At 44.2% G+C, this 72,089-nt stretch overlaps 1 protein-coding gene and 1 long non-coding RNA gene across 2 annotated transcripts; one reads left to right on the plus strand and one right to left on the minus strand.

The window, feature by feature from the left end:
* The first annotated feature begins 13,174 nt into the window (after positions 1-13,174).
* On the plus strand, positions 13,175-34,967 carry LOC130708794 (uncharacterized). Its single transcript, XR_009009159.1, has 3 exons — positions 13,175-13,343; positions 33,773-33,951; positions 34,320-34,967. It is a non-coding gene; the product is annotated as an uncharacterized LOC130708794 (long non-coding RNA).
* LOC103006951 (spindle and kinetochore-associated protein 2-like) lies at positions 31,660-32,096 on the minus strand. The gene is given in 1 exon segment (XM_028164552.2): positions 31,660-32,096. A coding segment is annotated over 1 exon segment (366 nt). The 3' UTR covers positions 31,660-31,730.
* Positions 34,968-72,089: the final 37,122 nt, after the last annotated feature.

Raw genomic sequence — 72,089 nt, forward strand, 5'->3', positions numbered from 1 at the left:
TGGATATCAGCATCTGGCAGTACATATCTGTGTGAAAAGACATTTCAAAAAGGAAGTGGGTAAAAATCTCACTGTAGATCTGCATTAACAGATGAACATCGCAATCGAGTTTTAATGATAGGGAACACTAACTGAGCCACAATTAAGAAAATATTATCCTCCACGCCTCACCCTTATCCCCAAAATAGAATTCTATTGTTATTAGTAGGCATATACCTTTAAAAATTACATTCAATTATTATTACTATATTTTGAATTACATCAATTTTTTAAATTGTAGATATTTGTTTCCTCTCTTGTTAGGTAAGTACCTACGTAATATCCGAGATTTTGCCTCTTGGCCCACAAAGCCGAAAGTATTTACTGTCTAGACTTTATAGAAGTTTGCTTATCCCTACGCAAGAACAACATTTCTGGAACTAAACATGGGTACCCCCTTAGGAACGTGCAACTCAGTCCAGGGGGACACGCGACCGCAGCTCCTAGCCCAGTAATGATACTTTGCCCACCGGGCAGCTGCCAGCGACTCCCTCACTCCAGGTGCTGCTGGACTGGCGTTAAAGCCCAGCGGGGCAGACAGCGCACGCGCAGCCGAGTCTCCCGCAGGCACGTCAGCGCAGGCGCAGGTGGTGAGAAGCGACTGATTTGGCGCCTGACTGCTGAGCTGACAAGAGCACGTTCCAGGCACTTTAGTTTCCAGGCAGTTTAGTTTCCAGGCTGTTTGTGCCGGAGGGTCTGGCGACCAGCGAAGGACAGGCTACCCTTGATGGGGCTTCATGCTGCGGGTGGTGGATGGACCTGGGGGCAGGTCCTGACTTCTTAGACACCTCAGATTATTCTGAATGAGGGTTTCTTTTTCTTTTCTCTCCCTCCCAACCTCCCTCCCTCCCTCCCTTCCTTCTTTCCAACATTTTAATTGTGAAATATAGCACACATCTAGAAAAAGGCACAAAACAGAGATATACAGCTTATTAGTTTGTCAAAATCATTCCTTAAAAACCACCTCCAACGTCAAGAAATAGAGCTTGGCCAGCTTCCCAGAAACCCCCCTGCTCCCTCCCCCAAAGTAAAACCTTTAAAAAAGTATGGTAATCATTGTATAGTATTGCTTGTACAGTAGTCTCCCCTTATCCATGGTTTCACTTTCCGTGTTTCAATTACTGGGGTCAAATGCAGTCTAAAAATATTACATAGAAAATTCCAGAAGTAAATAATTCATAAGTTTTAAATTGTGCTGTGTTCAGAGTGGGGTGTTGAAATCTCACGCCACCTGCTCTATCCAGCTGGTGACAAGAATCAACCCTTGTCCAGTGTATCCCACCCATTAGTCACTTACTGTCTTGGTTAGCGGATCAACTGTCGAGGTATCGCAGTACTTGTGTTCAAGTGACCCTTATTTTACTTAATAATGGCCCCAAAGCACCAGAGTAGTGATGCGAGCAATTCGGATATGACAAAGAGAAGCCATAAAGTGTTTCCTTTAAATGAAAGGTGAAAGTTCTCAATTTAATAAGGAAAGAAAGAAATCGTATACTAAGATTACTAAGATCTATGGTAAGAATGAATCTTCTATCTGTGAAGTTGTGAAGAAGGAAAAAAAAAACTCGCGCTAGTTTTGCTGTCACACCTCAAAGTGCAAATGTTACAGCCACAGTGCCCAATAACTGCTTAGTTAGGTTGGAAAAAGCATTAAATTTGTACAATAAGATATTTTGAGAGACCACATTCACATAGCTTTTATTACAGTATATTGTTATAATTGTTCTATTTTATTATTGTCAGTCTCTTACGGTGCCTAATTTATAAATTAAACTTTATCCTTGGTATGTATGTATGTATAGGAAAAAACTTGGTATATATAGAGTTTGGTACTATCTGAGGTTTTAGGCATCCACTGGGGATCTTGGAAGGTATCCCCCATGGATAAGGGGGACTACTGTATAGTTTTACCACCCAAAACATGCATCTCTCAACATTATAGTTTTGTTTGTGTTTAAAAAAAAAATAAAGTGTTACACAGTTTGCTCTTGTGTCTGGCATCTTTTGCTCAGTATTATGTGAGATTCATCCATGCTGTTGTTCGTGGCTCTAGTTCCTTAATTCTTATTGCTGCTGTATAAAAGTACAATTTATGAGTATTTTGCAATTTTAATTCATTCTACTGATGATGGATATTTGGGATACGGGGTTTTTTTCCCCCCAAATTTCTGCTATTATGAATAGTGCTGCTATAAATCTTTTAACACTCTGAACAGCTCTTGGAAAAAAAAATAGCATTATCCCTTTTTAGGGTTGAGGAAAACCATCTCAGGAAGGTTAAGTCATTTCCTCAAGACTATGACACTAGTGAGTGGGGGAATCAGATTCTAACTGCAGACTCTGCCTCCTGAGAAGTTTCCAGAATCTTTCTGTGTAGAAGTTACTAGAGGAGTGTGGAAGTTAGCAGCACCTCTCAGGGAGGACCTCTGATCAGCTACCAATGCCAGGGGCTGGCCCTCCTTGTTCTTTTGTTTTAACCAACTTTATTGAGGTATAATTATATATGACTATATTTTATTTTTTAATTTTATTATTTATTGAGGTATAGTTGATTTACAATGTTGTGTTAGTTTCTGGTGTACAGCAAAGTGATTCAGTTATACATATACATTCTTTTTTGTACTCTTTTCCATTATTGTTTACTACAGGATACTGAATATAGTTCCCTGTGCTATACAGTAGGACCTTGTTTATATGACTATATTTTAAATTTCCAGTTCAGTGAGTTTGGGCAAATGTATGCACCTGTGATCAAAATAAGCACACTTCCAGCCCCTCAGAAATGTCCCCCCTGCCGCTTTGTACTGCAAAATGTGCTTTGTGTCTCACTCCTTCCATTCAGCTTTATATTTTTGGGAATCACCCATATTGTGGGTCTCAGTATTTGGTTCCCTTTTTATTGCTGAATAGTATTAAGTTGTGTAAATATACCACAATGTGTCTATTCATTCATCATTTTGGTTGTTTCCAGTGTGGGGCTATTATGAAGAAAGCTGCTATGAACATTCATAGAGAACTCTTTGTGGATTTATGTTTACGTTTCTCTTGTGTAAATATGTAGGACTCGAATTGCCGAGGCGTATAGCTAGCGTATGTGTAACTTTATAAGATACAGTTTTCTAAAGTTGTGCCATTTCACACTTCCACAAGCAGTTGATGCATATTCCACTTGCTCCCCATTTTCCCTACTTCCTAGAAGACCCCACAGTTTTCTGACCCTGCTCTGAAATTCCAGTCACTCCAGCTGCCCCTAGGTCTGACACCTGCCTCCTCAGCTCAGCGGGGCTCCAGCTGGCTGCACCCCAAGGAGACAGAGGCTGAGTGGTCCTGGGGCTCAACTCCAGGTGTGCCTCTTCTCTCCAGCACTACAGTCTGCCTTCTCCTGTGGTCTAACACCTAAAAAGAGTTGCTCGTATTTTTGACTCCAGCTTTACTGCTGTTTACCATAGGAGGGCTTATTCTGTACTAGTTCCTCCGTCATAGCTGGACGCCGAAGTCCTCCATGCTGTGTTTTTTTTGGGGGGGGCCTATATATTGAAGTCTCAAAGAATCACTCTTTTTTGTTGTTGCTCTCTGATCCTGATGGCTGAGAAACTCATTTATATGGAATAAGAAATGTGCAGACCAAAGCTTATTGAAAGAGTGCCTCTCAGTCAACGTGCAGTGAAGAATAAATATCACCAAACAAAATCCTTGTGTAAGTGTTATCTGTGCAGTCTCCCTCCTCGCAGGGCACTGAGTGAAATCACAATCAGCAGCTCTTTTATTGAGGATTTAGTATGAGGAATCGCGGTCTTGGGTAGCCAGTTTTAGTCTGGAGGTAATCGAGTGCGTTCTCTCTCTAAGGTACAGCAGAAGCCACGTTGTAACCTGAAGGTTGTCCTACTAATAATAATCAGCACGGGAAATTAGACAAATGGTTAATGGCAGCCAGCTATGGCAGTCTGAGGCATTCAGCTTATAACAGGGAGAGCCTTGCTGGCGGGATCCGAAATACAGAAGGTACGCCATACTCCCTGACAACATACCTCAATTAAATAGAGTTGGGAGACCAGCAGGGGGAGCTCGCACACCCTGCAGCAACAGCAGAGCCCAACAGAAAGAAAGACTCCTCTTTCCTGGCAAGGACTCAGCCAATGAAAAGCCACGGACCCTTTGTTTACACAGCCCTCCCAACTTCCTTTTCTTCCCTATAAAAATGATCTCTTTTCCCTTGCCGTGTGGGGACTTGCACAGAGCTTACCATCGTGGCCGACCCTAAATTGCAATTCTCTGCTATCCCGAATAAACCCATCCTAGCTGGAGAAATATCTGGCCGTCTATTTGTTTTAGGTCAACAGAGAGAACCTTTTCTTTGGAACAGGAAATGCTTAAAGTTGGTGACTAAAACTCATCCTTCCTTGGATAGGAAGCGTACAGCCCTTGAATAGGAACCATTTGCCACTTATGTTCCTTTTACTTTGCTTGGGGGACTTTGCTTGTCTCCGCTCTGATCCCTTATAAGTGGTCTTAGAGTTGAGCTCACAGATGGCAGCCCCATTGTTCTCATTTAAGGTTTGTAAGGCCCTCCTCTCTGTAGCTTCAAGTATGGAAAGTAGTCGAGCACACTAATCCTTTGCTGTGTTCTAAGGTGACACCTCTATTCTATTACAGATTATTCTATTACAGAATATCTCATCTGGGCTGTCCGGCCTCGTTTGTGCCCTAGGGCAGGGGCCCCCCCCTGCCCCCAACCCCCGGGCCATGGACTGGTATTGGTCCTTGGCCTGTTAGGAACCAGGCTGCACAGCAGGAGGTGAGCAGCAGGCCTGTGAGCAAAGCTTCATCTGTATTTACAGCCGCTCCCCATCGCTTGCATTACCATCTGAGTGCCGCCTCCTGTCAGCATGATGGTGAGTTGTATAATTATTTCATTATATATTACAACGTAATAATAATAGAAATAAAGTACACAATAAATGTAATGTGCTTGAATTATCCTGAAACAATTCCCCCCCCCCACCCCAGCCCCCTGTCTGTGGAAAAATTGTCTTCCACGAAACCGGTCCCTGGTGCCAAAAAGGTTGCGGACCGCTCCCCTAGGGGTATAGCACTCTTCTCTGCCCCTGGCTGAAGGAGATACTGTATAAGGAATTCCTATTCAGAATGAGTGGTTGAACTGTGTTGCTTCCAATGAATGATTCTGAAATTCTAAATACACGCGCCCTTTTCACGTTTTGAAATTTCACGGTCATTGGCTACTTTGGAGAAAAGGCAACTTTGTTTGGTTCTGCAAAAATCAAAGTCTATTTGACAACTGGAAGGTGTTTGACAGAGAAAGCTTGCAAAATCTGTTATGAATTTGCTAGTGCTGCCATAGCAAAGTACCACAGACTGAGTGGCTTAAATGACAGGAATTTATTGTCTCTTTATTATTCTGGAGGCCAGAAGTTCAAGATGGTGTCCACAAGGTTGGTTCCTTCCGAGGGCTTTGAGGGAGAATCTGTTCCCTGCTGCTCTCCTAGTGCCAGGTGGTTTGCCGGGCATCCTGGCACACCCCATCTCTGCCTTCATGTTCCATGACCTTCTCCCTCTGTGCTAGCCTTATTAGGTCACGTGGCTGTGTCTGAGGCATCCTCCTGCTGCCAATGTCCCAGCGGGAGGCTGACTGACATGGGCTGGTATCTTTCTTTTCCTGCCACAGGTAATGAATAGTAGTTCCCCTGCTCTGAGGACGTCGACAGAAATAGGTGGAGTCCGTGCGGCCTAATGAAGCTGCTGTGTGATGTAGGGGGATGGGCCCTGGACTTGGGACAAAAAGCCCTGGGCCCCACTGTGTGACTGCAAGTGTCAACATCCCCATCTGCAAAGTAAAGGAAGTGAAACAGGCAGCTTTTTAAGGTCCCTCCAGTATTAATGATTCTTGCAGCTGCTGGGGAATCAAGTGGTAGTCTCTGAATCTAGAGACGAGCCCCATGCTGTGTGTCCTCTAGGAGGCCGGGACTGTCTGCATTGGATCCACTGCCCTTTGAGCAGGATGCCTCATTTACTAGAAGTCAGTTAATGAAAAAAAAAAAAAACAGAGGGGATGGGGTAGGAATCTCTTCTTAGTTTCCCCGTCAACATCAAACCACTCTAGAATAACAACTTATAAGTCATGGCCATTTAAGGCAATAAGAAAAACTGAGTGTTTCTCAGTTTTTTGTTTCACTGAGTGTTTTGCTGCTTTCTGCAATCAGTCTGAATTTCCCCAGACTTGACCCTTTACCCACGAGGAGCCCTCTGTTTTTCTTAACATGTTGAACTTGGAGATCACAAACTTGTTAAGTCACAGAATTTCAGACCCAGAAGGGGCTCTTTGCAGTCGAGGAAACTGACCAGAGTGATTAAGTGGCTAAAGGTCATATCGCAATTTAGTGGTAGGGCCAGGAATAGAAACCGCCAAAATCAATTTTCTCAGCTATATGAGAGGTGATCTCTGAAGTCTAAAGCTTTAGGCTTAAGAGACTGATGTTTTGGTCTTGATTATCTGGCCAGTGATCTTTGCTCCCCCATGATGGTTCTAACTAATCATTAATTTTGCTTGGTAGGTTGACTTTTTTTTAAAATAAGACTTTATTTTTAAGTGCATTTTTAGGTTCACAGCAGAATTGGGTGGAAGATACAGAGATTTCCCATATACCTCCTGCCCCACACATGCATAGCCTTCCCAGTTATTAACATCCCCTGCCAGACGGCTCATTTGTTACACCTGATGAACCTACATTGACACATCATTATCATCCAAAGTCTGTACCTTACATTAGGGCTCATTCTTGTTGTTGTACATTCTATGGATTTAGATAAAATTATAATGATATGTATCTGCCATTATAGAATCAAACAGAGTACTAAGAATCCTCTGTCTTTCCCTGTTCATTCCTCCCTGCCCGCACCTGGTATTTTTTACCATCTTCAAAGTTTTGCCTTTACCAGAATGTCATATAGTTGGAATCCCAGAATACGTAGCCTTTTCAGATTGGCTTCTTACACTTAGTAATATGCATTTAAGTTTCCCCCATGTCTTTTCATGCCCTGATAGCTCATTTCTTTTTACTGCTGAAAAATATTCCATTGTCTGATGGACCACAGTTTATTTATCTATTCACCTACTGAAGGACACCTTGGTTGCTTTCAAGTTGGTTGACTTTTTGAGTGTCCAGAGATAGATTATTCAAAACTTTCTTCATCAGAATGAAATTCAATTAAGTCTCATTAAGTCCATTATCTCAAATTAAATCTCTGATTAAATCTATTAAAGTGATGGTTCTCTGGACTTTTGGATTTCACAAAGGTGTAAAATTAACAAAAATGTTTGCGCATCTACATTGTGTTAATTTTACTGAGTAAATATGCATGTTTTTATCTAAAACCTACAATTTATTATTATCCTACTACTATAAAAGACATTTTAACTCAAAAAATAAAAGAGGGCTTCCCTGGTGGCGCAGTGGTTGAGAATCTGCCTGCCAATGCAGGGGACACGGGTTCGAGCCCTGGTCTGGGAAGATCCCACATGCTGCGGAGCAACTAGGCCCGTGAGCCACAACTACTGAGCCTGTGCGTCTGGAGCCTGTGCTCCGCAACAAGAGAGGCCGTGATAGTGAGAGGCCCGCGCACCGCGATGAAGAGTGGCCCCCACTTGCCGCAACTGGAGAAAGCCCTCACCTCACACAGAAACGAAGACCCAACACAACCAAAAATAAATAAATAAATAAAATTTTAAAAAATAAAAAATAAAAAAAAATAAAAGAGTACACAATTTCAGAATACATCACAGCCAGATAAATAAGTTCCTCTTTGAAAAACTCTTGCATTGTTCTTACTTTTCTCATTTTGCACAAATCAGTAGAATCCTTGTCACCCACCAAACCCAGCCTACAGATCAGCCTTGGAAACCACTGCTTTAAGGAACTAGCCAATGTGACCCAAATTCCTCTACAAAAGAGCTCTTCTGCCTCTGAATGGCTCCCTTCAAGAGATGTTGGAGGCTGAAGACATTTCCAAGCTGCAAGAGAAAACAGTGAGGTTGGGAAAGTAGGTCTTCTAAAGCTGAACTTGCAAGGAACTTCTTGGGAGAAGATTTGTAACTTCGATTTCTATATGATAAAACATTCTTGAGACTTAAACTGCGCTAGAAGTTGAATGGGGGTGGGGGGGTGGGTAAAAGAGAAAACGTTTCCTTCTGTGAATGTAAACTTGCTGGACCAGTTAAAGGTAGGTTAAATCCTAGTCCGATGGTATAGACAGCTGCTGTGTGGGCCCCTCACACTCAGAGTCAGCAAATGCAGAGAAGGTGCTTAAGGGACAGGTAATCATCCCGAAGAGAAATCGAGAAACCAGAATTCCTGCTTTTGTTTACTCAGTGGCTCTTTGGCAAACGGTCTAACCCCAGTCCACAGTTTTAAAGGACAGGGACTTCCCTGGTGGTCCAGTTGTTGGGACTCTGCACTTCCACTGCAGGGGGCGTGAACTGAGATCCCTCTTGCAGCACAGCAAGGCCAAAAAAAAAAAAGGACATCATACAATTATTAGCAATATTCGCTCAGATAATGCTGGCTCTTCTTCTTCTTCTTCTTTTTTTTTTAATATTTATTTATTTATTTATTTTGGCTGCACCGGGTCTTAGTTGCGGCACACGGGATCTTTTAGTTGCGGCATGCATGCGGGATCTAGTTCCCTGATCAGGGATCGAGCCCAAGCCCCCTGTATTGGGAGCGTGGAGTCTTAGCCACTGGACCACCAGGGAAGTCCTGGCTTTTCTTTTTAAACAATGTTCCATGGTTAACAAACCATGTTCTTCACAGCAATTGGTGCCCTTCACTTTATCTGTCTCTTAAATTATATTGTCTGAGAAAAGATATACTTTAAAAAGAAAACAACAACAAAAAAAACAACCTTCATCTTTTTGTGGGATTTCCTGGGTATATACAAGTCAGGGTATAATTCCCAACATTCCTTTATGTCGTAAAACTGTACCTATGTTCTGCTTTATCAATAGCGCCCCATTTTGCTCTCTCTCATATACTCTGCCTCTCTTTTTCAAAGAGCCAGGTAAAAATCAATCTAAGATTCTTCCCAGATAGTAGGGGCATTCAGGACGCTCCCTAGGCACTGTGTGCTCCTGGAAAAAGTAGGAGCCCAGGGGATTTCTCCCCACAGGAAAATAGGAAACCATAACCACTGGAATGGAGAGGGGTTCTTGCCATGACATCTCTCCAGAACTTGAAGTTGTACCTGAAGATCTCATTTCCTCGGAAAAACTGAGCAAGGGGGAGAAGGTGAAATAAGAAGACAGATTGTTGAGGATTATAAAGTCTCTGCTACACTGTGAAGCTCTGATGGGTCAGTACATTTTTCCCCAAAGATAAGGACAGATTACTAGTAAAGACTTTTTCACCAGGTAGGCGCTGAGGCTCTTAGGAATGTTCTAGAATCCTTCAGGAGAATAGTATGGATAGTTCTACTGTCCCCGCAACCTGGCCTTTTGTCACCTTGAGAGCTGTGATGTTTTGTTTGCTTGTTTTTTTTTTAACTGGATATGAACTGGGGACCAAGAGCTGTGAGGTTTCACCACTAGATTATGTTTGACCACTAGATTTTTTAATAATTAAGATAAATTTTAAGATAAACTATAAAGTAAATGAAAATATTTAAAAATAATATATCCTCATTATAAGAACTTTGAGGCAAACAGAAATAGAAAGTGATCACTGTAATCTCCCCGTCTGATCACACCATGGCTGTATTTCTTCCTATGACTCCTTCTGGGTATTTTTTAGGCGCAGCTGTAATGGCATCCTAACTACCTCATATTCTTTTGTTACTTGGTTGTGTGTGTGTGTGTGTGTGTGTGTGTGTGTGTGTGTGTGTGTGTGTGTTTTACCATGTCACCACTTCATGAGTCTCACTTTTACTGGCTATGAAATTCCTTCTTGTGGGTGGCACATTTTAGTTAAATATCTCCTTGCTGAGCTTGAGGGCAGTATGGCTTTTGTTTTTGTTGTTACTCACCAGAAATCTATGAAAGTGTACATTCTGCCAGGCCCTTGCCTATGTTAACCATTGTTTTGTTCAAAATCTTTATTAATTGAATGAAAATAGCAGCTCATGTTTAATACATATTTCTTTGATTACCGGTGAAGTTGAACACTTTCCCATATTCTTTTGTTTGCACCTTGTGTTTTTTTTTTTATTTAATTAATTAATTTATTTATTTTTGGCTGCATTGGGTCTTCATTGCTGTGCGCAGGCTTTCTCTGGTTACGGTGAGCGGGGGCTACTCTTCGTTGCGGTGCGCGGGCTTCTCATTGTGGTGGCTTTTCTTGTTGCGGAGCACGGGCTCTAGGCGCGTGGGCTTCAGTAGTTGTGGCACGCCGGCTCAGTAGTTGTGGCTCATGGGCTTAGTTGCTCCGTAGCATGTGGGATCTTCCTGGAGCAGGGCTCGAACCCGTGTCCCCTGCATTGGCTGGCGGATTCTTAACCACTGCGCCACCAGGGAAGCCCACACCTTGTGTTTTGGTGACATCCTGGTTAAGTCCTTCAGGCAGAACCAATTAGAAGGATGTTTCCCATTGATAATCTTTTAGAGATTAGCAGTAAACGTTCAAACGGGGAGCATTCCATAGACAGTGGGAGTGAGAGGGCTAAAATACATGATAGTAATTATCAAATATTCTACTTTAAATACAATTATAAATAGATGAAATGTTATTTTAAAGTGAAAGACTAGTAAGTCAGAGAAAGACAAATATCATATGATATCACTTATATGTGGAATATAAAAAAATGATACAAATGAACTTATTTACAAAACAGAAACAGACTCACAGACTTAGAAAACAAACTTATGGTTACCAAAGGGGAAAGGTGGGAGTAGGGATAAATTAGTTTGGGATTAACATATACACACTACTATATATAAAATAGATAACCAACAAGGATCTACTGTATAGCATAGGGAACTCTACTCAATATTCTGTAATAACCTAAATGGGAAAAGAATCTGAAAAAGAATGGATATATGTATATATATAACTGAATCACTTTGCAGTACACCTGAAACTAACACAACATTGTAAATCAACTATACTCTAATATAAAATAAAAATTAGGGACTTCCCTGGTGGCACAGTGGTTAAAACTCTGTGCTCCCAATGCAGGGGGCCTGGGTTCGATCCCTGGTCAGGGAACTAGATCCCATATGCATGCCGCAACTAAGAGTTTGCATGCCACAACTAAGGAGCCCACATGCCGCAACAAAGGAGCCTGCCTGCTGCAACTAAGACCCGGTACAACTAAATAAATAAATAAATATTTTAAAAATAAATAAATAAAATAAAATAAAAATTAAATTAAAAAATAAAATAAAATGAAAGGCTGAAACACCTACCCCTCTTTGTTCTCAGAGTAGTTTTAATTTGGTTCAGCACATATACTTGACATTCAACACATCTCCATGTGAATTGAACTAGTTAGTTTTTTGTCTACTTCCTCCCATGGTCAGTGAAGACCAGAAAGCAGTTACATACAATGCTATTAACTGAGGGCCCCTCTGAATAAAAGATTCACATATTCAAAGATTCCGAAAGGGGACTTCCCTGGTGGCACAGTGGTTAAGAATCCACCTGCCAATGCAGGGGACACGGGTTCGATCCCTGGTCCGGGAAGATCCCACATATGCACCACACGTGCACCACAACTACTGAGCCCGCGCACCTAGAGCCTGTGCTCCGCAACAAGAGAAGCCACTGCAATGAGAAGCCCGCGCACCGCAACGAAGAGTAGCGCCTGCATGCAGCAATTAGAGAAAGCCCGCGTGCAGCAACGAAGACCCAAAACAGCCAAAAATTAATTAATTAATTAATTAATTTTTAAAAAAAGATTCCAAAGGTATAATCCTAGGTCCTTTTCTGCTGCTGTTGAATGTCCTTCGTCTGGTTTGAAGACTGTCTGACAAGTCTTACCCTCAGATTTCTGACATCACTCTTCTGCCACATTGTCACCTTTGTTTGCACCTTTTCAGTTTATCAGCACCATAAATTCTTTCTCAGATAATGGATATTTGTTTTATATTACTAACTGACATCTACTGGTACTGCCTGTGTCAGGCATGGGGCTGAGTACTTTTCAGGCATTACTCATTTAATCTTTACAACACCCTATATGGTAGTTACTAGTATTATTCCCAGTTTACAAATGTGGGCAGTCTCAAAGAGATGAGCCAACTTGCTCTGGACCCAGAGGAGGTGCCTGGGGAGTGGTCGGGATTTGAATTCAGGTCCTGATTCTAGAGCTACTAAAACATGTCACCTCAAACCTGCAGTTTAACCCCAAAGGTCCTGAAAAAGTTGTACTCTGAAATCTCATGCCATATGGCCGAACACTTGTACATAGTAGATGCTCATTAAAATCCTTGCTGAGAAAAAAAAAAAATCCTTGCTGAGGGGCTTCTCTGGTGGTGCAGTGGTTAAGAATCCACCTGCCAATGCAGGGGACACGGGTTCGAGCCCTGGTCCGGGAAGATCCCATATGGCATGGAGCAACTAAGCCCGTGCACCACAACTACTGAGCCTGCGCTCTAGAGCCCACGAGCCACAACTGCTGAAGCCCACATGCCTAGAGCTTGTGCTCTGCAACAAGAGAAGCCACCACAATGAGAAGCCTGCGCACCGCAACGAAGAGTAGTCCCTGCTCTCAGCAACTAGAGAAAACCCGTGTGCAGCAGCAAAGACCCAATACAGCCAAAAATTAAATAAATGAATAAATAAATAAATTTATTAAAAAAAATCCTTGCTGAGTTAGAAGAGGATCTACCTGTTTAAAAGATTTTATATCTCCAAACGAGGTAGTTTCTCTGCCTCTCTACAAACTATAAACTCATCCTTGAGAATTCATAGGAACATTCCTTGGGGCTGCAGTAGACTAGAGCATCTGAGTCTTTGGAATGACCTGAATGAGAATAGAACAGAATTTTTGACCTGAGATACTCTTTACTACAGAAAAACCAATAAGTCGTGGGTAAACTGTGTAGTGGGAATATAGCAAAGGGTAGGATACTTAACATCCCTCAACGTTCAAAGACAAAATTTTGTCCTGTTTTCTAGGTGAAATGATGTTCATGTTGCAGACTCCGAATTGCTTCCCTGTTTGGACCTGACGCATCTGGGTCTGTCTGTGGGTAATGTGGCCTCTGAGAACATTTTTATACACTTGGCAAAGGGACCACCTTTTCAAGCTTGGACCTTGAAATCCCAGTGAGATCTTCCTCACAAATGGGCTCCAAGGTAAGGACATACCCCTTTTCCCTAACAAAGTCCAGATTGCAGTGCTGGTAACTTCCTCCCAAACTCAAACAGGACCTCAGCATCCTGGGATCCCCTGGAACCACTTCATTTATCTCTTTGGGCAAACTAAACATGCTCAGTTTAATTTATTTATTTTTATTTATTTTTGGCTGTGTTGGGTCTTCGTTTCTGTGCGAGGGCTTTCTCCAGTTGTGGCGAGTGGGGGCCGCTCTTCATCGCGGTGCACGGGCTTCTCACTGTCGCGGCTTCTCTTGTTGAGGAGCACAGGCTCCAGACGCGCAGGCTCAGTAGTTGTGGCTCACGGGCCTAGTTGCTCCGCGGCATGTGGGATCTTCCCAGACCAGGGCTCGAACCCGTGTGCCCTGCATTAGCAGGCAGATTCTCAACCACTGCGCCACCAGGGAAGCCCCTAAACATGCTCAGTTTAAAATGCAGTGAAGCTCACCACTGTCCTTTGTTTTGGAGAGTCTTATTTTTGCATAAGTAGTCCATCCTATACAGGTTGCTAACTACTGTGTATTCCCTTTGCCCCTATGACTGCTGGTGTAAATAAACTGCATCTCCCCATTGGTAAACAATGATAATAAACAAAATTTTAAAAAATGAAAAACAAAACTAAACTAAACATGCTCAGTTTAAAGTCTTTGTCAGATTATTTTATTAGACTAATTTCATCTGAAATAAACTCATATTCTAATTACTGATTTTGCTGACTGCCTTAGTATTACATCTTTTCGGTGTTTTATAATATTGGTTTATGGACCATGTTCAGAGTTTGTATGTTTCTCCTTGTCTCTCTCCTTCTGTGCTCACCCCTCCCAGTTTTATGCTTTTGCATTTGCCTCCCTCTCATCCTCAAGGCTCTAGTCCAGAACTGGCTCTTATTGTGACGGTTGAGCTGCCCCACTGAGTGATTAAGGATGACACAGATCCAGGCACTGAGCCAGCAGGCAGCCTGGCTCACTCCCTGGACTGCAGGATGAATCCTGGTCGACCCACGTCTCTGGACTTGCAGCTTGTTATACACCTTAGCCCAGGCAGGTTTCAGCAACAATTTAGTTCAGCCCCTAGCCTAGCCTGGCTCAGCCCACAACTTTAAGCAGGGATCCAGCTCCAGCCCCCATCTAATTTGAGACTTTTAGTTCCCATGACCCCCGCAGGAATGAAACTTGGGGCTCCCACTGAATGTCTGGGCCTGGAGCTCTTCAGCCCACTTACCACAGTGCGTTTTCATCCTGCTTCTCATCCGTGGTTCTGAGCCCCCCGTACACAGAATAATGGCCCGTAGAGGTGTCCACATTCTAATTCCAGGAACCTGTGAGTATGTTACCTTACATGGCAAAGGGGGGTTTGCAGATGGGATTGAGTTCAGGATCTTGACATGGGGAGATTGTCTTGAATTCTGCCAGTGGGTTGATGTGATCACAGGGGTTCCTTATAATGAAAAGGGGGAGACAGGAGAGTCAGAGAAGATGTGATGATGGAAACAGCAGAGGTCAGAGAAAGAGATTTGAAGATGCTACACTGCTGGCTTTGAAGATGAAGGAAGGGGCCATGAGCCAAGGGATGCAGACAACCTCTAGAAGCTGCAAGGAAACAGATTTTCCCCTCGAGTCTTCAGAATGAATGCAGGCCTGACGACACCTTGATTTTGAGCTCAGTGAGACCTAATTTGCATTTCTGACCTCCAGAACTGTAAGATAAATTTGTGTTGTTTTACGTCACAAAGTTTTCAGTAATTTGTTACAGCAGTAATAGGAAACTATCTTTGTTTTTCTCATGTTGCTGCTCTGTTTTCTTTTTGATTATTTTATACCTCCCCCTCCTTTTCTGTGTGTGGAGCTGAGAAAGACTATCAACCAAGAATTTGCCCACAAATGGACCCTTTCTCTAGAAATAAATGGTGACCATTTATTAAAGTGGGAAAACAGATTGGTAGTGACAGGAGTGTGTAGAATGCTAGCTAGTGTACTTTCAGCATTTTTTTAAAAGTACTGAAACTTTAAAAAAAAGTTTTTTCTAAATCACACATATACCATGTATGGACCTATAAACCTAACATTGTAAGGCCATAAATGAATTGCCAGACTGTTTTTGAAATAGCTATAACCTGATAGTGCAAGTACTGGACAACAAATAATTGAAATCTGAGATACCTTTTTATCCCTACCATCTAGTCCCTGTGAATTAAAGAAATAACTCACCTTCTCTAAGACTTCCCTTTTCACTATCTGCCTCTTTCAGAGTTTGTGGGGGTAATAACAATATTTAAAGGCTTTTAAGCAATTAGAATTGTTTTCTTGTTATCAGATTGGTGATGCTTCTATAAGAAAACCATTGTATAAGTTATCTATCGCTGCAAAACAAACTACCCCAAAGCTTAGTGACTTAAAACAAAACAAATGTTTATTATCTCACATCATTTCTGTGGGTCAGGATTTCAAGAGCAGCTTGTCTGGGTAGATCTGGCCCCAAGTCTCTCATGAGGCTGTGGTCATGATGTCGGACATGGTGCAGTTGATCTGAAGTTTGATTAAGGCCGAGGATCTACTCCCAAAGTGACTCGCTCACATGGGTGACAAGTTAGTGCTAACTATTGGCAGGAAGTCATGGCTCATCTCAAGGATCTCCCCATAGGGCTGCTGAGTGTGTTTACCACCTGGCAGCTGGCTTCCCACAGGGCAAGCAGTTCAAGAGAGAGCAAGGCAGAAACCACAGTGCCTTTTATGACCTAGCTCAGAAGTCACATGGTATCGTGTCCACACATCCAACTGGCTACACAGGTCAGCCCTGCTCAGCATGGAGTGGACTATAGAAGGGCATGAATAACAGGGGGCAAGGATCACTGGGGTCCATCTTAGAGGCTGCCTACCATGACCAAGGAGAAGGTTCTATTTAGTCTTCAGCCTTAAAGCCTTCTTTATCTCATAAATCCCTAGAGATGCAGAGTAGGAAGGAAATTCCAAGGTTAGTCCAAACATCTAGCTCACAGGAATCACATCTTTAAAATCATATCACCTAAAACTCTCTACTGATAATTTAAAACTGAGTTGCATAAGCCTTGTCTCATTTGCATTAGAACCTCCGTATCTCCCAGGAGCAGAAACCCTGCCTTGTGCTTCTGAAACTCTTAGGACATCTTGCCTGCTCCTTGGCACAGAGTTAGGAATACATACATTTCTGTAAACTTGACAAATTGTCAACTGGCATTTGAAGAGTAACACATTGGTTAATATCCAGCCCCTCTCCCCCCCAACCCCGCCCTCTTAATTTGATGTTTCTGTGTGTTTTGAAAGCCTGGGCTTATGGGAGTGGCTGACTCCAGAATTTTAGGAGAAGTCAGTTGTAGGGTGAATCTCTCCACGCTGAGGTTGAATTTGGAGTCCAAATAGGAGCCAAATGGGGGTATATACAGAACCAAAAATATTGCCAACGTCCTTGTCCAGGGATGCTAGTGAATGAAGCACACTGGACAGAAGCAATATGTGTAAACAGAGAGACAGGATGTCAAAGGTGGTGGAGACACAGCTGCACCTGCTGTATGATTTTTAGGCAAGTCCCCAAATCACCTAAACTTTCTGGGTGTGGCTTCCTTATTATTTACTTGGGATAATAATGCCCACGTGTTTTCAAAGATGTGAAGCAACTGGACCTCTCCTACTGGAAGGACCGTAAATAGTTATAATCACTTTACAGAGCACTGGCAATATCCAGTGTAGCTAACGATGTAATACCCACCCCATGATAGACACCCCAGCAATTCTATTCTTGGTCTGACCTTGGAGCAGAAGTTCTCAGCCCTGATTGCATGTTAGAACCACCTGGGGGAGTTGGGTTTTTTTAAAGTGCTAATGTCTCAGCTCTACCCTCAGGGATTAAGATTTCATCAATTCTGGGATGAGGCCAAGAAACTGTTTTTTTACAAAGCTCCCAAGGCTATTCTAATGTGCACTCTGCCAGAGAGAAACTCACACAGACAAAGAGAGATCCACCTGGTACCAAATATAAACGTAAAACCAAGGGAGACTAAGCATCTAAATGTAAAAAGTCAATCTTTAAAATTCTTTTAAAAAGGTTAAAACTACCATATGACCTTGGGATATGGAAGGATCTCATGAGATTAGAAATGCATACACCATAAAAGATAAGATGGATACATTTGCCTTTGATGTGTAAAAATCTTGTGTTTGAAAAGATGCCATAAACAAAGAGAACAGATAAGCCACAGTCTGAAAGAAGTAATTTGAGAATCAGATAACCAAACAAAGGATTAGTATTCAGAGTATAAAAGAATTCAAGCGTGTTAGTAAGAAAAAGGTGAATTATCTATAAATGCTCCAACCAAAAGACACAGACTCAATGAATGGATACAAAAACAAGAGCCGTATGTGTGCTGTCTACAAGAGACCCACTTCAGACCTAGGGACACATTCAGACTGAAAGTGAGGGGATGGCAAAAGATATTCCATGCAAATGGAAATCAAAAGAAAGCTGGAGTAGCAAGACTCATATCAGATAAAATAGACTTTAAAATAAAGAATGTTACAAGAGACAAGGAAGGACACTACATAATGATCAAGGGATCAATCCAAGAAGAAGATATAACAATTATAAATATATATGCACCCAACATAGGAGCACCTCAATACATAAGGCAACTGCTAACAGCTATAAAAGAGGAAATTGACAGTAACACAATAATAGTGGGGGACTTTAACACCTCACTTACACCAATGGACAGATCATCCAAACAGAAAATTAATAAGGAAACACAAGCTTTAAATGACACAAGAGACCAGATAGATTTAAGTGATATTTATAGGACATTCCATCCAAAAACAGCAGATTACACTTTCTTCTCAAGTGTACACGGAACATTCTCCAGGACAGATCACATCTTGGGTCACAAATCAAGCCTCAGTAAATTTAAGAAAATTGAAATCATATCAAGCATCTTTTCTGACCACAACACTATGAGATTAGAAATGAATTACAGGGAAAAAAACATAAAAAACACAAACAAATGGAGGCTAAACAATATGTTACTAAATAGCCAAGAGATCACTGAAGAAATCAAAGAGGAAATAAAAAAATACCTAGAGACAAATTACAATGAAAACACGACGATCCAAAACCTAGGGATGCAGCAAAAGCAGTTCTAAGAGAGAAGTTTATAGCAATACAAGCCTACCTCAAGAAACAAGAAAAATCTCAAATAAACAATCTAACCTTACACCTAAAGGAACTAGAGAAAGAAGAACAAACAAAACCCAAAGTTAATAGAAGGAAAGAAATCATAAAGATCAGAGCAGAAATAAATGAAATAGAAACAAAGAAAACAATAGCAAAGATCAATAAAACTAAAAGCTGGTTCTTTGAGAAGATGAACAAAACTGATAAACCATTAGCCAGACTCATCAAGAAAAAGAGGGAGAGGACTCAAATCAATAAAATTAGAAATGAAAAAGGAGAAGCTACAACAGACACTGCAGAAATACAAAGCATCCTGAGAGACTACTACAAGCAACTCTATGCCAATAAAATGGACAACCTGGAAGAAATGGACAAATTCTTAGAAAGGTATAACCTTCCAAGACTGAACCAGGAAGAAACAGAAAATATGAACAGACCAATCACAAGTAATGAAATTGAAACTGTGATTAAAAATCTTCCAACAAACAAAAGTCCAGGACCAGATGGCTTCACAGGTGAATTCTATCAAACATTTAGAGAAGAGCTAACACCCATCCTTCTCAAACTCTTCCAAAAAATTGCAGAGGAAGGAACACTCCCAAACTCATTCTATGAGGCCACCATCACCCTGATACCAAAACCAGACAAAGATACTACAAGAAAAGAAAATTACAGACCAATATCACTGATGAATATAGATGCAAAAATCCTCAACAAAATACTAGCAAACAGAATCCAACAACACATTAAAAGGATCATACACCATGATCAAGTGGGATTTATCCCAGGGATGCAAGGATTCTTCAGTATACGCAAATCAATCAATGTGATACACCATATTAACAAATTGAAGGAGAAAAACCATATGATCATCTCAATAGATGCAGGAAAAGCTTTTGACAAAATTCAGCACCCATTTATGATAAAAACTCTCCAGAAAGTGGGCATAGAGGGAACCTGCCTCAACATAATAAAGGCCATATACGACAAACCCACAGCAAACATCATTCTCAATGGTGAAAAACTGAAAGCATTTCCTCTAAGATCAGGAACAAGAAAGGATGTCCACTCTCACCACTATTATTCAACATAGTTTTGGAAGTCCTAGCCATGGCAATCAAAGAAGAAAAAGAAATAAAAGGAATACAAATTGGAAAATAAGAAGTAAAACTGTCACTGTTTGCAGATGACATGATACTATACATAGAGAATCCTAAAGATGCCACCAGAAAACTACTAGAGCTAATCAATGAATTTGGTAAAGTTGCAGGATACAAAATTAATGCACAGAAATCTTTTGCATTCCTATACTAATGATGAAAAATCTGAAAGAGAAATTAAGGAAACACTCCCATTTACCATTGCAACAAAAAGAATAAAATACCTAGGAATAAACCTACCTAGGGAGACAAAAGACCTGTATGCAGAAAACTATAAGACACTGATGAAAGAAATTAAAGATGATACCAACAGATGGAGAGATATGCCATGTTCTTGGATTGGAAGAATCAATATTGTGAAAATGCCTATACTACCCAAAGCAATCTACAGATTCAGTGCAATCCCTATCAAATTACCAATGGCATATTTTACAGAACTAGAACAAAAAATCTTAAAATTTGTATGGAGACACAAAAGACCCCAAATAGCCAGAGAAGTCTTGAGGGGAAAAAATGGAGCTGGAGGAATCAGACTCCCTGACTTCAGACTATACTACAAAGCTACAGTAATCAAGACAATATGGTACTGGCACAAAAACAGAAATATAGATCAGTGGAACAGGATAGAAAGCCCAGAGATAAACCCATGCACCTGTGGTCAACTAATCTATGACAAAGGAGGCAAGGATATACAATGGAGAAAAGACAGTCTCTTCAATAAGTGGTGCTGGGAAAACTGGACAGCTACATGTAAAAGAATGAAATTAGAATGCTCCCAAACACCATACACAAAAATAAACTCAAAATGGATTAGAGACCTAAATGTAAGACTGGACACTATAAAACTCTTTGAGGAAAACATAGGAAGAACACTCTTTGACATAAATCACAGCAAGATCTTTTTTGATCCACCTCCTAGAGTAATGGAAATAAAAACAAAAATAAACAAATGCGACCTAATGAAACTTCAAAGCTTTTGCACAGCAAAGGAAACTACAAAGAAGACAAAAAGACAACCCTCAGAATGGGAGAAAATACTTGCAAATGAATCAACGGACAAAGGATTAATCTCCAAATTATATAAACAGCTCATGCAGCTCAATATTAAAAAAACAAACAACCCAATCAAAAAATGGGGGCTTCCCTGGTGGCGCAGTGGTTGAGAATCTGCCTGCTAATGCAGGGGACACGGGTTCGAGCCCTGGCCTGGGAAGATCCCACATGCCGCAGAGCGGCTGGGCCCGTGAGCCACAACTGCTGAGCCTGCGCGTCTGGAGCCTGTGCTCCGCAACGAGAGGGGCCCGCGCATCGCGATGAAGAGTGGCCCCCGCTTGCCACAACTGGAGAAAGCCCTCGCACAGAAACGAAGACCCAACACAGCCAAAATCAATCAATCAATCAATCAATCAAACATACGCATCTGATTCAAGATCCTCATTAAAAAAAAAAAAAAAAAAAAAAAATGGGCAGAAGACCTACATAGACATTTCTCCAAAGAAGACATACAGATGGCCAAGAAGCACATGAAAAGCTGCTCAACATCACTAATTATTAGAGAAATGCAAATCAAAACTACAATGAGGTATCACCTCACACCAGTTAGAATGGGCACCATCAGAAAATCTACAAACAACAAATGCTGGAGAGGGTGTGGAGAAAAGGGAAGCCTCTTGCACTGTTGGTGGGAATGTAAATTGATACAGCCACTATGGAGAACAGTATGGAGGTTCCTTAAAAAACTAAAAATAGAATTACCATATGACCCAGCAATCCCACTACTGGGCATATATCCTGAGAAAACCACAATTCAAAAAGACACATGCACCCCAATGTTCATTGCAACACTATTTACAATAGCTAGGTCATGGAAGCAACCTAAATGCCTATCGACAGACGAATGGATAAAGAAGATGTGGTACATATATACAATGGAATATTAGTCAGCCATAAAAAGAAACGAAATTGGGTCATTTGTAGAGACGTGGATGGATCTAGAGACTGTCATACAGATTGAAGTAAGTCAGAAAGAGAAAAACAAATATCATATATTAACACATATATGTGGAACCTAGAAAAATGGTACAGATGAGCTGGTTTGCAGGGCAGAAATTGAGACACAGATGTAGAGAACAAACGTATGGACACCAAGGGGGGAAAGTGGTGGTGGGGTGATGAACTGGGAGATTGGGATTGACATGTATACACTGATGTGTATGGATAATTAATAAGAACCTGCTGTATAAAAAAATAAATAAAATAAAATTCAAAAATTCAAAAAAAAAGAAAAAGAAAAAGATGAATTATCTAATTACCATTACTTTTTGTAAGGAGAATAGATAAATAAAATGGGCAGAGTTATATAGGGAACTTTTCAGCAGTAAAAAAAATGAATCAACTATGTATTAACATATATACACATTTACATATGTTCATACATACATATGTATTAAGATAAATAACTCTTACAAAAATGTTGATCAATAAAAACAAGACCTTCAGAATGATACCGTATGACGCCAATTTCCTGAAAAAAATTGAAACACACAAGTCAACATTATATGTGTTCATTAATAAAGACTGTACAAGTATTAATAAAGACTGTACAAGTATAAATACACACATGGGTCTGAAAAACACTATCCTGAGTTTTATTTTTACCTCTAAGAAGAAAGGGAAATAGGATTGGGATTTCAAATAAATCTATAATATTTTAGGTGTTCAACTGAATCATAAATACATGAATGTCTGTTGTATCATTATCTATACTTTTTTGTATGCTTAAAAATATTATAGGGACTTCCCTGGTGGCACAGTGGTTACGAATCTGCCTGCTAATGCAGGGGACACGGGTTTGTTCCCTGGTCCAGGAAGATCCCACATGCCGCGGAGCAACTAAGCCCGTGTGCCACAACTACTGAGCCCACGTGCTGCAACTACTGAAGCCCACACGCCTAGAGCCCATGCTCCACAACAAGAGAAGCCACCGCAATGAGAAGCCCGCACACCACAACAAAGAGTAGCCCCCCACTCGCCACAACTAGAGAAAGCCCACATGCAGCAACAAAGACCCAACGCAGTCAAAAATAAATAAATTAATTAAAATATTATAAAATTATTGAAAAATCTAAAAATTAGTTATAGCGTCTTTGGGGGGCTAATCCTCTAGAACCACAACAGACTTTTTGGTGTGAAATCTTGATCCGATTATCCTGGTTTTGTAAACTGTCACTTTAAAGAGAAAGCTCATGACCCTGTAGAGAAACGAAGGCCGAAAGTCTTTAGTTCATAGAGTAAATATTGGGGTTTTAGCTTCCTATATGAGGCGCCGTTTGGGGGCGCCAGAGGACAGCAGAAGCCAGCCGATCCCAGGTTCTCCCAGGGGAACAGAACGGCCGGGTTCACCTGTTCCACACTGGTTAATAATCAAACATCTGGTGGGTTCTTACCTCCTGAAGTGTCTTGTGATGACGGTAGCACGTGCTGTCTTTAACGCCCTGGACTTGATATAGTAAGGGTTTGCGGAGCCCCTGAAATGCAGCTTATTTTTGACCTGAGTACTTAGAACTTTGCAAGCTGAGTCAGGTGGCAATGGTTCTTCCATTGCATAGGGTTATGAAAAATTAATTTGGCTGAAACTCTGTACTTTGACACCCCCAGGATCCTCTTGAGCAGGAAATGAGGCTGCTTGATAAACGTGCTTTTGTCATCTCTTGAGGAATTGCCATATATTAAAAATAATTTAAAAGAAAAAAAGGATGATCGAGGTTGTTACCCAATATTACAAAGAAAATTACATGTAGATAGGTTGATGCCTGGTGAAAATGGAGTGTGAACGGCTTTCCTTACCTAATCAGAGGGTCTTCTGAGAGGTCCTGTTAAAATCATCCAGCCAAGTTTGGAGGAATTCTTCCCATTTTATAGCAAAGGAAGAGAAAAGATCACCAAGAAGTCCCCTTCATTGGGTCCCCTAGACCAGTGCTGTCCATTAGAACGTTCGTGATGATGGAAATGTTCACATTTGTGATGTACAATGACATAGCCACTAGCCATGTGTGGCTGCAGTATGCTGAACTATGGCTAGGATGAAGAATAAAATTTTACATTTTATTTAATTTTAGTTCTTTTCAATTTAAGTGACCACATGTGGCTGGTGGCTACTGAATTGGACAGTGCAAGTCCAGATATTTTTAAATATTTATTTTTGTGTTGTACCACTAACATATGCACTAAAGAAAATGAGATGCATGTTAAATTCAAATTTGGGTGTATATACTTCTAAATATTTCCCTACTGATGTCAAATGTACTTATAAATACACACATTTTTCTTTTCAAAAATGGGATCATACTTAACATATTGCTTTTAATGTTTTAAAAAAGTAATATACAGGGAACATCTCCCCATACCAGAACTTTATATAATTTTTAATACTTGGAGTATCCTCTGTTGAATGGATAATAATGGACAGTTATTATTCTAAGCACATTGCCCGCATTATCTCGTGTGATCCTCACAACCCCATGAGGTAGATATCATTCCATTTTACAGATGAATTCTCTGAAATACATAAAGATTAACGTGTACTTTGCAAAACTCAAGCAGAGGCAGTGGGAGAGTCAGGGTTTCAAGGCTCCCAACCAGGTGGGCTGACTTCAGAGCCTGCTGTTGAATCTCTCTGCTTTAAATAAAGTTTTTTAAAATTGAAGTATAGTTAATTTACAATGTTATGTTAGTTTCAAGTGTACAGCAAAGTGATTCAGATATATATAGATATAGATATTCTTTTTCAGAGTCTTTTCCATTATAGTTCATTACAAGATATTGGGTAGAGTTCCCTGTGCTATACAGTAGGTCCTTGTTGTTTACCTAGTTTATATATAGTAGTGTATATATGTTAATCCCAAACTCATAATTTATCTCCCCCACCTAAATAAATTCAGTTTAAAATAAGCATTCAATTCATCTAAAAGACACCCCAACAGCTTTGTCCTTAGTTTTGGTCTTAGGGCTTGAACACATCCTTTGTGCTACATTCAGTAATTGACGGGATGCCTTTAAGTTGCTTTACTTGTCCAATGGGGACAAAGAGCTGAGTTTACTGAGCACGTGATCTTTTATCTGTGCAACACAAGGATGCCTTTAGGTGGTGTCGAGCCACTGCTGCATGGGGGCTTGTCTTCCTACTGGGCATGTAAAACCTCCTACCCCAATAACCGATCGCACCAGCCAAGGGTTACCTGCCTTGCTGCAGAGTACAGCACTTGAAAGCAGATAATAAAGTGGTGTGAGTGAGTTAACCTGCTGTGTTCACAGCCAAGCTCCCCACCTGTAAAATATGGTTCATAAACTTGTTGAGTGCCTGCAGGGAGGGATGCATCTGGGTGCTCCTTAAGGAGATATGGAGGTACATAAGGCGTGATCCTTGCTCCCAAGGAAGTACAGCAGTGTAAGGAATTGAGAGCACATCCTTCCAAACCCACATGGCAGCTTGTGCAATAACACAGGCAAAACAGCAGGTTCAACAGAGCAGAGACAGCGAGGTGTCGTCTCCAGGGAAAATTCCATGAAGAGGGAGACATTTGACCCAGGAGCTGAGCCTTCATACAATGGTTAAGCTTTCAGCTGGAAGAAATCCCAAGTGGAGAAACAGAATGATGTGAAAGAACATTGGTCTTGCAAAGCTGACAGCCGCTGACACAGCATCTTTGTTTAAGCTTTCAATTCTAATTACAAACGAATAAATGCCAACTGTCAAATAAAAATGAGAAAATCTAGGCAAATATAAAGAAGAAAACTTAAATTATACCTAGTCCTACCAGTTAGAAATATTTCCTTCTAATCTTTTTCCTAGTTGCCCTGACCTAGTTGCATACTTTAGTGTCATTTTCCCCCAAATCTCCCTTGGAAATGTAAAACTCCTTATTATAGATTTAAACACAATATGCGTTTTACCAACATCATCCTCTTTGGGGTGTTTTCCTGAGAGCCTGGTGACTGGCCCTTAAGGGGACAGGTCGCTCTCTGCACTGCAGCCCAGCTGTCATCCTGGGATCTCCCTGCACCATCATCACCCTGAGGATTCCCTTCTCCTCGCTCTTGTGTTGAGACCTAGATTCCCAGATCAAATGGCTTTTTTTTTTTCTTGGTTTACCCCTTCATTTTGGTGGAACACATCCTCTAAAAGCTTTCTGGAAATGGGTGCATGGTAGCTAAAATGTTTGAAACCCTTGCATGTCTGTTAATGGCTGTCATTCAGCCCCATCCTTGATTCATGATCTGTGTAGGAATTGAACTCTTGGTCACAAGTCATCCTCCTATAGATCTTTTTAAGGTGTTGTTCCATTGTTTTCTAGCCTCCAGTGTCCTGCTGAGAGGTCTGCTGCCAGTTTGATTTGTTATCCTTTCCCTGGAAGCTTTTAGAAGGGAGCTCCTCTTTGTCCCTATTGCTCTGAGGTATCATGGTGATGTCTGTGGTCTGGGTCTGCTTTTATCCATTGACAAAAAGGCCCTTTTATTCCACCAACTCACGTCATCAGTTTTGGAAATTTTTTCTTGAGTTATTTTCCAATGATTTCTACTCTCCATTCTCTTGGTTCTCAGATTCTGGGCTTGCTGGCTTGTGCCCTAGTTTTCATATCATTTCTGAAAATTTTTCTAGCTCTTTGTCTTTTTCTCTACTTTCTGGGAGATTCCCTCAATTTCATCTTCCAACACCTCCTTTGAGTTTCTAATTCTACCATTATATCTTATTATAACATGTTAACATTACATAATGTAATATATTTAGTATAATATATTTTGGGGAGCTTTGTTTTGCTCTCTGTCCCTTTTTCATAGCATCCCTTTATTCCATAGATGCAGTATCACATCTCTCCTTTCTGTACTTCCTGTCTTATTGTTTCCTTCAAGTTGATTTTTTTCTGATTCTTGTTCGTCTTGCTTCTGTCTTTCATCTAAGAGATCATCATCCTCAAATGTCTGACAATCCCTGCCTCTCAGTTCCTATATAATAGTAAAACATCAAAGAGCTGATTGGATGCTCAGGGCTCACAGATAGGGCTGGTCCAGCCTGGGCAGGGTGTAGGGTGATATGAGCCTCCTCTACTCTCCTTCTAGAGGGCATATGCCCAGCTCCAGCAATCTGGAGGCCCCAGTGGTCAGGACTAAATCCTTTACTTAGTCCACTGGTTTTAGAGTACAGGATCCTGACCCTTAACCACTTCTGGTGTGGCCCAGTTCAAGACTCTGCTTTTACTATCTGCAGAGAATAAATTTCCAGGCTTCAGCTGGGGTGAAGAAAGGTGTAGTTGCCCATCTGCTCAGAATAGAGGAGGGGATCTGGGGATCTAGTTTCATCTTAAATAGACTTTTAGCCACTCCTGTTTTCCATTACTAACCAATGTGTCTTCCCCAAAGATTTGTTATATAAAATAATTGAGATAGCCCTTGCATAACATGGGACACTTTATAAGGACACAAATATAAGGCAATTCTCTTTTCTAAGGGATATTTTGCAGGGGGAGTGGAGAGGTTCAATTTATATTTAAAGAAATACAATATTAAAACCACAATGAGATACCACTTTACACCCACTAAATTGGCTGCAAGTAAAAGAATGGATAATGCCAAGTGTTGACAAGGATGTAGAACAACTGGAACATTCATACAGAACTGGTGGGAATGCAAAATGATGTAACCACTTTATAAAACTGTTTGGCAGTTTCTTATAAATTTCAACATATACTTACTACATGACTCAGCAATTCACGCCTAGGTGTGTTTACCCCAAAGAGATTAAAATATGTGTCCACACAAAGACTTGTCCACAGATGTTCTTAGCAGCTTTATTCATAATGGCCCCAAACTAGAAAGAACCCAAATGCCCATCAACAAAGGAATGGATTTTAAAAAAATGTGGTATAGCCATAGAATGAAATACTATTCATCAGGAAAAATGAACAAAGTATTGATACATGTAACAACACGGATGAGTCTCAAAATATTAAACTGAGTGAAAGAAGCCAGACACAAAACATACCTATGATTCCAATTAAATGAAATTCTAGAAAAGAAACTATTGTATAGTGACAAAAAGCTGATCGGTGATTTCCTGGCCCAGTGGTGGGAATGGGGTGGGATGGCTTGCAAAGGTGCATGAGGAAACTTTCTGGGATGGTGGAAATGTTCTATATCTTGATTATGTTGATGGATTCATGAGTATAAATGTCAGAACTCATTAAAGTGTCCATTTTAAAAATGGGTGCAGGGCTTCCCTGGTGGCGCAGTGGTTGAGAATCTGCCTGCTAATGCAGGAGACACGGGTTCGAGCCCTGGTCTGGGAAGATCCCACATGCCACGGAGCGGCTGGGCCCGTGAGCCACAGCTGCTGAGCCTGCGCGTCTGGAGCCTGTGCCCCGCAACGGGAGGGGCCGTGATAGTGAAAGGCCCGCGCACCGCGATGAAGAGCGGTCCCCGCACCGCGATGAAGAGTGGCCCCCACTTGCCGCAACTAGAGAAAGCCCTCGCACGAACCGAAGACCTAGCACAGCCAAAAATAAATAAATTAATTAATTAAATAAAAATAAAAAAAAATAAAATAAAAAAAAAATAAAAATAAAAAAAAAATGGGTGCATTTTATTGTATGTAAATTATACTCAGTAAAGGTGATTTTTTTTCAGTGGTTCCTAAAGAGATTACGACTTCTGTCCATGGGCAAGGACTGTTGGCCACTGATGCATGGGCTTCACTTGAGGAAGCCAGCTGTTCTGATGATCTATTTTACAGGTGTTACTGAACAAAGTTCGTGTGCCCGACACACAGTTAGGCCAAATAAAACTGCAATGATGGCGTTTGGAGCAGAGAAAAGTTTACTGCAGGGCCAAGCAAGGAGAACAGGTGGCTCACGCTCAAAAACCCCGAGCTCCCCAATGGTTTGGGGGGAAATTTTCTTACAGGCAAAATTTGGGGTGAGGGCTGCAGGGCGTGTGACTTTCTTCTGATTGGTTGGTGGTGAGGTAACAGGGCGGTGCTCCAGGAATCTTGGGCTCAGCCTGAAGTTATCAATACCATCCTCCACCTTAGTGGGGGCCTTAGTTCTGCAGAAGAACTCAAAGATATTGTTATGTCTATTCCTTGAGGAGGAACCAGGACATTGCCCCAAGTATGTCTGGACTGCTCCTCCCTTGTTTCTGTATTCCCTGACTTTCCTGATTAGCAACTGTTTGAATCTGCCCTTTGGAACTCAGAGAAGGTCATGGAGGCTGAATGAAGCCTATTGCCTACAAACAAGAAACAGGGGACATGGAAAGGTTTTGTACGTGGGAGCCCTAAAGGGTCCTGCTGGGTTTCATTACCTCAGGTAGCAAAGGAGAATTAAGGTAGCAGATGGAATTGAGGTTGATAATTAGCTGAAGTTAAAATAGGAAGATTGTTTTGTTTTATCCAGTGGGGCCAATATAATCACAGGGATAATTAAATTTGGAAGTGGAAGGCAGAAGAGATTAGAGTGATAAGATGCGTAGCCATTGCTGGCATTGGAGATGGAGGGAGGGGCCAGGAGCCAAGGAGTGAGGCCACCTCTAGAAGCTGGAAAAGGCAAGGAAATAGATTCTCCCCTAGAGCCTACAGAAAGAAACACAACCCTGGTCATGCCCAGATTTAGCCCAATGACATGTCTGACCTACAGAACTGTAAGATAACAAATTGTATTGTTCAGGGCACCAAGTGTGTGATAAATTGTTATAGCAGCAATAGTAAACTAAAACAGGAATTAAAATGGAGTTTACATCTTAAAGTTTACATCTTAAATTTAAAAACTTGTTTAAAAAAACTTAAGTTTACATCTTAAATTAAAACCATTTAAGATGTAAGCTATTATGTATAGGATGGATAAACAACAAGGTCCTACTGTATAGCACAGAGAACTATATTCAATATCCTCTGATAAACCATAATAGAAAAGAATATTAAAAAAGAATGTGTGTGTATATATATATATATATCTGAATCACTTTGCTGTACAGCAGAAATTAACATAACATTGTAGTTCAGTTTAAAATAAAACCCATTTCAGCTCCTTACACTAGTAAGATGGTAATTAGTTAACTTCCTGCTGGGCCAGTCTCTTAACTAGTTTGCTAATTTACCTATAGGATTTCTCCTCTACAGGAGTATCTAGAGGACTCCCTTAAGCTTCTCCCCAGAGGGTTATAAAAACGCAACCATTTAGAAAATAGAGATGCACTGTCCTAATCCTCTATAAATCCTTAAACTATAGAAGAAGCTGTTACTGATTCACACACGTTAACTCAGGGGAGCCCAATCTTGAGGATGGGAAAACGTCGAGTTCACCATAGGTGGCCTTTGTTTGTTCTAATCGTAGAGAGTTCTCTTAAGTCAGCTGTTAAAGACCAAGGTCTCTTTGCAAACCAGGCCACTCAGCCCCGCCCTCCCTCCCCCTCCCCCTCCCCCTCCCCTCCCCCTCCCTCTCCGCAGGCCTCTGCAGCACGTCCGCCTCCTCCAGGGTTTCAGCTGGAGGCAACAGCCCTCTTGTCCGTCAGCCAACCCTTCTGTAACTGATGTCCCCTGTGGACGAGAGGGAGCGAAGCTTCAGGTTCATGTCAAAAGGATTTTAACCCTTGCTCCACCCAGAAGCCGCCTGCGTCAGGTTGATGGACTATAAGAGCCTCGGTCCTAATTAGGGTCAAGCGGAAGTTACTAATCAGCACCGTGCCCAGGACTGTTCCTAGGCTCAGCCGAAGCAAAATCGAGAGGAAAATAAAGCATGCCGTCACACGCCCCGTGCGCGGGAGCCCACTGGAAAGGAGGAAACGGGAGCCCCCATCAGACACGGGCCTTTAGATGCAGTGACGCTGACTGCCAAGAAACTCCACGCTCTCTGCTTTCCGCAGAATCTGATGAATACTCAGTTTGTTCAGTGCGCAAAACATACACACCCAAGTTCTGGAATTGGAGAGCGGTGATGGTTGCACAGTACTGTGGATATACTTAACGCCACTGAATTGTGCATGAAGTGGTTCAAATGGTAAATTTGACACTGTGTGTGTTTAATCACAATTAAAAACAAAAACCAGAAGCTCCGTTGCTTGCTTCTAAAATCTGAGCCATTCATTTTATTTTTCATTTAGGACGTTGACTTTTTTTAATCTTTATTTATTCATTCATTTATTTATTTATTTTTGGCTGCATTGGGTCTTCGTTGCTGTGCGCGGGCTTTCTCTGTTTGTGGCGAGTGGGGGCTACTCTTCGTTGTGGTGCGCAGGCTTCTCATTGCGGTGGCTTCTCTTGTTGTGGAGCATGGGCTCTAGGCACGTGGGCTTCAGTAGTTGTGGCTCGCGGGCTCTAGAGCGCAGGCTCAGTAGTTGTGGCACATGGGCTTAGTTGCTCCATGGCATGTGGGATCTTCCCAGACCAGGGTTCGAACCCGTGTCCCCTGCATTGGCAGGCGGATTCTCAACCACTGCGCCACCAGGGAAGCCCGACTTTCTTTTATCTTGAACTATATTTGACATATAACATTAGTTTCAGGTGTACATTGCAAAATGATCACCACATCCATTCTTTCTTTCTTTTTTTTTTCTATCCTTTAATTTCCAAAGCATGTTCATTCACATTTGACTGACTGATAGTACATAATTTTCTTTTACAATAGGTCAGGACATCTGTGTTATCCTGATTATACAAAAACAGGTACAAAATGGTGTTGAGACTTAACTTGCCTGAAATTACAAGACTAAGTGTATACGCATATATTTTTTAAAATCTCTCTATTTTCATTCCATCCCTTTGGCTGAACATTATGAGCACAATATCTGCCCTTCTTCCCGTATTCCTCTCTCTTGTGGCAGGCATCACTATCCAGTAACCCAAGCCAAATCTCCTTTGTCATCCCCCCCACCAACCGTCATCAAATGCGAACAAGACATCTTCCTAAATCTCTCTGGAATTGATCTCTTCCCCATTAGAGTTCCCTTTTGCAAGTCCATTTCTTCATCATAAGTCTGACATGTGAGCTCTTAATTGCTCTGCCACAGTTTTCTCTTCTTCAGTCAGTGGTAAGAGCTTCAGGTCTGTTTGCTTTTGTAGTTCTTGTATCAAGGTCATAGTCTTATTGAAAGTAGCACAAATGCGGCTCTTAGTCTCTTTATGCTCGACAGCAATTGGTTTAAAGCGTGCATGCAAAGTTTGATATCGAGACTTTATTGCTGACAATTCCTTTAAGAGTGTAACTGGATTTTTCTTGCCTGCTGAATCAGGATAGTTAGTCTTGATTTCCTATTCCAACCTGTACTGAATGTAATCCAGATCAGAGTCAACTTTCTGGAACGTCAGTTCCAGCTTATCGACCTCTGCCTCCATGTTGAATAGTTGACATTCCTCCTCCATTCTTTTTTTTTAATTTTAATTTTTTTAAATGAAGTATAGCTGATTTACAATGTTGCATTAGTTTTAGATGTACAGTACAGTGATTCAATCATACATATATATGTATCTATTCTTTTTCAGATTCTTTTCCCTTATAGTTTATTACAAAATATTGAACATAGTTCCCTGTGCTGTACAGTAGGTCCTTGTTGGTTATCTATTTTATATAGAGTAGTATGTATATGTTAATCCCAAACTCCTAATTAATCCCTTCCCCCCTTTTCCCTTTGGTAACCATAAGTTTGTTTTCTATGTCTGTAGGCCTATTTCTGTTTTGTAAATTAGTTCATTTGTATCATTTTTTTTAAGATACCTCATATAAGCGATTACATATGATATTTGTCTTTCGCTGTCTGGCTTACTTTGTATGATAATCTCTAGGTCCATCCATGTTGCCACAAATGGCATTATTGCATTCTTCTTTATGGCTGAGTAGTATTCCATTGTATATATGTACCACATCTTCTTTATCCATTCATCTGTCGATGGACATTTAGGTTGCTTCCATGTCTTGGCTACTAAGATCCTTTTTTTGGGGGGGGGAGCGGGCCGTGCAGCTTGTGGGATCTTAGTGCCCCCAGCAGTGGAAGCATGGCGTCTTAACCACTGGACCACCGGGAAAGTCCCCTAAGATCCATTCTTTCTTTTTTTTAAATTAATTAATTAATTATATTTTATTTTTGGCTGCTCTGGGTCTTCGTTGCGGTGCGTGCGCTTCTTATTGCGCTGGCTTCTCTTGTTGCGGAGCACGGGCTCTAGGCGTGCAGGCTTCAGTAGTTGTGGCTCGCAGGCTCTAGAGCTCAGGCTCAGTAGTTGTGGTTCATGGGCTTAGTTGCTCCATGGCGTGTGGGATCTTCCCGGACCAGGGCTTGAACCCGTGTCCCTTGCATCGGCAGGTGAGTTCTTAACCACTGTGCCACCAGGGAAGTCCTAAGATCCATTCTTGATTCTCTCCTTTACTTACTCCACATGACCAATCTATCAGGAAATCTTGTCACCTCTACCTCTGGGAGATTTCCAGAATTTGTCCTCTCCATCTCCGTACCACATCCTGGTTCAAGCTACCATTCATACCTTTGATTACGGCAGCAGTAACCTCCTAACCTGTAACTCACCTCCCTAATCGACTCTTGCCCTTCTGCAGCCCGTTTCCCTCTCAGCAGCCAGATCATAACTTAACTGACAGTGCTCTCCTCGCTGAAACCGAATGGATTCCCCTGGCTCTTGGCATAAAAGCCAAGCTCCCTATCCAGCCTCCAGGGTTCACACCATCTGTCACAATCTGCCTCTCCAGCCCCACCTCCTGCCACTTCCTTTCTGGTTCACCACGTCCCAGCCCCTTTCTTTCTGCTCCTTGAGGATGCTAAGCTTGCTCCCATATCAGGGCTTTGCTCTTACTGTTTCCTCTGCCCAGTCTCCACACGCTGGCTCTTTCCTGGCAGACCTCAGCTTCATGTCACCTTGGCAGTAAGGCCTTTCCCTTCTAAGTCTAAAGTAGCCACCAAATCTCTCCATTACATGTCCCTGGTGCATTTTCCTTACAGCCTGTATTATTCCCTAATATTTTCTTGTTTATTTGTAATCATGCACTGTCTATGTCCTCCCCCTAGAATGGAAACTCCACGAAGAGTAGGACCCTGAATGGCTGGGTCCCCAGCATCTAGAATGGTGCCTGGCACGTAGCAGGTGCACAACACGTATGACTGAGTGAATGAGTGAAGAATTAAAGTGTATTTCCCAGACATCGGGAATATCACTCGTAGCGGGCTGAATGGTGGCACCCAAAAAGGTATGTCCGTGCCCCAGAACCCGTGAATGTGACCTTATTTGGAAAGACGGGGCGGGGGGGGGAGAGAGGGAGGGATAAATTAGGAGTCTGGGATTAAAATATACACGCTACTAAATATAAAATAGATAACCAACAAGGACCTACTGTATAGGACAGGGAGCTATACTCAATACTTGTAATAACCTTTAAGGGAAGAGAATTTTTTTAAAAAAAGAGTACATATATTTATATAATTGAATGTATAATTCAATTATGTGTATGTGTAATTGTATGCAAAATTGAATTACTTCGCTGTACACCTGAAACTAACACAACATTGTAAATCAACTCTATTGCAATAAATATTAACAGAAAAACGGTCTTTGCAGATGTAATCAAGTTGAGGATCTTGTGATGAGAGCGTCCTGGATTCCCCGACTGGGCCCTAAATCCAAGGACAAGTGTCCTTAGAAGACACAGCGGAGACGGCCATGTGCAGACAGAGGCAGTGATTGGAGTGATGCTGACACAACCCAAAGATTGCCTGAAGCCACCAGAATCTGGAAGAAGCAAGGAAGGATCCTCACACTTAGAACCTTCGTAGGGAGCATGGCCCCGCCAACACCTTGACTTCAGTCTGCTGGCCTCCAGAATGGTGAGAGAATACATTTCTGTTGCTTTAAGCCAACCAATTTGTGGTGATTTGTTACAGCACACCCTAGGATGCTAGTACACTCCCCAAATTTACCTTCTTCTGAACTCTTCTGGCACAAATTAACTGTGTGTTCCCTTTGATGTTAATTTAACCACATAAAACAGTATGTGAGGGCTTCCCTGGTGGCGCAGTGGTTGAGAATCTGCCTGCCAATGCAGGGGACATGGGTTCAAGCCCTGGTCTGGGAAGATCCCAAATGCCGTGGAGCAACTAGGCCCGTGAGCCACAACTACTGAGCCTGCGCGTCTGGAGCCTGTGCTCTGCAACAAGAGAGGCCGCAACAGTGAGAGGCCCGCGCACCGCGATGAAGAGTGGCCCCCGCTCGCCGCAACTAGAGAAAGCCCTTGCACAGAAGCAAAGACCCAACACAGCCAAAAATAAAATAAAATAAATAAATAGCGTTCCCTTTAAAAAAAAAAAAACAAAACAGTACGTTATTCTCGCCCACGTGCTTGTCCTATTTCCACCGCCTGATAACTAAGGGAAGGATGTTATTGTTCTGCTTCTTGGCATTGTCCACAGCAGTTTGCAGAGCACTAGGGTAAGAGCAGACACTCAGCAGGTCGGTATTGATTGAACGGTGGGGAGTATTGATACACCCACTGCTCAGATCAGGGTTACAAAGCAAAGACTCTGGCATCATCAGGGATCCAGGGAACTTTGCTGCCTGTTGAAGCCCTGACTTGATACAGGTTTGGGTATAATTTTGGCTTTGTCCACGCTAATCTGCCATCCTTCAAACCCAGGCTTTACAACACGGGGAAGATAGCTGATACTTTATAATAACTATAAATGGAGCATAACCTTTAAGAATTGTCAATCACTATATTGTACACCTGTAACTTATATAATATTGTACATCAACTATACTTCAATTAAAAAAACAACAACAGGGCTTCCCTGGTGGCGCAGTGGTTGAGAATCTGCCTGCCAATGCAGGGGACACGGGTTCGAGCCCTGGTCTGGGAAGATCCCACATGCCGCGGAGCAACTAGGCCCGTGAGCCACAACTACTGAGCCTGCGCGTCTGGAGCCTGTGCTCCGCAACAAGAGAGGCCGCGATAGTGAGAGGCCCGTGCACCGCAATGAAGAGTGGCCCCACTTGCCGCAACTGGAGAAAGCCCTCGCACAGAAATGAAGACCCAACACAGCCATAAATAAATAAATAAATAAATAAATAAATAAATAATCATTAAAAAAAACAACAACAACAACAGCATTTAGCTCCTGTTACCTCAGTCCCCCCTGAGCTTGACTACTGTGGAAAACTTGTTCTCTGGCTGGAACTTGTAAGTTTGTCAAAACGACTGAGTTCTGGGAGGGGGACCACCCAGACGGTGGGGGAATTAATGGCTTTGTTCTTGGTCCTCTTTTGCTCCATCTCTGGGCACACACCCAAGTCTGGTGGTCTTCGCTGGGGGCCTTCCCAGGTGAAGAAGGAAGGGACAGTGGGAGAGAGAATCAAAGGGGAAAAAATAGCCCACAAGAAAGCGGGAGAAATAGCAGGCCCAAGGGAAAAGCAAGGACTTCAGAGTTGGTTAGTCACTGAAAACTGGTTCTGGACAAAAAGAGACTCAGTGCTGACCTGCGGGCACCGAAGGCACTGGCAGCCACGTTAGGGGGCAGTGGATGCTGGTCTTTTCCTAAGAGGGCACCTCGTGTTTTTCTTTCCTTTTTTGACTGTGGGTTTTTCCACTTCGTCATTTCTGCCCGGGCGTCTCTGGGGAGCCTCGTGCTCCTTCGCAACAAGGTCCTTCTGACTTTGCTGCCGAGAACGACTTCCATAAATGCTCCAGGGGGTGCCCAGGACCCCCTCCCCGCAGAAGGCAGCAGGAACACCCCCCCCCATGCCCCCACTCCTCCTGTGCCTATCTGAAGCATGAGGGCAGGGACAGTTTATCTTCCTGCCCTGGGGCATCAGAGGGCAGGTGTGGCCACGTGGACAGCATCCTGGACAGAGATGATGGGAAGTGACTCTATTTTCCCTTTCTCTGGACTTCCTTTTATGGGTTCACCCTTCCCCCCATTTTCTTTCCAAACTCAGAAAGGAGCAAAAATTAGTGTGAAGCAAGAACTGAAGGTAAAGGGGCTTCCCTGGTGGCGCAGTGGTTGAGAATCTGCCTGCCAATGCAGGGGATACGGGTTCGAGCCCTGGTCTGGGAAGATCCCACATGCCGCGGAGCAACTAGGCCCGTGAGCCACAATTGCTGAGCCTGCGCGTCTGGAGCCTGTGCTCCGCCACAAGAGAGGCCGCGATAGTGAGAGGCCCGCGCACCGCGATGAAGAGTGGCCCCCGCTTGCCACAACTAGGGAAAGCCCTCGCACAGAAACGAAGACCCAACACAGCCATAAATAAATAAATAAATAAATAAACAAATAAATAAAAAGAAGTGAAGGTAAAGAGGGGGAAAGAACAGAGGGAGGGGGGAAAGGTGGTGTCCCCGCGGGAACAAGGTGAGGCTTACCTGATGCGCAAAGTCGGTACAAGCAACTTACGTAAGGAACAGCTGTTCAGTAAGCAGATCAGGGGTGCTAAGTACCTTCTAGAGAGTTAAGGCTCAGGTTGGATGCCTTCAGGAGTAGATTTTCTCAACCTTGGGCCCTGAAGATTGAAAATGGCCACTGAGGCCACTGAAGAAAACGGACTTGAAAGGAAAGAGGCTTCCACCTGCCCCGGCAGGTACAATCTGAGAAATGAGGAGGGGATGCATATGATTGGGTCACACGGACACACGTGCTTTTACATGGACACACACACACACACACACTTTGGCTTAGAATGAGTCTGTCTGGGCCTTGACTTGTCTTAGAAAGGTTCTCAGTGGACCATGACCGTGGCAAAGGCAGTATGGGACATCAGACACTGGAAGGGTGGCCTTTGTGTGGTGGTACCAGGACTAGCCCTGGGGTACAACTTTAAAAGTTATCTTGTTGTTAAGTAAAACATAAGTATATGCACAATAATAAAATAAATGTTAAAATAAAATAAAGTACAGGTACAGAAAACCATACAAAACAAAGGTATGACTTTAACGAATGATTCTAAGGTGAACACCTTTGTAACCACTACCCAGGTCTAAAGGTAGACTTTTCCAGCGACCCCCAGACGACCCTTCTGTGTCCCCTCCCAACCCACACCCCTCCTTCCCCCAATAGTAGCCTCTCTCCTGATGTTTATAGGAATCGCAAACTTGAGCTCTTTATAGTTTTATCACCCGGGTGTGCATCACAAAAATAAATCACATGTTTTATTTAGTCTTGCTCATGTTTTAATTGGATGTGTCTTTTCACTCTCTTTAAATTCTGGATATCCCCCTGGATCCTCCCCTTCCCTACAGTTTCTCTGTGGCAGACCTGAAGAGCGTCCCGCAGTCTGGATTTTGCCGGTCGCACCCTTGCAGTGCTGGTGAAGCCCTTGACTACTATTTGAGAGGATGGTGGGTATAATGGAAAGACCCCCTGGGCGGGGACCTGAGTGTCACCCCAGCTCTAACACTAACTGGGAAACAATCTGGTGCAGCCAGGAGACATATGGTGGAGCAGTTACAGGGACATGGGCCACAGAGTCCAGCAGAGCAGCGATTCGTTCCTGGTTCCAGGACTTAGGACTGTCTTGGTTTGTTTCCTCATCTATTTGAGGGCATTCTTTATACCACAGGGTCATTGTAGGGTCAATGCGAAAGTTCTTTTTGCTGCTCCTGATAGATAATGAATATGTTATGCTGCTCTTATTATTTTTACTCTTACTATTATTACTAATGTGACTGAGTCCAAGCTCGCACTGCTTGCCACACAACAGGCCGATAAATCAAGAGACAATTTGTTGGGGGAAGGAATAGCGACTTTATTCAGAAAGCCAGCAGACCGAAAAGATGGTGGACTACTGTCCCAAAGAACCATTTCCCAAATTAGAATACAGGCTTCTTTTATACTAAAAGGGGAGGGGGGACTTCCCTGGCGATCCAGGTTAAGACTTTGCCTTCCAATGCAGGGGGTGCGGGTTCAATCCCTGGTCGGGGAGCTAAGATCCCACATGCCCCACAGCCAAAAAACCAAAATACAAGATAAAAGCAATATAGCAACAAATGCAATAAATACTTTAAAAAATGGTCCACATTCAAAAAAAAAATCTTAAAAATAAATAAATAAGTAAATAAATAAAAGGGAAGGGGTAAAGTGCTGGTTCCAGTCAAACTCCAGAGGGAATGTGTTAATTCTTCCTTCCTGCAGCTGTTCACAGGTGGGCCTGGTCAGGATGTTTCCTGTGATCTAAACAAAGGTAATTTAGCTTAATGCTCACTGCATGGGAGGCAGGGTTCCCAGAGATGGGCCATGATGTGTAATTTAAGCTTATGGGCAACATCCCTTTAGAGATTAACTTGTAATAGAATACAAAGGTTCTTCCCTATTACACTAAGAATTACTTTAGGAAGATCAGTTCACCTCTGCGAACTTCAGGTTGGCCATCCAAAGAATCAGTCCCTTTTGGTTGCACAGTTAAAAATATATGCCTTTAAAAATACATCTTAATAAGTTGAAATATGTGTCTGCTCTCCTTCTTCCTACAAGGCTTCTCCTCTTCTCCATTTGCTTTGGCATTCGAATGTGTTACAGACAGATGAGTCAGTTGAGATGAGGTCTTCAATTTGCTCGAGCTAGACATGTGTCAGCCCTACTCTGGGGAAGGAGCAGGAAGGCGCTCATTTCATACCTCGCCTAGGACACCCTGGCTGAAATAACCTCAAAACATGCCCTGCCTTCCCCATGGGTCTGTTTTGTTTTATTTAAAAAAAATTTTTTTGAAGTATAGTTGATTTCCAACATTGTATCAATTTCTGCTGTACAGCAAAGTGATTCAGTTATACATATATATATATATTCTTTTCCATTATAGTTTATCATAGGATACTGAATATAGTTCTCTGTGCTATACAGTAGGACCTTGTTGTTTATTGGCACAAAAACAGACCCAAGGGTCTCTTCTGAGGTTCAAGCAAGATGATAAGGTGCTTCGAATCCCTTTGAAAGTGAAAGCACTGGCCAGGGGCTAGTGGAGTTTTTGTGTCTTTCTTTCTTACAGACCAGGAGCACAGGAAATGGCTTGTCCTCAGGCCTGGCTGGTGGCTGTACTGGGACCAGAATCCAGGTTCTGACCCCCAGCCTGGGGTAAAGGCTGCCCGGCCAAGTGCTTAGTTGGGTCTCATGTCTTGCAACTCCTTCAATTAAAAGCAGTTTAACTGGGAATTCCCTGGTGGTCCAGTGGTTAAGACTCTGCTCTTCCACTGCAGGGGGCACGGGTTTGATCCCTGGTTGGGGAATTAGGATCCAGCATGCCGTGCAGCTCCACCAAAAAATTTTTAAAAAAGCAGTTTAACTGTTGCCTAGAAGGAGGAGAGCCTGCCACCGTCTACAGTCAGCCTTGAGGGAAGGACGTCTGTCCATCTAAGGGTGGCTGGTGGGAGTAGGTGGAGGCTGGGGCTGAGGTGGGCAAGGGCAGGAGACAGAGAGACTGCAAAGAAGTCATCTTGGCAAGAGATGGTGAGAGGCTGGATTCCAGAAGGAACAGAGCAGAGGGGACCAATTTGAGAAATGTTATTTATCTTGTGTTACTTAACTTTCTGTTTTGGAAACAGACTGACACACAAATAGAGAGACTAGTATAATGAACCTCCATGTAGCCAGCAACCCCCTATTCACCGGTTATCAACATTTTGCATTTGAGAAGTTGTAGAAGGTGAGGTGGAGAGGACTTGGGGATTGATTAGGTGGTGGGGGAGAGAGGATGGTGATGGAGAGCAAAAGAGAAGGAAGAATCCAGAATGATCCTGGGCCTCTGGCTTGGTCGGGTAGACAAGGGAAGAAGCCGAGCCAGTCTGGAGGGAGACGATGAGCTGGGTGAGCAGGGGCTCTCTGCAGCGTGGGGACTGTGCTGTTTGCACCCCCCAGTTCCTTACACGGCTACCTACTAAAGGAATAAGCAAAGGACACCGGGTGGCAGGGTCAACCAGGGGCTCTCCTGAGGGCTGAGCCAGGGGGAGCTGGCGGAGCGTTTGCTTTCTTTCCTCTCTAATCCTTAAACCTTGGTTTTACCCTTAGAGAATTTCTTTTTTTTCTTTTTCTTTTTCTTTCTTTCTTTCTTTTTTTGGAGTATAATTGCTTTACAATGTTGTGTTAGTTTCTGCTGTACAATGAAGTGAATCAGCTATATGTATACCTATATCCCCTCCCTCTTAGACCACCCTCCCCCCATCCCCCCCATCCCAGAGAATTTCTGAAAATGAAAAATAACCACCTAGTCTTTTTCCCAGAAAAAGAGAAGCTTTGCAGATGAACAGAAGGATGCAAGAGGGTGTTCTGGAAAGAGACCAGTGATGTAACAAGGCTGACGGTTCCACCCTTCAGGGAGCTGCCCAGGCTCTGCCCCAGGGGACTCTTTTCCGGGCATGAGAATTCAGCTCTACCTCAAAGGTGCCCACATTCACCCTCCACTGTGTGTGTCTTGGAATAGACTTAGAGTGCACGGCGGAGGGGACAAGAGGTGTCCCATGGTGGGTCACCCTGATCTACAGAGGGTCCGGGATGGGGAGCCGTCCCCTTCTCATGTTCCAGACCAAGCCTGTCTCATTTTAGGTCAGGATGACACTGCCTGGTCCTGATTTGCAGAGGTTCCGACTTGTCCTCCACTGTTTACAACCAGGGATGTTACCACCCTGGTTGGCTGTTGTTCAAAATTCCTTATCGCCATTCCAGCAATTATGGGCCACACCAAGGGTGCCCTGCGGGTCTGGTTTTATCTCCCCTGAAGTGTCCATGAATCTGAGACACAGGCCTGAGTCACCTCCTGTGCGCTCATTACCCAGGAAGCCCTTTGGCGTTCTGGCCAGTCCGAGGCTGTTGCGGTTTTTCCTTTGTCTTCCAGCCAAAAAGCAAAAGCTAAACAAACAAATCGCTCCCTCTCTATTAAACTTCTACCAGCCTTCTAGACCCAGCGCAGTCTTCAAAGAGGCGTCTCTTTGCACAGAAATTTCTCCCATTAATTTGAACTTCACGGATGTGCTGGTCCGAGAGCCCATGGCACTCTACCTGGAGCTGTCATCAAGTTGCCATCTGGCAGGTTCGGTGCTGTGTCATCTCCCCAGCTGGATTCAGAGCTCCTGGAGGACTTGCTTCTTCCCTTCCCTCCAGTGGCAGCCATGTAGTGTTCCCCAAGTTTGATTCATTCAGAGGTGGTTCATCTAGTTTTGGTGAAAATTATTCTGCCCTGAATGTTGAGATAGAAGCCTAAGGTAGCGAAGGTCCCCAGCACAATCTAGGACTTTTGAATTGACTTCCACAGCTGTGACACCCGTGGGGATCTTGAGGGCAGCCCAGGGGGCATGTGCTGCCTTGGGTAGATGTGGCCCCAGGTCAACCTGCTCTGAGAGTCACATTTTGGTTACTAAGACTTTCTATATTTAAGCACTTCAGTCTCATTGGACTCAAATCTCCTCTTAACACCGTCCAAAAAGCAGTGGCTTGGGTCTGGAGGGAGCGGGTGGAGGTGAGCGAGGAGGGTCATCTTCTTCCTCACGTCCTTCTGCTCTTGTGCTGCTTCTTCTTCTTCTTTTAATTGGAGTTTAGTTGATTTACAATGTTGTGTTAGTTTCAGGTGTACGGCAAAGTGATTCAACTATACATCTGTACATATATCTATTCTTTTTCAGATTCTTTTCCATTATAGGTTATTACAAGATATAGAATACAGTTCCCTGTGCTCTACAGTAGGTTCTTGTTTCTTGTCCATTCTGTTGAGAATGGAACCAGGGAGAGGAAATTCAAATGTTTCTCTGACTACCCTTGGCAAGCCATCCTCTCTCTGTTTTTTGGTAACAGACCCCATCCATTGTTGTGGCTTCTTTTCTGTCCAGCACTGGCCATTCCTTTTCTTTGAGTGTCAACAGCCCGGTGCTGCCTCTCCAGGGGGACTCGATTCTCTGTTCTTCAAAGTCCCCTAAGGGGCCTCCCTGCACAGCCCCCATGGGACCAGCTGAGGCCCAGCCTCTTCCCCCCAGGCCTCCCCTAGCTGGGCTCAGCGCTTCTCAAAGCCTCTGGGCTGAAGGATAGGGTTTGTTTATCTTTTCTGCCAATGTGTCACAGATCAGTACTTCCATAAAATACATTAAAAATTACTAGGGGGACTTCCCTGGTGGCGCAGTGGTTAAGAATCCACCTGCCAATGCAGGGGACACGGGTTCAAGCCCTGGTCTGGGAAGATCCCAAATGCCACGGAGCAAATAAGCCCGTGTGCTACAACTACTGAGCCCGTGTGCCACAACTGCTGAAGCCCACGCGCCTAGAGCCCTTGCTCCACAACAAGAGAAGCCACCGCAATGAGAAGCCCACGCACCACAACGAAGAGTGGCCCTCGCTCACCGCAACTAGAGAAAGCCCACGCTCAGCAATGAAGACCCAACACAGCCAAAAATAAACATGTAAATAAATTTATTTAAAAAATAAAATGAAATAAAATAAAAATAAAAATTACTAGGGAAACCACTATTTACAATAGCCAAGATATGAAAGCAACCTAAGAGTCCATCGATAGATGAATGGATAAAGAAAATGTGGTACATATATAAAACGGAATATTACTCAACCATAAAAAAGAATGAAATAATGCCATTTGCAACAACATGGATGGACTTAGAGATTATCATACTAAGTGAAGTAAGTCAGACAGAGAAAGACAAATATTATATAATATTACTTCTATGTGGAATCTTAAAAATGATACAAATGAACTTATCTACAAAAGAGAAACAGACTCACAGACTTAGAAAACAAATTTATGGTTACCAAAGGGGAAAAGTGGGGGAGAGGGAGAAATTAGGAGGTTAGGATTAACATATACACACTTCTATATATAAAATAGATAATCAACAAGGATCTACTGTATATCACAGAAAATTCTACTCAATATTCTGTAATAACCTAAATGGGAAAAGAATCTGAAAAGAATATATATATATATATATATATATATATATATATATATATATATATATATATAACTGAATCACTTTGCTGTACACCTGAAACTAATACAACATTGTAAATCAACTATACTCCAATATAAAATAAAAATTTTTAAAAAATGATTAGGGAATGGTGGCAGAATATGCCACCCCAAAGTATGCCACTTTGGCATAAGGATTAGTTTGAGCTAAATGCATTTTTTAAAAATAAATTTATTTATTTATTTTTGGCTGCTTGGGTCTTCATTGCTGCCCACGGGCTTTCTCTAGTTGCAGCAAGGAGGGGCTACTCTTTATTGGTGTGCGCGGGCTTCTCATTCCAGTGTCTTCTCTTGTTGTGGAGCATGGGCTCTAAGCACGCAGGCTTCAGTAGTTGTGGCTCGTGGGCTCTAGAGTGCAGGCTCAGTAGTTGTGGCACACGGGCTTAGTTGCTCCACGGTATGTGGGATCTTCCTGGACCAGGGCTTGGACCCGTGTCCCCTGCACTGGCAGGCAGATTCTTAACCACTGCACCACCAGGAAAGTCCCTAAATGCATTTTAAAAACAGCAGGTGCAAGAAGGGTGCTCTGACTCTCCCCTTTTTCTCCCTAAAAGCAGGAGATAAAACCCCAGATGGAAGATGACTTCCCTACATGTGGAGGAAGGTAACATTCTTATCATCAAGACCAGGGAGTTGAACCCAAGAGAATTCTGTGCAGACAGACCTTGTTGAAATAATTCTCATCTTCCTTTAGCCTCCCTTATATTTTTGTTACTTTTCTACAATCGCCTCTCTTTGTTCAACCTAGTATAAAAACATTTAAGGTTTGTCACTTTCTTTGGGTCTGAATTTCCTTCTGAGGGCTCTTGTGTCACAAAAAACTTGTATTAAATAAATGTGTACGCTTTTCTTCTGTTTATCTTACTAAATTTAATTCTGAGGCCCAGCCAAAAACCCTAAGGGGGAGAGGTAAAAATTGCCTTCGCTACACTAAGAAAATGACATTTTGAAAATAAACTCACAAAATACAAGTCCTGTTTTCATTATTAGACTCAACAGTCAGAAAATTATTCTGCCAAATTGCTATGAAACTGTCTTAATAATTTCTCTTAACTTCTGCACTTATTTATTCTTGGACTGGCCACACATTTCATGGATCAGTTCCTGTCCCTGGAACACAGTGTGTGTAGCCCTGGTCTAACCCATCTTGAAAGAATTTGCTGTGTTTTAATAAAACGCATTCTTTACTATACTGTTGTAAGTAATATCCTAATAGTTTATAATTTAAAAAACAGTATTTATTCTTCCCAATTTTCTCTCCCTCTCCCCCCAGACCAGCTCTGCTTCCTATTTCCTTTTCTCCTCCCTCTATTCTTCTTTTTCTTTCTCTGGAATCCCAATAGCCAACTACTTGGGTGGGTTGACCTTTTCTTCTGAGTTAATTTATCTCTGTGTGTGGCAACTACTCTGGGGGAACAGGCAGTAATGGAGCCAAGAACTCACACTGAATAGAAGCAGTGACTTGGGTCATGTCTGGGGGCAGAGGTGGTTGAAACAACCATCAATGATGTAGGAGAGATGAGAGAAACTAATCAGTTGGTGTGCTCCCGGCTTCCATTTGAGGGAGGTTCCAGCCCTGGGCGCTTCCACCTTTGCTCCTTATGGCTCAGCGTAGAGAGCAACTTCCTTAATCTTTCAAGGAGTCCGCATACCCCATGGGCTCCAGTTCTGGCTCAGCCACTTTACCAACCTGTCTTTCTCCCTGTGATGCAGGCTGCAGGCTCATGCGTGTGGCCCTCAGTTTCCTAACCACCCCAGTCAGGATTGCATCTGCCCTGCTGATGATGGTGGTTGCCGGACAATGGATTCAGCTCCACACTCTTTGCTCCAATGTCCACTGGACAGCCTGTGGCAGACAGAACGACAAAAATAAGGCTCGAAGGACTTCCCTGATGGCACAATGGTTAAGAATCCACCTGCTGATGCAGGGGACACGGGTTCGAGCCCTGGTCTGGGAAGATCCCACATGCCACAGAGCAACTAAACCCGTGTGCCACAACTAGTGAGCCTGCGCTCTAGAGCCCGCGAGCCACAACTACTGAGACCACGCGCCACAACTACTGAAGCCTGCGCGCCTAGAACCCATGCTCCTCAACAAGAGAAGCCACCGCAATGAGAAGCCCGCGCACTGCAACGAAGAGTAGCCCCCACTCACCACAACTAGAGAAAGCCCGTGCACAGCGACAAAGACTCAACACAGCCAAAACTAAATAAATTAAAATAAATTTAAAAAAAATAAGGCTCGAAGACAAGAGTCCTCTGAAGTTCAGTGAGGAAACAGATTTAGGGCCTATATCACATCTGTCATTAACTCAGATGTCGCAGATGTCTGGCGGGGGGGCGGGGGGGCAGGGGGTGCCGGGGGCAGGGTATGTGAACTGTGTTCCCTGGGTTAGAGGAGAGAGGATTGCAGAAATGGGGTATGGGATGTGCAAGAGGATGAGAGCGGGGTGGCTGGAGCTGTGGGTGTGAGGCAGGAGCAGACAGTGTTGCCGGAGAAGGACTTGGCTCAGGCAGCTAGGCTCCACCACCCACAACACTCTCACGAGACTCCTGCAGTCACGTCCCTACCTTCTGCCCTCCCTTCCTCTCTTGTCCCCTAAAAATCCACGCTCAGCAGCCAAAGCGATTCTTTTAAAAGTAGCTCAGACTTGTCACGGCCTTGCTTCACCCCGTCCACTGGTTTTTCTATTATTGGTCGAATAAAATCCAAACTCCCCACCTATCCTCCATGCCCAGTGTGACTCCCTGTTCTGGCCTGTCTGGTACCACCCTCCCTGGCACACTGTGACGGGCACCAGCTTGACAGCGGCGCAGCTCGGCACCACCTGGACCAGAGCGGAAGAGGTTGGAGTGGCAGAGCCTTCCGGCCCCAGGGGACCACAGGAATGTCAATTTCTTTGTGCAGCAGGTGCCCATGGGCTCATTTGCTTGAGGAGATGGGATTTCCATTTTCCACGTGCTGAATTTAAGCATTACATTTAAGCATTAAAGCTGGGCAGTATCTAGTTGAGGCTAAAGATGTGCGAACCCTATGACCGGCCGTTACGCTCCTGCAGAAACGTTTATGCATGTGTAGGGGGAGCTCAGAGGGCAGAGGTCAAAGCTACAGCCCACGGCCCGATCCTGCCCCAAGTCTGGTTTTGTACAGCTCGTGAGCTAAGAACTGTTTTACATTTTTAGGATGACTTTTCCTCTTTTTTCCATATTTTAACATTTATTTCAAAATAAAGAAGACTATGCAACAGAGACCATATGTGGCCACAAAACCTAAACTATTCCTTTGCAGAAAACATTCGCCAACCCCTGATTATAGGACTGCTCACACAGGATTGTTTGTAATAACAGAAAACTAGAAACATCTAAAATATCTGTCAGCAGTAGAATAGATCAATAAATTATAGTTTGTTCACATAATGAATATTACTCAGTGATGGAAATGAACAAACTATAGCTATATGTAACAATCTGGATGATTCTCACAAACCATACTGAGCAAATAAAATAGGACACACAAAAAATACGAACAGATTCCATTCACATCAAGATCAAAAACAATCAAAAGCAAACTAATTTAGGAATGTACATATGGATGGTAAACGATGAAGAAAAGTAAGAATTTTTTTTTAAAGTCGAAACTGTGGTTACCTCTAGGGCTGAGGGAGGGGGTGATGCTCAGGAAGGGCACATGCAGGTTCCTGGGGTGTTGAGTGATATTTTATTTCCTTCCCTTGGTGGTGGTTTTGTGGGTTTTCCTTGCATAAACAATCTTAATTTGTGTGTCTATGTCTTATACCTCCATCTCTATGTAAGATTGTATTGGTTAGCTGTTGCTACAATAATGGTGTGTAACAAACCACCCCAATATTCAGTGGCTGAAGACCACGATCCTTTAATCTCACAGCTCTGGGGGTCAGCGGGGCCAGTGGCTGTGATGATTCTGCAGTCATGGGGGTGCTCTGCTTCTGGCTTTAGGTCAGCACCTTGGCTGGGGCAGTTTTGCTCCATGTGTGTTCATTGCAGGCCCAGACTCAGGAGGCAGGGGAAGCTCCATTCACTGCAATGCCTGAGACTCAAATAAGGCATAGTGTCACTTCTACCCTACTGGCCAAAGGAAGTCAAATGACCAAGCCCAAAATCAAAGGGCGGGGGTGAAGCCCACAGTGAAGCAGAGGGGTGAAGAACTGGAGCCAATAACGCAAGTATATCTCTCCCAATAAAAGCATTAGTTAGGAGAGAAATCGAAGCTACTTTGGGGCAGCAAGTTAGAAGTCACAGATGCTGATCAGGAGCTCAGAAATCTCTCGAACGCAGACCAAGACTTGGCTCGTCTGCATTTAGGTAGCAACCAATGCCCCACAAGGGACTGAGTTGTCTGGGGACATTGTAGTGGGTTGAAGCAAGAGCATCACTAATGTGAGTTGGGCTCAAGATAATCCAGTAAAGTGGGTTTACACAGGCACCAGCAGAGCGGCAGGAAGAGGGGGCTAAGAAACTGAACAAGGCAAATGGCACTGATGGTGTTGAGTGTGGAACAATGTGCTGGGCTTTTGCTCTTGGGAGATCACATTAGAGAAAGGAACTTGGCAGCTCTGTAGGGACCAAATCCCATCTGCAATGGGTTGAGGCAATTGGAGAGGATACAGGGCTGTTCTTTCACGCAGCGTGGCTACCGAGCAGAGGTTTTCAACCTTCTCCCCCCTCTACCCTACACTAGACTAGTACTTCCCACTGTCATCAGTAGCAGCTGCTCACCACAGGGTGACTTTCAACGGTCCTCACCTTCCTCCAACCCCATTTTAAGAAACATTGTTATAAAAACAGGACAGAGAGATGGTGACTAGGAAAGGATGCTGCACCCAGAGAGGATATCATATTACCGATAAACAGAAGAGCTTGGGTTTCTGCCCTGCCCAAAGGTGAATCCAAGGTCAGCCTCCTTGCAGAACTAATTGTCTCTAGGGGAAGTGGCCTGCGAACACCTTACAGGAATTCAAGGCAGGGCAACAGGAGGGATGACTACATTCACCTGCTATTTGCAGTGCTGGCATTGAGGAAGGAGCAAGGAGGGGGCAGGTTTACAAAGGAGGAAGCGTTTAGGGAGTGGGCTGAGCTGGAAAACGGATGGGGAAGGGTGAGTAGGGGGTGGGGAAGGGTGAATGGGGGAAGGGTGAGTAGGGGGTGGGGAAGGGTGAGTGGGGGTAGGGCAGCACGTGGAGTGTCTAGGAGGGCAGGGTGTGGAGGGAGAAGCCTGCAGATGGGGCTGGAAACGAAGGTTGGGGCTCTGCATGGAGAACATCAAATGCCAGGGGTATTAGGGCTTACACTCTGCAGGCAATGGAGAGCCAGCATGTTTTTTGTTTTTTGTTTTTAATATAAATTTATTCATTTATTTATTTATATTTATTTTTAGCTGCGTTGGGTCTTCATTGCTGCGTGCGGGCTTCTCATTGCGGTGGCTTCTCTTGTTGTGGAGCATGGGTTCTAGGCGGGCGGGCTTCAGTAGTTGTGACACACGGGCTTAGTTGCTCCATGGCACATGGGATCTTCCCGGACCTGGGCTCAAACCTGTGTCCCCCGCATTGGTAGGCGGATTCTTAACCACTGCGCCACCAGGGAAGTCCCGCACCGTGGGATTTTGAGGCAGGGAGTGGCGTGGTCAAACTCACATCTTACGAGATACCTGGTAGCACTGTGAAGAATGAATCGGCTGTCAGGAAGCAAAGGAGGGATTACAGGGGGCTGTTGAAATGGAGACAGAAACAGGGCGAAATGTGTAGGCAGGAAGTGTGACTCGGGAATCCTTCATATGTGCGTCTCCCGTCCTCTTCGGCACGGGGGCAACGCTGTGCTGTCCCTCCCGTGGAGGGTAGTGGGTTGTGCTAATTTGAAGTCCCCCTCCTCCCATGTCTCCTGTGACAATAAGAAGACTGGTCAGGGCCGAGAGCCAGTGTGACCAGGTGGGATGGAAGCCGTGGCCCATGTTCTGAAGGAGCAGAAATCTGCCATCTTCCTGATATGACTCACTTTTGCAGAGAGAAGTCACCCTCAAGGCTGTCAAAAAGTTTGGTAAATCTCTAAATGAGCGCTGGCACACTCACCAGATAGAGGGATAGGCCCCTGTTCTCCAAAACAGTGCTGGTTTAGAATGTCTGTCTAGGCGACCCCGTTATAAACCCTCAAGATGACCCAGTATCACTGATATTTGGGGGCCCGTTCAAATGACACCTCCCAGCTTGGCTTTTGTTTTTGTTTTACTGAGAAATATTAAAAATATCAAACCATGCACCTTGATTTGGGGGTTCAGGTAACACAGTCACCACAGTTATGGGACAAGTCAGTTAGTGCCTTAAGTCATTGGTATTCCTGCTTGTAAAAAATGTGGACACGTGGTAGCCGCAGTAGAGCCTCTTGCTCTAATAATAAGTCCGGCTGTGGTCCTAGGCACTAGCTTCAGTGAAGCCTGCAGCACTCATTAGCAGGTTGGAGTCCTGACTTGCTGGGGTACCCAAGCCAGTGACTTTCCCTCTCTGTGCCTCAGTTTCCAAATCTGAAAAGTGTCGGTGAAAATAGAACCTAACTCACAGGTTGCTAGGAGGATTAAAAGAGTTAACGTTAAGTGAAGTGGTTTTGTTTTTGTTTTTGTTTTTTATAAATGTATTTATTTATTTTTGGCTGTGTTGGGTCTTCGTTGCTATGCGCGGGTTTTCTCTAGTTGCGTGAGCGGGGGCTACTCTTCGTTGTGGTGCACGGGCTTCTCATTGCGGTGGCTTCTCTTGTTGCGGAGCATGGGCCCTAGGCATGCGGGCTTCAGTAGTTGTGGCACACGGGCTCCAGTAGTTGTGGCACACAGGCTCCAGTAGTTGTGGCACACAGGCTCAGTAGTTGTGGCTCGCAGGCTCTAGAGCGCAGGCTCTAGAGCGCAGGCTCAGTAGTTGCGGCGCATGGGCTTAGTTGCTCCGCGGCATGTGGGATCTTCCCGGACCAGGGCTAAAACCTGTGTCCCCTGCATTGGCAGGTGGATTCTTAACCACTGCGCCACCAGGGAAGTCCAAGTGAAGTGTTTAGAAGAGTGTGTGGCACACAGAGTGTGCTCAAAAGTATTAGCTATTATGTAGCCCAAAGGTGGAGGCAATCCGTGTGTCTACCATGGATGAACAAATAAACAAAATGTGGTCTATACATACAGTGGAATATTATTCAGCCTTAAAAAGGATGGAAATTCTGACACATGCAGCAGTGTGGATGAACCTCAATGACATTATGGTAACTGAAACAAGCTGGTCACAAAAGGACAAATGCCGTATGATTCCACTTATGTACGGTACATAGAACAGTCAGATTCATAGAGACAGAAAGTAGAATGGTGGTTGTCAGGGACTGCGGGGGAGGGGGTATGGGGACTTGTTTAATGGGGACAGAGTTTCAGTTTGGGAAGATGGAAAACCCTCTGAGATGTATGGTGGTGATGGTTTCACAACAATGTGAAGGTACTTAATGTCACGGAGCAGTGTACTTAAAAATGGTAAAAAATATAAATTTTATGTTATGTGTATTTTACCACAACTTTTAAAAATATGTAAGAGCTATTGTTATCTCTAGTCTCAGAAACGGATGTGGCAATTCCTGTCTGCCCTGTAACTCTGGCAGACAGGGCTCAAATTTTGCTCCCCTCAGATCTTCTCAGTTACAGTAAGTTATCTTTTCCCCTTTAAATCCAACCTTATCTTTGTCGTAGGCCAGGAGAACTATGGAACAAACAGCCTAGATGGTGGAATCCAGGAAAGCCGGAGGAAAAGGAGTGAGAGCTGTAAGCGGAGGGGCCCCCAGATTCTGCTGGAACTCTGGCCGCAGCTCCTGGCTGACACTATCCTGACCCTGTCTGCTACTGCGCCAGAGAACAAAGTCTCCCCAGAAGCCGGATGCCTGCTGGGGAGCTACGGAAGTGGTTTCTGGTGGCATCCCCTCCGATGAGCACCAAAAGAATGGCGGATCTGGGAGAAGCGAGGCTAAGGCTCAGGTGACTGTGAAGTTTGGAGGCTCTTGGGTCCCATTTGTACCCTCAGCAAAGCCGTTTTCCCCTGGGACCCCGGGAGGTGAGGGCAAGCGGGCCTGTGCCTTGGGCAGATGATTCTCACTTATAACATGGCCCAGGACAAGGGCCCTGTCACTGGTCTCCACAAAAGGAAACCTTTTTCATGCTTAATTTAATAAATCTTTTCTGAATATGTCCCGTAAGCAGGACTTAAAAGCAGCTGCACGTTCTAAAAAATACAACAAACTGTGGGGACTTCCCTGGAGGTCCAGTGGTTAAGATGCCATGCTCCCAGTGTAGCGGGCACGGGTTTGATCCCTGGTCGGGGAAATAAGATCCCACGTGCCTCACGGCTCGGTGAGAAAACAAAACAAAACAAAACCCAACGAACTAGTGAATATAACACAAGAGAAGAAGTGTCACAGATATAGAGAACAAACTAGTGGTTACCAGTGGAGGGGAAGTAGGGGAGTAAAAGGTACAAACTATTAGGTATAAAATAAGCTACAAGGATATATTTTACAACACAGGGAATATAGCCAATATTTTATAATAACTATAAGTAGAGTATAACCTTTAAGAATTGCGAATCACTATATTGTATACCGGTAACTCAGGTAATATTGTACAGCAATTATGCTTAAAAAAAAAAAAAAAAGCAGCTGCATGTTGGGACCACTTTGGGGAGCTTAGCCAATACTGATGCCCACACCCAGATTCCAGAAGTTCTGGTTTAATTGGAGAGGTGCAACCCAGGCGTAGGAATTTTAAAAAGCTCTCCAGGTGATTATGAGGTGCAACCAAGGTTGAATACCGCTGCTCTAAAGTTCAAACAGGAAGACTATGGCCTCAGTGAGCGAGGTAGGAGCTGCAGCAGATGTAGATTAAAAAGATCCAGGGAAGCCCAGGTACCACTGAGTGACGGTTTCACGAGGGAGGACCATGGACGGGCAGTATCTGCTATTTCTGATTAACAGGAGCCATTAATCTGAAGCTGGTTTGGTCTGTGCACACATAGTGATGTGAAGACCCTGCCTTCTGCATTGAAAACAGAGCTTTGGACTTCCCTGGTGGTGCAGCGGTTAAGAGTCCGCCCGCCAATGCAGGGGACACAGGTTGGAGCCCTGGTCCGGGAAGATCCCACGTGCCGCGGAGCAACTAAGCCCGTGCGCCACAACTATTGCGCCTATGCTCTAGAGCCCGCGAGCCACAACTACTGAAGCCCACGCGCCACAACTACTGAAGCCTGCACGCCTAGAGCCTGTGCTCCACAACAAGAGAAGCCACCACAATGAGAAGCCTGCGCACCACAACGGAGAGTAGTCCCTGCTCTCCACAACTAGAGAAAGCCCGCGCGCAGCAACAAAGACCCAACGCAGCGAAAAATAAGAAGTAAGTAAATAAATAAATAAATTTATTTAAAAAACAAACAAACATAGCTTTGTAAAATATAACATAGGTCCCCCAAATGGTCACTTTTCTGCCAGTCATGGTGTCTGGGCTTTCCCCTTTGGCTTGTACTGTAACTGCTGAGAATTGTGGTCAAAATACACCCTGTCACATCTTGTGGGTGTCTGCTGACTGCTTACTTCAGCTTTCTTGATGTCATAACAAATCTGTCCAATGTATTTCTTCATGGGGTGAAGTCTGCTGTCTCTTCTGTTTTGAAATCCATGAGTGGCAAGACTCTGACTCACTTCCCTTAGCCTGTGGAGTTCTACTGCTTCCTGGATCACAAACCCTGCGGGCACCAGAATTCATAGCAGGGGTGAAAACTACCATTCTGCAAGGCCGTGAGTTCAAATTCCAACTCTCCCACTATTGGCGGGGGAGTTGTATGGACAACTAGGTGACATTTCTGGGCTTTGAGGGTTTGTAGAAAAGGAGATGTGTAAATACAAAATGCGATTAACCCTAATTCAGACCTTTGAGGAGAGGACCAGTAGATTTCTCTCAGTTTGTAGGAGACTTGATTGTTCTGCTGGGCGACCCTGACACCAACTAGCTTTGGTTCAATCATTCAAGACATATGCACTGCCAGAAACTGTTCTAGGCTCCTAAAAAAAAGGCAGAGGCAAGATGGGTATTATGGACCCTGCCTCTTTTTTTTTTTTTTTGGAAGACTTTATTTGTTTAGAACAAATAAAGGTTTACAACAAAATTGAGAGGAAGGTACAGAGATTTCCCATATATCCCCTTCCCTTCAACATGCATAGCTTCTTCTATTGTCAACATTACTCACCAGAATAGTACTTTTTTTTTTTTTTACCAAGGATGAACCTACACTGACACATCATAATCACCCAAAGTCCATAGTTTACCTTAGGGTTCACTATTGGTGTTGTATATTCTATGGGTTTGGACAAATATAATGACATGTATCCATCACTACAGTATCATACAGAGTATTTTCACTGCCCTAAAATTCCTCTGTGCTCTGCCTGTTCATTCCCTCCCTCACCCTCCCAACCCCTGGTCTTTTATTATCTCCATAGTTTTGCCTTTTCCAGAATATCATAAAGTTGGAATCATACAGTATGCAGCCTTTCCAAATTGGCTTCTTTCACTTAGTAATATGCATTTAAGATTCTTCCATGTCTTATCATGGCTTGATAGCTCATTCCTTTTTAATCTGAATAATATTCCATTGTCTGGATGGACCACAGTTTATTCATTCACCTACTGAAGGATATCTTGGTTGCTTCCAAGTTCTGGCAATTACGAATAAAGCTGCTATAAACATCATGTGCAGGTTTTTATGTGAACATGTTTTCAACCCCTTGGATAAATACCAAGGAGCTCATTGCTGGATCATATGGTAAAAGTACGTTAATTTTGTAAGGAACTGCCAAACCATCTTCCAAAATGGCTGTACCATTTTGCATTCCCATCAGCAATGAATGAGAGTTCCTGTTGCTCCACATCCTCCCCAGCATTTGGTGTTGTCAGTGTTCAGGATTTTGGCCATTCTGATAGATATGTAGTAGTATCTTAGTGTAGTTTTAATTTGCACTTCCCTGATGACATATGATGTGGAGCTTTTTGTATGCTTCCTTGTCATCTGTATATCTTTGGTGAGGTATCTGTTAAGGTCTTTAGCTCATTTTTTTAAATCAGGTTTTTTGTTTTCTTATTGTTGAGTTTTAAGTGTTCTTTGTATATTTTGGATAATAGTCCTTTATCAGATGCATCTTTTGCAAATATTTTCTCCCCATCTGTGGTTTGTCTTTTGATATTGTCTTTTGCAGAGCAGAAGTTTTCAATTTTATCTGGACTCTGCCTTTTCATGAAGCTTACCAAGATGTGTGCTTGGGAAATAGCATTTACTGTCTTTGGACTATTCTTTTTTTTTTTTTCCAGTTTTATTGAGACATAATTGACATATGGCATTGTATAAGTTTAAAGTGTACAGCATAGTGTTTTTTTTAAACTTACCATTTTAATTATTTTACCATTTTTGTGTGCACAATTCAGTGCCATTAAGAACATTAACATTGGGGACTTCCCTGGTGGTCCAGTGGGTTAGACTCCGTGCTCCCAGTGCAGGGGGCCTGGGTTCGATCCCTGGTCGAGGAACTAGATCGTGCATGCATGCCGCAACTAAGAGTCCACATGCTGCAACTAAGAAGCCCACATGCTGCAACTAAGAAAGATCCCGCATGCCACGGCAAGGATCCTGTGTGCTGCAGCTAAGACAGGGTGTAGGGCTTCCCTGGTGGCGCAGTGGTTGAGAATCTGCCTGCCAATGCAGGGGACACGGGTTCGAGCCCTGGTCTGGGAAGATCCCACATGCTGCGGAGCAACTAGGCCCGTGAGCCACAATTACTGAGCCTGTGCATCTGGAGCCTGTGCTCCGCAACAAGAGAGGCCGCAATAGTGAGAGGCCCGTGCACCGCGATGAAGAGTGGTCCCCACTTGCCGCAACTAGAGAAAGCCCTCGCACAGAAACAAAGACCCAACACAGCCATAAATAAATGAATAATTTTTAAAAAAGAAAGTGGAAATGGCAAGGCGGTAGAAATTGTTGTCACATATTCAAGGATATTTCTTCAATTATTATAAAAAAAAAAAAAGACAGGGTGCAGCCTAAATAAATAAATAAATAATAAATATTTTTTTTAAAAAGAACATTAACATTGTTGTGCAATTATCACCACCATCATCTCCAGAACTTTTTCATCTTCCTAAACTGATACTCTACCCATTGAACACTAACTCCCCATTCTCCACTGCCCCCAGCTCCTGGTAACCAGTATTCTACTTTCTGTCTCTATGAATTTGACTACTAGAGACCTCACCTAAGTAGAATCATACAGTATTTGTCCTTTGTGCCTGGCTTCTTTCACTTAGCGTAATGTATTCAGAGTTCATCTGTGCTGTCGCATACAACATAATGATTTGACTTACCTATAACCTTGAACCATTCTTTTTCACTTAATTAATAACAGCGAACACTTAGGGAGTGCTTACTGCATGCCAGTTTCCGTGCTAAACCCTTGGTTTGCACTCCTTTCAAAAACAGCTATTTCCTTTTATCACAATTCTCACTCCCCTTTTCCCTTTAAGCAACCATCCTAACATGTTTTGTGTATGTCCTTGTTTGTGTTTGTGGAATCTTCAGTTGTTGTTTCTATGCATGCATTTTAATTTCTATTTAGGTCGGATATGCTTGTGTAAATGAGGGTGGGCGCCCTTTTGCTTCCAGCACATGTGAGTATGATCCATCTGTGTTGCTAGCTGTGCATCTCCCCCCTTCTCAGGGCCATAAATGACTCACAGAGGGCAGCCACTGTGTTTCACGTGTCCGCCACCCCACGGAAGGGCTGCGAATTGCGCGCAGTGCCCTGCCCCCGCCAGCAACCCTCTGCCGCGATGAGCGTCCTCGTGTAGGTGTCCTTAGGCCCCTGTGTGAGACACTTCAGGATATATCTATCTATCTATCTATCTATCTATCTATCTATCTATCTATATATATATTCCCAAGAGTGGATTATTGGTTATGTGGTACACATACAGGTGGTCAGGCTAAGGAAGGCGGATTGCCTGTAGAATGGCTTACACCACCTACCTCCTACCTGTAGTAATGTAGGCAGCTTATAGCCCCCCATCCTAACCCACTTGACATTACTCAGCTTTTTAATTTTTGCCAAATAGGTGGCAAGTAATATCTGGTTGGTCTAATTTGCATTTACCTTATAACCAAAGAACATCTCTCCATATATTTGTTTAGTCCTTTTGGTTTCCTATTCTCAAAATGACCTGTTCCTATTCTTGGCCTATTTTTCCACTGGGTTCTTCTCTCTTTCTTGTTGATGTGCAGGACATCCTGTCTATTCTAGATACTAGTCACTTTTTGGCTTGATATTGCAGTATCTTTGCCCAATCTGTTATCTGGTCATTATCGTTGACCACTGTACCCTTTGTTTTACAGAAATCCTGTATTTGGAGGGATCACATTAACCTTGAGTCTTATGATTGTGCCTTTCGACTGTTTTTAAAGAAGTCCTTCTTTGCCTCTAGTCCGTAAAGACACTATTTACAGTTCTTCTACTACCAGCAGGGTTTGTATTTCACAGGTAGGGCTGCAGTTCATCTGCACAATAGCTCTGTAAATGATGTTTATCAGGGATCCACTTGTGTTTGTCTTTGCTTACCCTACTCACTGGATCTTTATAACAGCTCTCTGAGGTAGAGGAAGAAACTGAGGGCAAGGAAGGTCAAAATGCTAGCAAGTGGCAAAATCCAAATCTGATTTTGTTTCTTCAAATGTCAAGTAGCTGGACCGTATTACAGAGTTCCAGGGCAGGGGAGCAATGAAGCCTGGGACCCAGAACACAATTCACCTAGAATAGGCATTATTCATTACTTGGTGGATGGATGAGGCCCTCAGTTTGGTCTCTTGGACTTAGTTCAATCAGAAATGCCAACAAACCCCCAGGAAAGGGCACACTCAAACCCCCAGCTTACTTAGTTCAATCAGAAATGCCAACAAACTCCCAGGAAGGGGCACACTCAAACCCCCAGCTTCAGTAGGAAGCCCCTTCCCATCTCTCTGACCCCTGCACCACGCAGGCCACACACGCAGCCTACTCCAAAGTAGCTTCTCCTCCCTCAGCTTAAGGTCTCCTTCTACTTCCTGTCCTTGTATTTTGTGCTTATGAACTCTAAGAAATCTAAGAAACTCTAAGATATAGAGAGTATTTTCCAAGTGCCAGGCACTGTTCTACACACTTAACGTGTAGACACTCATTTACTATTCATAAGTACCCTATGAGGTGGGTATTATCATTGTACCCATTTTGCAGATCATAAAGTCAAGGCCAAGGTTCTCACTTTTAATAAGTAGCAGAGCGGGGATATAAACCCAAGCCACCGAGCATGGAGCCTGCACTCCCAACCACTGCATCATACTGTCTCTTGTAAGGTACATTACCAGCCTATCCTGATCAAGTACAACTCCAGAAACTATAAAATACAGGTACCTGAATAAGGCTGTGACTTTCATTTCGAGCATCTTTGTAACAAACGCTGCAATTTGACATTCCAGCATCCAGAATCGCCTGGATGAAGACTTGCAGTCATCGCGGTGGCCTGTTTACCTCACATCCCTGCTGGAACGAAAGACCTCAAACATCTTGCTCTGCAAGAAAGCCCACCTGATTCATTAGGGCTTGCTGTGCAGCACAACTTTTTATTAAGTGAGCATTCCGCTAACTGTAGAGCTGCAGTTCCCAGCCCAGCCACACAGCACGGCGCTTGTCACTGTTTTTGGCAGAATCTCTTAGTCCCCTTTGTGTAACGGAATCAGGGGGGCGTCAGTATGACCGCTTCCCAGCCTGTGCTGGCTCTGTCCTGGGCTTTGTTCTCCTCTCCCGTGACCCATTGTTCTCAGATCCTTTGCCTTCTGCATTATCATCTTGTTTTTAGCCCATCTTGGTTCTGTTTAACATCATCATGTTTTCTTCCATCCTTCGCTCTTGCCTCCAGCTTTTATCTCTTCTCTCTACCTCTTTCTGTCTCATGTTCAAAAAGACATCTTATCTACCTGTCCTTTCTTTGCCCTTCTTTTTTCTCTAACCCTTTCATCCTAAACCCACCTTGGAGCTGGTTCTGTGCAATCACTTCTTCTGCTTCCCTCCCTGTCCTCACCTCCTTCCTCCACACTGACTCCTGAGCCCCCCATCCTCCGGGCAAGCTCAGCCACTCCGAGGGCAGCCCCCACCCCCCGACTGTGCGACAGTGGCTCTAAATTGTCCTTTGGTCAGATTTGAATGTAAGCAACGAGACAGATCTGGCTGCTCCTTGCTGGAGCTCTGATCAATTTCTCTTCTGCAGGGAAGGGGACCGGGCATGAATCCTTGTTGGTATCGCTTTCATTTCCTGGGAACAGTCTCCTTTACTCAGCTTTTCCAGTTAACCCTGTCACTTCAGCCCCTCCTGTCTGACCTCTAATTCGTCCCCCACCATCCCCGACTATGTCTTTGAGCACATTTAAGTATAAGACTGTCCCACCTTATCAGACATGTCCTCCTCATCCTGTTTGTCCAGGGCACCTGCTCTTGCCAGGTGTTCTGGGATACCTGAGGTCCTGCATTGCCCCAACAGACTCACCCGTGAAGGTCCTTCAGGGGCACTGATATGTTATTAAAGGCACACGTGGGTTGGACATGGGCTTATTCTAATGTACACAGCTTATCTCCCAACACAAAACCTGACCTCTGCCAACAGCTAACGCCAGCCAGTCCTGACCCCCTCACAAATGTGAACACCTTTTGCTGTCAGCACTTTTGTCCCTTTGCTCATTCTGTCCTTTTTCCCCTCAGCTCTCCCACTTCATCCCCACGGCTGAGACTGCCTCTAGGCCTTTCCCAGCACAAGTCCTGAGGGTCTTCCAGGACCCGACTTGAGTCCCACCTCCCCTGAAGAGCCCTCCCGCCTCTCTGCTGTCTGAGTGCCTATAGTCGTCCCAGCAATGTAAGGGCACTCACATCCTTACTGATACTACCTGGTATTGCTAGGACATTTTTTATTTGTCTGTGTTTTTGTCTCTCTAGTAAGATTCTTTGCGCCTTCGAGGTAAAGGATGACATTTTCGGTGCTTAGAGCCCAGATGGGCAGGTGGGGAATGATTTTGGATCCTTAACAAGTATCTGAATGAACAGATGTGGAATCTCGGACCCCTCCCTCCTGCTATACTCACAGGCCACCTTGGTCTACGGCTGTCCAGTTATATGTTATAGTTTCCCCCACTAGACTGTAAGCTCCTAAGGTGATTGGAGCAGGGTGTCTCCAAAAGGACCTCATCCCATCTCCCCCCAGAACTCGGCACCACTGCAGACTGAGCACTCACCAAAAGTTGTCAAATTGGCATGGAGGTCAGAAGACACAGTTCTCTGCCCAGTGACCTCTAGGGCTGCAGGAGAACAAGGAAGTTAAGGGGACAGGGGGAGGAATCAGAAACACTTGGGTGTCCATCTGCTGAAAAATCAGTCTTTTCATTTGCAAGACCCAGAAGAGAAGGCCTAGGCAGTTAAACCCCAGACCAGGAGTATCTTGTACCTTGGCACCGGGATCCCGGGAGGAATTGGGTACTTGAGGCCATGAGAGTGTTGATGTTGACCACTCAGGTCAGGGCTCTTGGTTCCATGAGCCTTTGGCCTCCTTGCTTTCCTGCTGAAGTTCCATAGAGCTGACTGGACTCTAGGGGAAGCCCAGGACTGGGGATTCAGGACTCAGGAAGGCCAGCTGCACCATCCTGGGTGGGAAGGGGGCCCTTCCTGGACTTCTTGTTCCTGCTTTGAGAAACTGTGTCACCAACAATTCACGTCATTGCTGACCATGCCCAGATTCATTTCCTTTTGCTGCTGCAACAAATTGCCAGAAACTTCGTGGCTTCAAAGAACACAAGTTCATTACCTCACAGCTCTGGAGGTCAGAAGTCTCAAAGGAGTCTTACAGGGGCTAGAAACGATCCTCCTGGAGACTCTAGGGGAGAATCAGTTCCTTGACTTTTCCGTTTCTAAAGGCTGCCCGTGTTCATCAGCTCATCATGACCACATCACTCCAACTTCTGCCTCCATTTTCATGTCTCCTCTGACTCTGAGGCTCCTGCCTCCCTCTCACAATGAATGACCTTGTGATTCCAGCAGGCCCACTCGGATATCCCTCCATCCCCAAATCCTTAACTCAATCATATCTGCAAGGCCCCTTTTGCCATGTAAGGTCACATATTCACAGGTCCTGGGATAAGGACTGGAACATCTTTGGGGGAACATTATTCACCCCATCACAATGCCCCACAGAAGGACAGTTTTAATTATGAAATATTTCAAGCTTACAGGAAAGCACAGACAATGTTAAAGAGACCCATGAACCCACCACCCAGCTTTGTCCAATCTCGACATTGTATCGTATTTGCTTCTTACGTTTCTAAGTAATAAAATGTTAAAACATTGCAGATTCAGTTGAAGGCCCTTGGGTGGCTCTCCCCAACATCTTCCTTGCTTCAAGAGATGACAGCCTATGGGGATCACCCCCGTAGGGCCCTGTGTGCCCAGCTGCATGGGTTTTACTCTCCAGGTGATGGACGGTCAGCCTGAAGTGGGGGTTAAGGTCAACAAGCCCGAGTGGGAATTGTGACCCTGTCGTCGCTTGGCTGGTGTGACCCCTTGGAGGTCACTCAGCCTCTTTGCTCCTGTTTCCTCATCTATAATACCAACAGAGCACTTCCTAGACTTGTTGAGAGAACTAAATGAGATAAGGTTTGGAAAAATTGCCTGGAACCCTAACAGCATTCACTGAACCACAATCATCCTCCTATTTGCTGTATTGTAATTGAAGGCATTCACCCAGGTGGGAGAGTCTCCCCAGGTGCAGGGAGGAGAGAGGATTTGCAGCTCCAGGGGCCCACGGGCAGATCCGTTCCTGGCTGACTCTACAGAAGGTTCCAGGAAAGCCGGGAAGCATGGTGGGTGGTTGGAACTCCCCGGCAGCTCAGCGTCCCAAGGAGCCAGAGGGAAACCCTGAACCACCACACCTTTCCAGAGGCCAGGACTCCAGCTTTCCAGCCCACCATCGGCGTCCCTGCCGTGTAGCCTGGCCCCCACCGCCCCGGCCCAGCAACGGGAAGCAAGCCGGAGAGAGCCGGCAGCAGATCTGGGAGCTTAGGAATTTGGATCCTTCCCTCACTCTGCGTGGCTCAAGGCAGGCTCTTCCTCTGATTCATCTTTGCCTCCTGCCCTGCTCCCTCCCCTCACTGCACCTGGCTCTCAGGAAGCCACGTGGCTTTGAGCAGCTCTCAGCCCAACAGGGGCTCGGGTTTCCCTTCCCAAAGACCCGTTAAGTTGGAGGCTCCCAGAATGGCACTTGCTGTTGGATGTGGGCCCCTCATGGCCCAGGATTACTTGTGCTTCTGAGATGCTCAGAGACCAGGGCCCTGGGGACAGCGGGGTCCCTATGAACACAGTGTCCTATTCATGGATGAGGGCTCCGAGCACTTGCCCTCAGGGAGTTGGTTGAGATACAGGGACACAAAGGCAGGTAGTAGCAGAGCTGGGACCAGAGCCCCGTCTTAAGGGCTAGGGAAGGCCGTTAAGCTCTGCAGTGGGGAGAGTACACATCAGCCGTACCCCAAGTCTTCAGCTCCGGGAGACAAAAACTCAACTTGGGGGACTCCAAAGGGAGAGCCCCTTTATAGGGAAAAATGAGATCTTTTGGTCTCTAAAGTGGACATGACTGATGTCACAGTTAGGAATGCATTCAGCTGCAAAAAATAAAAAACCTGACCAACAATGTTTTAACGAAAGAGTTGTTTATTTTTCTCATAAAGAAGACGACAGGGCTCTGGGTTCTTAGCTTTCCCCTCATGGTTTCAAGATGTTTGCAGGAGCCCCACACATCACATCACATCCTCACACCATGTTCAGAAGCAGGAAGCAGGTGGTGATATCAGGCAGCTTCTTCCCCCAGCTTCCCCCTTATCAGCAAGCAAAGACTGTTTTCAAGAACCCAACAGCTGACCTCACATTATTGGCCAAAGAGGGGTTATAAAGTGCTCCCCAGAAAACCCAGACTGTATCTGGCCGTCCCAGGCTTTACAGTGAGAGGAGGACAGGAAGAAAGGTTTGGGCAGTGACTCTGGGTTAGGCAACAAAAAGTACCTGCCACAGCTGACTAGCTCGAGGACTCCTGGTTTTGAGTAACTAGACTTCGGTGAAAAATTCTTACGGTTTTCTGGTGAGAGGACCAGAGATTGACCTGCAAAGCTAAGGAAAAATCTTCCAGTTTGGACTAGAGAAGAGAGAATTTAAACCCTATCCCTGAGTGAGACAGAAAACTTCCTGATGAGACATCACTTTCAGGTGGTGTTTCAGTTGCCAATTGCTGTGTAACAAACCACCCCAAAATGTAGAGGTTTAAAAGGATAACTTTTTATTATCTCTCATGATCTGGGAGTTGACTGGGCTCAGCAGGGCAGTTCTTACTCGGGGTCTCTTGACATCACAGCGTGGGCTGGAGCCATCCGAAGTTGTCTTTACTTAAATGTCTGATTCCTGGGCTGGGATAGCTAAAAGCGTTAGAAGAATCATCTATAGCCACAATAAGTAGTTAAGGAATACACAAAACAAAAAGGTGTAAAACATGATGTCAAAAACATTAGCGACTTCCCTGGTGGCGCAGTGGTTAAGAATCCGCCTGCCAATACAGGGGACACGGGTTCGATCCCTGGTCCAGGAAGATCCCACATGCTGCAGAGCAACTAAGCCCGTGCACCACAACTACTGAGCCTGTGCTCTAGAGCCCGTGAGCCACAACTACTGACCCCGCGTGCCACAAGTGCTGAAGCCCACGTGCCTAGAGCTCACGCTCCGCAACAAGAGAAGCCACCAAAGTGAGAAGACTGCTCACAGCGATGAGTAGCCCCCACTCACTGCAACTAGAGGAAGCCCGTGCGCAGCAACAAAGACCCAATGCAGCCAAATATAAATACATAGATAAATAAATTAATTAATTAACAACAACAACAACAACCAAAAAAACCCATTAAACACAGCGGTGGGGGGTAGTGATAATGCAGGGTTGTTACAATGTGTTCAAACTTAAGAAACTATCAACTTAAAATAATCACGTACATATAGGTTGTTATATATAAACCTCATGATAACCACAAACCAAAAGAAATCTATAAGTATAATAGATATACAAAAAAGAGAAAGGAATCCAAACATAACACTAAAGATAGTTATCAAATCATAAGGGAAGAGAGCAAAAGAAGAAGAAGGGAACAAAAAAGAACTTCAAAAACAACCAGAAAACAGTTACCAAAATGGCCATAAGGACATACCAATCAATAATTACTTCAAGTGTAAATGGACTAAATCCTCCAATCAAAAGACATAGAGTGGCTGAAGCAACTGAAGTGCCCATCAACAGATGAATGGATAAAGAAGGTATACAATGGAATATTACTCATCCAGAAAAATGAATGAAATCTTGGGGGAATTCCCTGGCGGTCCAGTGGTTAGGACTCTGTGCTCTCACTGCCAAGGGCCCAGGTTCCATCCCTAGTCGGGGAACTAAGATCCCACAAGCAGCGTGGTGTGGCGGAAAAAAAAAAACAACACAATGAAATCTTGCCATTTGTGACAACATGGATGGACCTAGAGGGTATTATGCTAAGTGAAATAAGTCAGACAGAGAAAGACAAAATACCATATGATTTCACTTATGTGTGGAATCCAAAAACAAAACAAATGAACAAACATAACAGAAAGAGTCATAGATACAGAGGACAAACAGGTGGTTGCTAGAAGGGAGGGAGGTGAGGAAAGAAAAGAAATAGGTGAGGGAGAATAGAGATATAAACTTCCAGTTGCAAAATAAATGAGTTACAGGTATGAAATGTATGGTGTGGGGAATAAAGTCAATAATTATGTAATATCTTTGTATGGTGATGGATGGTAACTAGGTTTATTGTGGTGATCATTTTGAAATGTATAGAAATAGCAAATCACTATGTTGTGCTCCTGGAACTAACATAGTGTTGTAGGTCAATTATACTTCAGTAAAAAAAAATAAAAACAAACTAAAAAAACTACATTAAAAAAGATTTGCAGCAACATGGATGGACCCAGAGATTGTCATACTGAGTGAAGTAAGTCAGACAGAGAAAGACAAATATCATATGATATCACTTATATGTGGAAACTAAAAAAAAAGGCTACAGATGAACTTATCTACAAAACAGAAATAGAGTTACAGATGTAGACAATAAACTTATGGTTACCAGGGGGTAAGGAGGGGAGGGATAAATTGAGAGATTGGGATTGACATATACACACTACTTTATATAAAATAGGTAACCAATAAGGACCTACTGTATAGCACAGGGAGCTCTACTCAATATTCTGTAATGGCCTACATGGGAAAAGAATCTAAAAAAAGAGTGGATACATATATATGTATAACAGATTCACTTTGCTGTACACCTGAAAGTAACACAACATTTTAAATCAACTATACTCTAATAAAAATTTTTAAAAAATAAAAATAAAAAAGATAATACATTGGTATTTTTAAAATGTTGTTTCCACAAATACTATGAGTTATATATGATTATCAAGGGGAAAAGACAATAGCAACTACCTGGTAATAATTTGTGCTCTTATGGAGTTAAATACCATCTGTGCACATTCTTAATATTTTCTCCTCAAACACCTTAATAAACTGTACCATTGGCATACCATATGTCTCTCCTAGATGGTAATAACCAGATGAAAAGGAAAACCCCAAACAGAGCTGACATGTATGCTAACAAGGCATACCGAAATTGCATTTATGCCATTGCATGGACAATTCACCTTGACCCTGCAGCATTCCAGGTTGTTACGATAGAACTCCATTGTAACCCAGTTTGTTACAATATGGATTTAAGTATAACACTTATCACAACATGTGTGCCAAAACCTAACCACCAGAGACATTGTGAAGTTGAATACATGGTTATAGTATTAAAATTATATTGATTTTGTCCCCTAACACACATTTCATGAATTTTGGGGGGTATTTTTATATTAAAAAAGTGATCTATTTTGGAGAAATAAATAAGACAGCTGGAGGATATCGAGCATCTCTCTTTCCATGTGTTCTCTCTGCTTGACTAGCTTGGGCTTCCTCACAGCATGGTGATCCTGGGATTGTCGAACTTCTTTCAAGGCAGCTGGCCCCACTCTAAACAAGTGTCCAAAGACAGGTTTTGGGACATCCCTGGTGGTCCAGTGGGTAAGACTCCACGGTCCCAATGCAGGGGGCCCGGGTTCAATACCTGGTCAAGGAACTAGATCCTGAACGCATGCCGCAACTAAGAGTCCGCATGTCACAGTGAAGATCCTGTGTGCCACAACTAAGACCCGGTGCAGCCAAAAAGAAAAAACAGGTTCCATCAGAACCTGCAAGGCTTCTTACAGCCTTGCCCTAGAAGACCTAGAACACCCCTTCCACCTCAGATGAAAGAGCCACTCACACCCAAGGTGGAAGAGGGGTCATTGAACTCCATCTCCTGACATGAGGGAGGGAAGGCTTGATGGCAGCCCTCGGAGATTGGGGGTCATAAGGTGATCTCAATGTGGCTGCTCTTCATTGGGGAAGGAGGGACAGTGAGGCCTTAGGCTAAGGCACGGAGAGGCCCTGAAGGGAAGGAGTGACATCAGAAGAGGAACTTGTGGGGTCCAGAGGGAGATGTTGGCGCTGAAATGCTGACCCAGCCCAAAGGGTTACCCCAAGGGTGGGTCCCTGAACAACGGGTTCTGAGAGTCTCTGATGCTGTGAAACTATCAGCAAAGGAGGTGTGGCCAAATCTCCCCCCGGAATCATGAGGGATAAGGAATTATGCTGTGGGAGGAGCCTAAAAACAGAGGCGGTGAAGGGCCATTCGTGGCTGGGAAGGGGATGATTATTTGTGTTCAGAAGCTAAGTGCTTAGAGAACTAACTTACAGTTACAGGGGGAAGGGTGGGGGAGGGCACAGATTGGGAGTTTGGAATTGACATGTACACAGTGCTATATTTAAAATAGATAACCAACAAGGACGTACTCTACAGCACAGGGAACTCTGCTCAATAGTCTGTAATAACCTAAATGGGAAAAGAACTTGAAAAAAAACAGATACTTGTATATGTATAACTGAATCACTTTGCTGTACGCCTGAAACTAACACAACATTGTTAATCAACTATACTCCAACGTAAAATAGAAAATTTTTAAAAAAAGAAAAAGAAGAAGAAGTTGAGCACCAAGGAACCCCTTGAGACATCACAGGCTCCTATCTCTCTTGGGGTCTGCTCTTCTCTCCTACAGCCTGTGCACCAAATCCAGCCCTGGGCCTCTTTTTATACAACCCAGAACTGAGAATGATTTTAAAGGACTGCAAGAAAAGAAGAAGGAAGGGGTGAGGAATATGCCACAGGGATGCAAGTGGCCCTCAAAGTCTAAAATATCTCCTCTCTGGTCATTTACCAAAAAAGTTTGAGGACCCCTGCTTTAAACAAAGGGCGTGGCTCCCACTGGTGCCAAGTGCACTGATTGTAGGTGAGATCTGAGCTGATTTTAGGTGTCAGCAAGCACGTCATTCCCTTTTCAGCTCTCTCCCAATCCTGATTTCTTCCAGGAGCAAGTCTCAGTTGGGTGTGTGGGTATGTCTTGCAAGCACGACTAACATTTGAGAATCTCCTTTTCAAACAAAGAAAGCAGGCCACAGTATCCAGCTAGAATTGTTCAAAGTCCTCTGGTCAGCCCAGGAGTCCTGCATGGCCCAGCACCCCACCTCCACCCCCGGCTTGGCTTCCATGCTCAGCTTGATGCTGGGCTCTCCTGAAGTATACTGAACTCTTCAGTTTGCTACATACATGCTGTTCCACTTCAACCTCGGGCCTCTGCATCTGTGTCTCCTCTTCTTAGAATACTTCATACCTGGCCTGCGCTGAGTAACTCCCACTCGCCCTACAGGGCTCTATAGTATCATTGATTCCCATAGAACAATTTCAGTAATTTACAGACAGCCTATCTATCCACTGTCCTGCACCCACCTGTGTGGTTCAACAAATGAAACATTCTTTAACAAGATAGGAAAAGAAGTCAGTTTAGGGAACGTATAAATACAAAGAAAACAAAAAACACCCCTCATCTCCCAATCCCTGCTTCTCCATCCCTGGCCCTGGGCAGAGGGCTCTAACCTCTCCAATCTCATGTTTCCTTCACGGTGGGCGTGGCTTCCAGTGGACAGTGGTTCCACTCAGCTTCCCAGCCCCCGACCCTGGGGGAGAACCAGAGAAATGGGGTTGGGTCTGGAAGAGCCATCTGAAGCAGATGGATGTAGATTCAACCCCGTGGCCCCATCTGTAACCAGGGCTAACCCTCCCCACCCCCCAACAGTTTCCCTCCATTAGAAGAGAACCTGGGACTTCCCTGGTGGTCCAGTGGGTAAGACTCCGCCCTCCCCATGCAGGGGGCCCCGGTTCGATCCCTGGTTGGGAAACTAGATCCCGCATGCACGCCACATCTAAGAAGTCCGCATGCCGCAACTAAGACCCAGCGCAGCCAAAAAAAAAACTATAAAAAAATAAGAGAACCTGATTCTTGCTGGTGTTCTCTCCAAACCGGGGTCTCAGACACTGTGTGATCATTTCCCACTCTTACCCCCCAAAAGAGGCACCACCACACAGTGGTTTGATCACGGGCACTTGAGTCAGACAAACGTGCGTTCAAGTTTCCACATAGTACATGACCTTGAGCAAGTTGCATAACCTGATGCCAAACGGGTTTATTGAGAAGAAAAAAATGAGACAATGTATATACCGCACTTAGCACAGAATCAGGTACATGGGAAGCAAATGTCAGCCACTATCATCATTACTTTTTAAGTTTTTATTTTAAAAAGTATCACTACAGTAAAATTGACTTATTTTGGTGTACGATTCTTTGAATTTTTGCACTGTATAGATTCACGTAACCGTCACCATAGTCAGATACACAACAGTTCCATTATCCCACCCTCCCGAAAACAACCAAACCGCTCTCCTGCTATCCAGTACCCTGCCCCACTCATAACCCCCTGACAACCACTGACCTGTCCTCCCTCCCTATAGTTCTATCCTCAAGAATGCCCTATAAATGGAATCTCACAGTATATAAACATCTGAGACTGGCTTCTCTCGCTTGGCATAAACACCATTGCGACTCATCCAAGTTGTGCGTATCAATGGTTTCTTCCTTTTTATTGCCCAGGAGTACACACTTGCTGAAAATGGCTTTCTCTTTTTTCATCCCAACCAACTGTCCAAGTCAGATAAACACAAATAGACTCTATAGGTCTTGATCTAGGAGTCGCTTTCCCCGGGGAAGCTGGTAACCCCATATTTTGTCAGGTCCTCTTCCTATCAACCTCCCATAAGCCCTCCTGAAAGAAAGGCCCTGAGTCTAAATTTATGGTTTGAGGGAAAGAAAAATCTTTGGTCCCCTGGATGGTAGCAAATGGAAGACCCCAAAGGGTCTGGGGAATATCACTCTGACCCTCGAGCCCCTTGTGCTCTGTGACCTACAATTTGCAGCCAACTGGCCAGGCACGGTCAGGGGGCCAGTTATACTATTGCCCTCATACACAATTGCAGGGCAGAAAGGCTGGTGCCTGAGGGTGGGAAGAAGAATTCCAGAGACCAACGGGGAGACCGAGCAGAAGAGGCCGTTTGTGGCTCTGAATAACATCCTTCTTTGCACTCTTTGGTTTCTCCAGATTGGCTTAGAGGGACACCCCAGCTGCTGCCTTCTCTGTTGTTCAAAATTATTATTGAGGGACTTCCCTGGTGGTCCAGTGGTTAAGAATCAGCCTTCCAATACAGGGGATGCAGGTTCCATCCCGGGTCGGGAAACTAATATCCCACATGCCGTGGGGCAACTAAGCCCGTGCGCCTCAACTACTGAGCCCGCGCACTCTAGAGCCCACGCACCACAACTAGACAGAAGCCTGCGCGCCGCAATGAAAGATCCCACATGCCGCAGTGAAGATCATGCGTGCCCCAACTAAGGCCCGACGCAGCCAAATAATAAATATTTTTAAAAATTATTATTGAAGGGCACATCCTTTCTTAGCACCTTAAACCTCTGAGGTTTCCCCAATATGCATAGACCCTAAATTCTCCTGGGAGTTTTGGTTGACGGGTTTTCTGAGCAATGGATCAACTTCAGTAAGATGACACACAAAGTTAGAGCTTTCTGACCCAGGAGAGCAAAGGTTACAATCCCGAGAAGCCTAGCACCCAGAAACACAAAACACTGAGACCAGGTGTGTGAGTTAGAAACTATGTCCTCTCACCTGGACTTGGCATCAGGGGAGATTCGAGTGGTGTCACAGGCTCGAATCCCAGCTCTGCAGACAGCCCGGAGACCTTGGACAGACCCTGGACTGCAGGTTCCTGAGCTTAGGGTCCTCTGAGTCCTGTTGTTCATTCTGAGTCACTTCATAGATGCCCAGGTCTGTGTGAGGCCCCGTTAGAGACACAGAGGGGAAGATGGGGGTGGTCCTTGCTTCCAAGGGCATGTGGAGACGTGGTGCACACACCAGATAAGACGGGAGTGTAGAAGGAGATGAGGATGTGATTCAGGTCAATAAACGCTGTAAGAATCAAAGGGTGTGATGTTGGTATTTGAGGAGGACTTTCAGAGGAGCAGGAAGGGGACCTTGGAGGCAGGGGAGGTGGCAGAGGCCAAGGCACCTGGGGGGAGGGGTGTGGTTCATCCAGGGCAGTAGGAGGCACGGTTGGAGGCCGTAGGAGACTCTACAGATGCCCCGCCCAGATCCCCATCACCCACTCCCCAGAGCTGTGAATGTCGGCTGCTGCCGCCCCATAGCTGCACCCTTCCCCAGAGAATCGCCTTTGGCTGACCAGAAGCCACCTGGTCATTACATCCCCAAGGGGTGGCCGGCAGCCGATGACGGGGTGGTGCACAGTTACGAAGGCCCGCCCCCTCACGTCCAGGTGGAACGGCTCTGTGGGGCCATTCACACTCCAGGGTCCCCATGGGATCAGGCTGAAGTCAGACTTGAGCCGAAAACAACTCTGCTTGGCTTCTTCACCCGCCCTATCCTGCTTCCCCCACTCCCTTACCAGTTTCCATCCCGTGGGTTCTCCCACAACACATCATCTGCGCAAAAACCCCGATCTCAGACGCTGCCTCTAAGGAACCCACCAGCTAGGATCAGCACAAGGCAGAGTTAAGGGGTCCTTGGATGCTTGAAGGTTTGGTTTGTAGGCAGACCAAATAGAAGGAAACCTGGCTCCTTCAACCTGTTCCCACCTGTGCCACTTACTTTTAAAGTTCAGCAAGTCAAAGTGGCCCACCCCACTTTATCCTGGGTGCCCGTCCCACACAGAGAAGAATTTCTAATGGATTTGCTCATGGTGCTGGAAGTTCTTTGGTTTAGCTAAAGAACAGGGGCAGGTGTGATCCTGCTGCCCCAGAAACACCTCTGTTGGGGGGTGGTCCATCTGCCAGACCCCAGCCCAAGGGGGAGTGTCAGCCTCCTTGTTGGTGAAGGCGCTTAAAGGGAGAGAGACTAGTGAGGTGTTTCTTTCTTCACATGATCAGCCCCTCAGGAGGCATATGAAGAAGAAAGCCAATAGAAAGGAAAGGCCATCGCCCCCCTACATGCCCCCTTCTGTCTCCAAGCCACCTCCTTCCTTTCCCCATCTATTCCAAGTACCACCCACCAATTCAACTAAACATCCACCAGGTGCCAGGCACAGTTCTCGGCACTGGGATACGGCAGTGATCACCACAGTGAGGGCCTGCTCTCAGAGACTTCACATTCTAGTCAGTGGAGGCTGGAAAAGGGAAGTATATTAAACAGAAATAGTATTAACGACTATAAAGAATATACAGCAATGGCTTAGAGAGAGGCTGGCTCCTAGGGGGATGGGCCACCTTGGGTAGGGGTCAGGGAGGGCCTCTAGGAGCTAAGCCATCAGTGCTGAGAAGGTGTTGGTCCAGCAAAGATCTGGGGGAAGAGCATCCAGCCAGGGGGAACAGCAAATAAGGAAGTCCTGGTGTGCATTGAATACGACGGAGCTGGGAGATCCAGGGGGATCTCTGGGGAATCTCAGGTTGTTCTCCCTTTCGTCTGGTCCTTGCAAGGATGATCATGGAGGGAGGAAATCGAATTTATCTGCCTGAAGTTTCTACACCTTTACACTGAGTGGCATTCTGACCAAGCAGAGCTCTCTGCTGGGGTATCCTCTCCTCTTCCAGACAGTGAGCTGGGTTTTCAATAGTAACCCAAGGCTTTCAGGATGGAGCACAGCCTTG

Source organism: Balaenoptera acutorostrata, chromosome 9, assembly GCF_949987535.1.
Source record: "Balaenoptera acutorostrata chromosome 9, mBalAcu1.1, whole genome shotgun sequence".
Classification (NCBI taxonomy): Eukaryota; Metazoa; Chordata; class Mammalia; order Artiodactyla; family Balaenopteridae; genus Balaenoptera; species Balaenoptera acutorostrata.